Here is a 72,089-nt window from a genome sequence, read left to right on the forward strand (position 1 = left end):
ACGAAATCGATGATCGGATTTATAAGGTTACACACATCACTTCTTTTTATAATATAGATTGTTACATGTAACTCTATTATCCTGATGAATGGAAACTACTCCACCTCTCTATTTTTCCCTATATTTCCACTGTAATACGTTATCAAACGCGAGCTGTGGCTGATTTGTTTTATCGATATTTCTGTTTTGCTTCTCAACCAAGGTTAAGGGCAGTACGTTCGAGGTATACCTAAATTGATTTCTTTATTTTCCTGCCTTTTATACTTGATTGGAATATGTGATCAGAAATCTGAATAGTGGTACACTATATGAACCAATCTATCTATTTTAATAATAATAAAATCTATGACATGTTTCTAATTTGTATAAGTCTGCAATGTCTTGGATCAATGGAATTTGTCTGCCATGTTTTGAATCATTTTTTTTATTAATCATATCTTTGGAAAATCATGATGCGTATGACATTTTGTGATATAATGATACGCCTTGCCATAATAATAATTATTATATGACTGTATTAATTAGGGGTGCACATACCCTGCCCATATCCGCCAATCCTACCCTATTCGCCAGTTTTTTAACCGTATCATACCCTATCCACTATTTGGTGGGTAGGGTGGCGGGTAAATATTTTCTTAACCGCCAGTAAATGGGTAGGGTGACGGGTATAGGCCATATCCTATCCACCCTACCTAGGAGTGCACATATCCTACTCATACCCGCCAACCCTACCCTACACGCCAGTTTTTTAATCGTATCCTACCCTATCCATTATTTGACGGGTAGGGTGGCGGGTAAAGATTTTCTTAACCGCCAGTAAACGGGTAGGGTGACGGGTATAGGCCATATCCTACCCACCCTACCCGTTGTGCAGCCCTAGTACTAACTGGTGTTTTGTCTCATTCATTCATGCATAATATTATATGATGTATGTTATGATTATCATCTATCATATATTAGTATGTTCTGGTGTACTTAGAGCGTCCACAGTGGTGCGAGTATAACTAAAGACCAAAGACTAAAAAAAAAAGATCAAATTTGGGTTTAGTCCGTCCTGTGGCGTAGCGGGTGACGAGTAAATTTGGTCGCGTGTTGATATAAAGTCCGCTTCATCGTCCAGCGTAGATAAAGATTACGCCTGGCATGGGGCGTTGATAAAGATAACGCCTGGTATGGAGCGTTGATAAAGATAACGCCTGGTATGGGGCGTGAACTATAGCAACGCCTGGTGTGTGGGACGGAGATTATACGTTCGCCCGGATTCAAAAAAAAAAAAATGGGGCGTTGATAAAGACAACGCCCCAAGCAAAGTTTTCAAAACTAGTTAATGGTGGGATCATGACTATATCAACGCCCCAAGAGAGGCGTTAACTTTATGTACGCCTGGGTGTCCGGCGTTAACTTTACGTACGTCCCATCCAGGCGGACATTATACCAACGCCCCATCCAGGCGGACATTATACTAACGCCCCATCCAGGCGGACATTATACCAACGCCCCTGCATCAGGCGTTAACTTTACGAACGCGCGGCTACATGCGGACATTATACCAACTCCCGTCGGGTAGGCGGACATTATATAAACGCCCGACTATATTTGAGTTTGGTCTTGATCGCTGACCAAATTTGGTCTGGGTTTTACTCTTTGATCAAATTTTGATCGATGGTCCGTCCCACTATGCCAGCCCACTCGACACCAAATTTGGGTTTAGTCGTCCACTGCCGTTGCTCTGAGTAGAACCATGATCATAAATTTGCAGCGTCTCTAGTACTCTGTTTTGGGTATAATCAAAAATCCATGTGACAACTATTCATTTTTTTTCCTATTTTTATTCTCCCGTATTGTAACGTCTTTTCAAAAAAAGAAAAAAAGGTGAAAAAGAAAATCATTTTGTAACGTATGGTTTTGGACCTTACACATTGTGATTTTGCAACGTATGCTCTTTCTTTTTCTTTCTCTTACCATCTCGGATGATGTGATATGCCATATAGTGTTTTATTACTCTTTATCTGCCATGTCCCTTTGCATGTAATCATGATACTGCCAAGAGCATTACCTTGTTATAATATTATATGTTGTTGTCAAAATATTTTTTAATTATTATTAAATCATGAAGGCTGTATGAATTTGTGTGTCAAAGAATGATTATTGGTTTTGTTATTTGTATGTGCTCATATATGAATTTTACAAAGATTAATTTATTTGTTTATGTCCTCGATGATTGTTCGATGTACACGAAGTTTAATCGGTGAGAAATGCCGTCCTACGGATGAAAACTTTGAGGAGAGAAAGTAAATCTCCCCTGGGAAATTTCTATCCGGTCCAGCCCACCTCAGTTCGGTCCAGGTATGCGCTGTTCTAACATCCTATTTTTGTTCTGGGCCGTGCGCGACTAAGCTGCTCAAGGTTGTTCCGGGTTCGTGTATATATAGTGGGAACCAATTGTTCAGGTATGTTACTAATGTAATGTGAATCTTTTCATTGAATGTTTGTTGGGCTTATTTATCTGGTTTTTAGAACATGCCTAGTTATGTTCTTCCCTTAAGATAATTCCATATTATATAAATAGTCAATTTCAATTATGACTATTGATTCGATCATTAAGAATTTTGGTTTTATTGTTATTTTGTTCTCTTGAATATAATATTGGCTATAACTGAATGATGTTTATTTTTGTTCAATTGGTTGTACCAACTCAATTCCATTGTATTCATTAGGGGCTTAGAAGTACTTGAGCCCCGTTATTGGATACCTGATATTTTCCCCCAAATTTGAATGTTCCCTGGTAATCCACTTGCCGGCATAGTGAAATATGTGCGGAGAGACATATGAATCATGAGACAAAAATATACTTTTTCCTTCGGTAGTAATAACACTAACACACAAGTATCAATTGAACTTGGGATGAAGCTAAGATGTAATTCTGGCTCTCACCAAAGAGTTGGGAATTGATCTTCTTACTGGTATTGGTACACGCAATGTAATGCGGGTACCATAATAGCAACCAATTTTCGTAGGAATATCATACTTTGGACATCAACTTTAATGACAAGAAGAATTTTGTTTGGCCAATTGACTATTTCATTGAACTAGATCAAATGTCCGTGCTTATGAAATGAAAAGTACATCATTCCCACGAGACATAGATTCTCTAAAGCACTTGAGATATTGCTGGATGAAACGTAACATATAGTCACTCTAAAGTAATTGAGTTTAATCCTAGTTTTGTTACGTAATAAGGACACACCTCTTATTAAATCTCTCAAGACTCAATGTCTAAGCTCTGTATGTACTAAGAGCTAATCTCACCTTGTTAAGTGCAGAGAATGTTCATGCATGAACTATTACCTACCTTTTTGCAAACTTACAGTGACAATGAAGTTGATTGCATCTATAAACTATTTCTAATGAATGTGGAAGGAAACATATTCTTAGAAAATTAATGTGTCAATCTTGTGAATTGTAAATCACTGGAACTTGAATTACTGAATCCATATTATCCCAAAAATGAACTGATTGGGATTGATTCATAAGACTTTGACATAACCATAAAGCACTTTGGTTGTGACATGATGTTCCGTTTTGAAAGGAATCATACGTACATCACTGTGTTTGAGTGGACGAGACAATGGGAAAAAGATTGACAGAATGCGAAGTGACAGTTTATCTCTCAATAAGTGTTTTCTAAAGTACTAGATGCACAACCCCCCTTCCCATTATGCTTTTAGGTAAGAAATCATATCATTCATTTTTACAAAGTCTTAAGTAAAACAGAATCGAGACCATCCTAAGATGCAAATGGTAAACAATCCATATTACAAACAAAACTAGGTGATATTTAGAAAAATATTCATGCAGAATGTGACCATTAAAGTGACTGATGGATCTGGTAAATGTTTTGACATTTTGGACTAGTTATAGTTCCCAAGAAATTTGCGTTTGAAAACTCCTAGCACTTGTTAATGCTAGAGAATTTACATCAAAAGGACTTGATGAATATTGCATGTTTAATAGGATCAATATAGAGCATCTTATACCCAATGTTCTCGCAGAGGCTACCATCAAAGGTTACAGATGGTGTCCAAGGAATAGGTTATGCGTACCAACCTACCTTTTATTGCTTTGGGAATATGCAATATTATGCGCATCTTTACATAATTCGTTTTAGAACCCAATATTAGTCAATCTTTTCTGCGTACCAGTTGGTAACTGAATTTAAGCCTGACATTTGTGTTCTTACGTATTTTTGGTTGCACTATATATGTGCAATTACGAGTCCACATCGTACTATGATGGGTCACAAAATGATTAAGTAATTTTGTTGGGTATTCACTCTCAACAATTATGCGCATTTTAAAACCTTTGGAAGGAGATCTCTTACTGCTAGATTTGCAGGTTATCACTTTAATGAGACATTCTTCCCGTCGTTAAGGGGAGATAAGAAAAAGTATTTTCTAAGGGAACGACATGAATTGTCGAGTTGTTTTCCCACTGTGTCTCATATTGATTCTTTTACTCCAAAAATGTAAATGTGAAGTGACAAAGAATAATCAATTTTCAGAATGTACACTGATGTCGCTAAAGTGACAAGATCATACATACCAGCTGCATATATTCCTGCAAGGTTAGAAATCCTCAGTGGGGTACTCCATAGACTAAGGTGTCGCAACTACACTTGGTGGAAGTGTAGTTGAGGTCGTGGCTCCATAAAGGAAGATGGAGAGACCACCAGGTTCGATCAGTGCTCACCTAGAAAGGAAGTAGATGAGTAAGGCACAACCTAATTTGTATCATTAATGAAGTAATCTCATTTGATTGCCTCTGACCATGTCCATGAATCAATACTGGATGACGCTCCGAAGTATTAAATGATTCTAGAGAACAATGAAATCCTGACGGATTATGAGAATACACATGAGTCAATGGAAGGATCATGCGTGCACAGTGATGATATAATCCATAAATAGTTGTTCCAGAAGTAGAGCACAATGAGATCGAAACATGCTTTATTTTGATTAGTTTCAAATAAATAGCATATTTGGCCTACCAATCCAGGTAGAACTTAGTTCTTTGGCAAATATACGGGTATTTAGTGTGGTAGTGCTAACCAACCAAGTGTAAAGCCTATTGGACATACATAATTAATTTGTCATAAAGCATAATGAGAAGAAAGTAGTCTTAAAGTACAAAGACTCGCCTTGTGGCGCGAGGTTTCTCACAAATCCCTGGAATTGTTCTCTTGTAATGAACGTTATAAAGTTCCGCCACTTAGTTAGCTTGGTAATTTCAAAAGGACTTGAAATGCAGCACATGTATGTGGTTCTTACGTATCTCTGAAAGATTCAAGAGATAGAAGATATTTACAAAATTACTTGATAGATTTTTGTTGCCCAAATCAAATGACTCTAAACCATAGAGTGCGTTTACAGTTAGATAGAACGCTCACTTATAGATTCAAGCAATCAGGCGAATGTGGTATACCCATCTAAGTGGCTATTTGATTTGGAGGGGATAGACAAGTAAGTAATTTTTCCTTGCGTATTCATAAGAAAGTTCCTGATTTGGAATTGTAGATATTTATGTTGATGGTACAGACATGATGTGTACTCTTGATGTAATAAGAGAACTTAAAAGCTATTTAAAATCCGAATTTGAGATGAAAAATCTAGGGAAATCTCGATCGAATACTGAGCTTGTGTTATATTATTCCACCAGTTTGCATATGTCCAAAGTTGTCAGGCAATTTAACAAAGACATGCATCCTGATAGCACTCCCATGATTAGTCGAGGTTCAAATATAAGTAAGTAACCATTTCGTCCAAAGGAATATGACGAAGATGTGTTGGGAGATGAAATTCCCATATCTAAGTAAAATAGACGCATTGTTGTACTTAATATAATAATGTACTCAATTAAATTTTACATCCTCATGGAACTTGTTAGCTAGATATAGCACCGTGCCAGCGCAACGTCATTGGAATGGTATAGTGAATGTAATCATGTACTTAAAAGTAACCATTGACATAAATTTTTTTTATCCTTACAAAGACATTAAAAGGAATGCTAATGAAAGTGCAATCCAAAAGTTGTTGATTATGAAGGAACAATAATCTCTTCTCCAACGAAAGTAATCAGAGGGAGATATGGTAGATTATTTTCTAAGTCATTACCAATATTCAGTTTCGAAAAATACATGACTAAAGGGACTGTCTGGAAAAACTCTGAAAGTAATCAGGGGGAGATGCCGACATCAGGGGGAGGATCCAAGGATATGATGTCGACATATTTTACTTCGAAATGGAAGTTGTGTTGTACTTTTTTTCCCTTCGATCGAGAATAATTTTTCCCAAAGGGTTTTGTTACTCGACAAGGTTTTTAGTGAGACAACACTAAAAACATTAAGTATGTTGAACGTTGAAGACATAAATATCGTGTTGATATTACTGAAAATATCTGAATCAAAGAAATGAAATGCGATAGTATGTTAAGCAACGTAACTTATAGAATCAACAACAAGGTTTTATAAACGTTCAAGTCACCAAAGTAAAGTGTGATAAACTCCTTTTGACTGCGTTAGACTAACGAAAATTGTCTGACATCAAGGGGAGCATCTAATGGTGTGTTGAACTATTTTCCTTCACCGAAGTTACTTTTTCCCAGAGGGTTTTGTTACTCGGTAAAGTTTTTAATGAGACAACAACAAACACCGGGAATGTAATTTTCCAGCTAAGGCTATTGTCTTTCCCACGAGGATTTTCTGCCTTAGTTGTTGTGAAGCAACTAGTCAACTTCAACTGAGCAAAGTGATCATCTGCAATTGATCAACTTTACTTGCATCTGTCACGTTGTACTCTTTTCCCTTCATCAAGGTTTTTGTCCCACTGGGTTTCCTTGTCAAGGTTTTAATAAGGCAACATATTCGAGTCCATCTATGTTCTAAGTTTGCTCAATATTGCACTCTTTTTCTTTAGTTCAGGTTTTGTCCCTATGGCTTTTTCCTGACGAATTTTTAACGAGGCAATTAACTTAGACCAGTCGGTCCTTGAAGATAGTATTGCATGTGATGAACTACATGTAAAGTACTAGATAACATGTGAAGTACTATATGTGAAGAGTCGTACCAAGGTTTTGTCCCACTGGGTTTTCCCTTGTCAAAGATTTAATGATAGAATTGATTTCAGCACAAGTCATCAAGGAGAGGACAACATTTGAAGAACTACACTCGAAGCACTAAATGTGAAGCACTGCATATGATGTTCAATTGGACCGCACAAGGGGAGTGTTATAGGGCCTATGGCCCATAGGTGTGCGGCGCAACTAGATATCTAGGGTCTCCCTTCTACATGTGTATATAAAGAATATTGTTCCATGTAACCCTATTATCCTGATGAGTGGAAACTACTCCCCCTCTCTACTTTCCTCTATATTTCCACTTCCACTGTATTAAATTCGAATATGTTTGGCTGTCGAATCAGGTCATTTACAAATGAAAATACCAAACCTAACTTTTTATCTTTGTCGCATACTGTTGTTTTGTGATATTGGTAGCTGTAAAAGACTAAAACGAAGAGTTAAAGTCAGTGATGAGTTTGAGTAATTTATATTTGCACCCTAATAGAGTCAAGGCCAAACACATTTGATTAAAAGTCAACTTTTTCCCTAAATGTTTTGGCTTTTCCTATAACAAAATCTTTTAAAAACTCAAAGGAGAAAATTAATTAATTTTAGTTTAAGGATTTTTAGTAATTAGTTTTAGGTTTGATTGTCAAGGGATAAGATATTTTGAATAGGCTTACGATCACAAAATTTATGTTTAGAGAATTAGGTACTAATGATGAGGGTACTTTAGTACTTTTATCATATTTAGCGAGCCCTTATGAAAATAATCTCCTTAGGCCACAAACCTAGCCAGGATAACTTTCTAGCTATTTTAGTCTCTATGCCCGTGGATAGGGGTGTACAGAATGCCCGGAAGCCTCCGGCCTGCCATGTACCGCCCGGGTTCGAAGTAGACCATGGGCGCCCGACAGCCTGTCATGGGCTTTCCTGGCAATCAAGAAAATTTTGAATTACATTTCACAATCACGAACATGAATTGCATGAATTATCAATTAAACGAGTTACATATATGTTAGAGCATTGCTCGGTCGAACTCGCATGCATTGCTATCTCAAGCATGTTTGTCAATATCAGTGATCAAAACTATAAGTTTTGATTTCTAGCCTATATAGCTAAAGGTATCGGACTAGGAGAGAAAGTGTAGTTGAGCTCAAGACTCCATGGAAATCATCATACAAGACGAAGGACTACTCAAGGAACCGGTGGATCTTCATCGACTAAAAGGTATGTGGAGACTTGAACTTATCTGTCACTCAAAAGTCTAACTACTCTATCTCCTACTCTTGAGACAAAAGTCGTGTTGATGTATAGACTTTCATTATGCACATTTGCTATTTCGAGTCGAGTTTAACTCGCCTATCTATTTCTCGAAATATGTGTTGGTAAGCTTTCGCTTCAGCCAAATTCATCTTTACCTAGTGATGAAAGTCATGTTATGTTTCAATCACTTTGAAAATTGCTCTGACGAAAAATGGTATGTGAATAACGACTGTATAATGTCCCCTGAGAATGTTTCAATGATTGAAATGAGAGTTTAGATTACATAACCATTGGTAGGATATAAGCATTGTTGTGGAAACACACATATGTATAAGTCCTTATTCCTTGAACCAAAGTTTGAGAACTTTGTTGATCAAGAGAAACGGAATGTGGCGTGAGCCAAGTCCGCGAACCGGAGGAAGTTCTCGACCCGAGAATTTCTTCTGGAGTTTGTGAACTCTTTCCGTGAGCTTAAGTCCGCAAACCCAGTCCGCGAACTTGAGTAGGTTATATCTAAAATCGGTTGTTCTTGAACTCATATTTATATAAACTAAGGAATGCTTTTGCAAACCGTGGTTATAAAGTTCATGAACCGATTCAAGTGAATCAAACCGTTTTTGCTTCGATTGTGTCTTGTGTAGTTACATAAGATCTAAGCAATTGAACAACTCTCTAACTAGTTAATTTGAGTCATTTGAACTAGTTATGGTGAAGAAGAATATAGTGGATATGAAAGTGATCATATGGCTAACCATTTGGTTAACTATGTTGAACCAACAAATGTTAATGTTTGGGAACGGTTACATAAACCCAAAATTGAACATTTTATTTGTGTGTAACAAGCTAAGTTTTCGATCCAACGGTTGAGAAATACTAGCTTGAATCTAATCAAGTTTTCATCTAATGGTGAATATTGAATGCTTTGTTACCAAGCTAATATTGATTGCAAACCCTGATTTGAGAGACTATATAAGGGAGAACTCTAACAACTGGGAAGCCTAATACCCATACCTTATGTGTGATACTAGTTGTGCTAAGCTAGAGTCAATTCTCCTTTAACCTTTGGTTTCTTCTTCTAAACCAGGTTAACGACTTAAAGACTTCATTGGGATTGTGAAGCCAGACCGATACTACTTTTCTTGTAGTTGTATGATCTGATCTTGTTGTTTCTATCTTTACGAGTACGATTATAATAATTGGCTCGAGATTTTATATCTCCGATAGGCAAGATAGAAAAGTAATCACAAACACTTCGTCTCATCTTTTGTGATTCCACAATATCTTTTTTCGCTGCGTCGATTAAGATTATTGTGAGGTGATTGATAATACTAGGATGTTCTTCGGGAATATAAGACCGGTTTATCAATTGGTTCCTGTTCACCTTGATTTATCAAAAGACGGAACAAAACTCATAGGTATATTCGTGGGAGACGGATTTATCTATCACCGTAGACTTTTCTGTGTGATACAGATTTGTTGGTTAAAGTCTTCAACTTTGGGTCGTAGCAACATTTAGTTGTGGGTAAGATCATCTAAGGGAATTAAGTACGTAGCATCCTGTTGGGATCAAAGGCGTATGAGAATAACTGTACCTTGGATCAGTGTGAGATTGATTGGGGTTCAACTACAGTCCATACCAAAGTTAGTTTGGAGTAGGCTAGTGTCTGCAGCGGCTTAATACAGTGTATGTTCAATCTGGACTAGGTCCCAGGGTTTTTCTGCATTTGCGGTTTCCTCGTTAACAAAATTCTGGTGTCTGTGTTATTTCTTTTCCGCATTATATTTTGTTATATAATTGAAATATCACAGGTTGTGCGTTGTTCAATCAATTAGAATATCCGACCTTTTGGTTGTCGATTTAAATTGATTGACACATGGATATTGGTCTTTGGTACCATCCAAGTTATCTCTCTAGTATTTGATAAAGACTCGCAAATTTCTATTTGCTTGCGTATATATCAAATCGAGAGATTGAGATATAAACTCTTTGATATACTTTTATCTAGATTGAGTCTGACTGTCTAGTTGATTCTCTAGAAAGTATATTAGAGTTTGTCCATACAGATTGCTAAGCGAAATATTGGGTATGGTTGTTGTACCCCCACTTTTTCAAGATATATCATCATTCTTCAAGCCACAAAAACATACATATATATACTTTTAAATTTTTTGAATTATTTCTTAAGCCCGAGGCCTGCCCGGCCCGACCTGTCCTGGCTTGTATTGTTTCACGGGTATGGACGGGCCATGGGCATTAAATTTTTGCTATTGACCGGCCCGGCCTGGCCTGCTAAACTTAATGGGTAGTAAGGACTACAAGCCCGTCCGGTCCGGCCTGTGCTATAATCGGGCTTGGGATGGCCTGCCCGGCCCGATGTACACTCCTACCCGTGGACGCTCTGTAATGTGCTAAAAATTATCCTACTTGTTGATTAGATGATCTACTTGGTTTAAAATTTTATATGTGCTATCCGCTGACCTCCAGAGAATTTGAAAGGTGTCTGTATCCAGAAATAAAATTCCATTTTATGAAACCAAATCAAGGAAAAGTTAAGAGAAAAAGAAAAACTAAAACAAAGTTGTGTTGAAAAATAACTAACTGTGTCAGTAAAGTAGTCACTATGTAGCCTGAAGTACTGATTCTTTTCGTACCTGTATTCCAGATGTAAGGCACTTAAAATGCAACTGATAAGTCTAAGAAATTAGAGTAATTAAGCATTTCTTTACAAAGCAGTACCTTAAAACTTGAATGGGCTCTCCATTTTCTACTGGTACTTGACAGTATGCTGAAATTCGTTTTTCAATTGCCTGTTTCCCAAATGCATAATTAAGAAAAATATAATTGTTAAACTAATAAGCGGGGTAACAGGTAAATTTTCATGGGACTTTGGAGGCATCTGTGATTAGCGTTTCCGTTTCATAGACGACTCTACAATATTTTTTTTGAAGGATTTTGCAAGGAAATGCAATAAATGTGAGCACACTAAGGAACCGAGCTGTACAATAGGATTCTTACTCTCTGCCTTGCTTAAAAACATACCGAAACTTTTCCTAGCATCACTCACAATTCCATGAAAAGGCATTCAATAAATATATCAAGATATTAAGACATGAAGCATTCGAGCACAAAACAAAGCTGACTATTATTAAGCCTAATAAATTAATTGAATGCAGTATTCATTAGAAAAAGTAAATAAATATAGTACATTTTTTTGTTTTTGTTTTACAGAAAGAAGCGAGATCCATTGTAATGCATAGTATTACGTACCATGCCTGTTTTTGTGTTCCGTACTCTAGAATGCTCGAGGCGAGGCCTGCCAATTGCTATAAGATGATCACATTCCTGCAATATTATATCACAATCTCATTCTTTTCTAGATCATTGCAAAATCTTGCACACAATAGTTTAAGTCTTTGACATGATCATGTAATTGAGACATTCATACCTCCGAACTTAAGAAATTATGCAGTACAGGGATTCGTGGTGCCGAGCTGATAATCTCAAGTTTGATCTACAAGACGGTAAATGAAAATATAAAGTAAATGCATAAAGAGTTCTGCCACAAGGTTGTGCAGAAATGAAAATGAAGCTGCAAACTGAACGTACTAATCCGGTTCGGAGCATCTTTTCCTCATCCTCATTTTCACAATGAGGAAATCCTGAAACTACACAAAAACACGTATGTCAGACATGTTCTTCTGAGGAAAATGGACGAGATATTATCAGAGTGGGAAAAAAAAGGAAGGGAAAGTGCAACTATTGCGGAAGCTGGCAATAAAAGACACAGTTGTAGAACACAGGAATTACGTGGTTCAGCTCATAGCTTACATCCACAGGAGAAGAGAGGGAATTGTATTATCACAGTACATCATACAATGGAAGCTCCGGGACTAAATAGGAGCTTGAGGATATATTCTTGCCATAAACAAAAGACGTATTCAGAGCTAGAATATCTCCTACAGTAAATGACAGTGTGCACACTCTTAACACACAATGGAAGGTATATAACCACATCATGTCCTCATTATTCTCTTCTCCGCCAACACTCCCCCTCAAGTTGGTGCGAAAATGTCAATTGAACCCAACTTGCCCAATATTTCACGAAACTTTGCAGTTGGTAATCCTTTCGTGAAAATGTCAGCTAACTGTTGCTCACTGCGAACAAAGGGAGTGCAAATGATTTTGGCACTCAACTTCTCACGTATAAAATGACAGTCTACTTCAATGTGCTTGGTCCTTTCATGGAATACCGGATTTGATGCTATATGAATTGCCGCTTGATTATCGCAAAACAATTTCGCTGGTTGAGAAGAACCAAATCCTAAATCTCTTAAAAGGGAGCGGAGCCAAATAATCTCACACGTAGTTGATGCCATTGCTCGATATTCTGCCTCGGCACTTGATCTGGAGACAACATTCTGTTTCTTGCTCTTCCATGTAACTAGGTTTCCTCCAACAAAGGTACAAAAACCTGTTGTAGATTTCCTTTCTACTGGACAACCAGCATAATCAGCATCAGTGTACGCAGTTATGCAACTAGCCGTTACAGAACTGTGGCCATTTTTTCGCATCCAAATACCTCTTCCTGGAGAACCTTTCAGATATTGGATAATTCGATCGACTGCATGCATATGACTGATTTTAGGAGCATGCATGTATCGGCTGACCAAACTTACTGCATACGAGATATCTGGACGGGTGATGGTCAGATAGATTAGCTTGCCTACCAGTCTCTGAAACAAACCAATATCTGACACTAGCTTCCCATCATCACCAAGTTTGCTTCCACTATCAATAGGTGTGTCAGATGGTTTTATTCCCATCTTTCCACTCTCTTGTAACATGTCTAAAACATATTTCCTTTGGTTAAGAAATATTCCTTGATTTGAATAAGCCACCTCTATGCCAAGAAAATACTTCAATATACCCAAGTCTTTAATGGCAAACTTTTTATGTAAGAATGCCTTTAACTTCAGGACTCCTTCTTGATCATCTCCAGTGATAACAATGTCATCAACATAAACCAACACAATAGTGGTACCTGCCATTCCTTTTCTAGTAAAGAGAGATGGGTCTGCAATGCTTGTTTTAAAACCACTAGTCTTGAGAACTCCACTCAACTTTGCATACCAAGCTCGTGGCGATTGTTTAAGACCGTAGATGGCCTTTTTAAGTTTACAGGCATATCCATACCGAGTCTCTTGAGGGTGACCAGGGGGTATACTCATATACACCTCTTCCTCTAAATCTCCATGTAAAAATGCATCTTTTACATCCATTTGAAACAATTTCCATCCTTGATGGACTGCCAAGGATAGAAGTACTCGAAATGTATTCATTTTTGCTACAGGTGCAAATGTTTCCATGTAGTCAACTCCATAGGTCTGAGTAAATCCCTTAGCCACCAATCTAGATTTGTACCGTTCAATGGTTCCGTCGCTCTTATACTTGATCTTGTATATCCAACGACATCCAACTGTTCTCTTCCCCACCGGCAGTTTGACAATATCATATGTGTCATTGTCATCAAGAGCTTGTAATTGTTCTTTCATGGATTTCCTCCAAATTGGTTTTGAGTTGGCCTCTCTGAAATTTGTGGGTTCACGTTCATTTGATAATGAACTCAGGAATGAAAAATGAGGTTGAGTGACATTATCATATGTCATATAGTCTTCTATAGGGTAGGAAACTGTGTGATATGTGAGATAATCTTTTAACTTTTCTGGTGGGTGACTGCCTCTTCCCGAACGTCGTAAAACAGGAGGAATTGGTAACGCTTGTTCTGTAGATGATATCTCAGAAGAAATTGTGTCACCATTATTCACCTCTTCGGGTTCAGATAATAAGGGAGAAATCATGTTACTACCAACTGGAGATGTATCCTCTTCGGTTGCTTCACTTGTTTGTGGAGCATGACCAGTTGAAAGTGGTAGAGAACTAATAGGTGTTAAATCACCTAAATACTCCCCCTGAGAACGATTCTCGGAATCAAGCATTGGACGAAAGAATGATTCTGTTTCAACAAACCTAACATCACGGGAGACAACTAACTTTCGAGAGGTAACATTGTAGCATATATATCCTTTCTTGGTCGACGAATAACCAAAAAATACACAACGTGTTGCTCGGGGGTCTAGCTTATCACGGTGGATTGCTTGGAGATGCACATAGCAAACACAACCAAAGACCCGCAGGTGAGATGTAACAGGTTTGTAACCCTTTAAGACTTCTAGAGGTGACTTGAATTCAATAATACGACTAGGTAGTCGATTAATTAGATAGGTAGCCGTTAAAACCCCATGAGACCAGTATTTTTTTGGTACATGCATATGAAGCATAATGGCCCTTGCTGTTTCAAGAATGTATCTAAGTTTCCTTTCGGCTACCCCATTTTGTTGAGGCGTTCCCACACAACTGGACTGATGGATGATCCCTTGATTTTTAAGAAAAATAGGAAGTGAACCTTTGACAAATTCTGTACCATTATCTGATCTAAACACCTTAATTTTAGCACAAAATTGAGTAACCACCATTGCATGAAACTCCATAAAAGCAGAATACACTTCAGTTTTTGATTTCAATAAGTATAACCAAGTTGCTCGAGAAAAATCATCAATTAATACTAAGAAATACTTGTATCCATCATATGAATCAATGGGTGCAGCACCCCATAAATCTGAGTGAACTAAAGCAAACGGTTCACTAGAAACAGATGTTGACTTAGGAAAAGGTAAGCGAGCTTGTTTAGCATATTGACAAGCATCACAGACAGTTGATACACATGACAAAGATGGAAGAAGACTCGACAAAATCCAAGAAGACGGATGCCCCAAACGATAATGTAGAATCTGGTTGTCCAAAGAGCTGGTGGTATGTAAAGCTTTGTTAACAGAATTGCAGGGATTAAATAGATAGAGTCCATGCGAATATATTCCTTCACCAATCAATTTCTTCGTCGTTCGATCCTGAAATATGACGGACGTAGGAGTGAATAAAACATTACAATTCAATGAATTTGTAATTCTCCCAACCGATAACAGTTGAACAGGAAATGATGGAACAACTAAAGCATCATCACTTGAAGAATTTGGAAAAATATTAAGTTTACCACTTCCTAAAATCGGTACAGATTTTCCATCAGCAACAGAAACGGTTTTCTTTTCACAATTAGAATTAAATGATTGGACTGAATCTGGATTGTTTACCATATGATCAGTGGCTCCAGAATCAACAATCCAGCTATTCATCTTATGATTCGAAATAAGATAGGCTTGGAGAATACCTGAGGCATTAGTAGAAGGATCTTCAGATGACTTCTTTGTTGAATTACTATACTGTTGCAGAATGTGGTTTAACTGACTCAAAGTGATAGAAGTATCAGCTACAGCGGCTTGCTCCTTTTGTTCTTTCTTTTTATTGCTGTCGAACATGGGTTTTAAGTGTGGGTGAAGTTGCCAACAACGATCCTTTGTATGCCCGGTTTTATTGCAATGATCACATCGGTAGATTTCTCGTTTCCCTTGGCCCTTATTGCGATTACCATATGGCTTCCCTCTTTCAACAGCAAGAGCACTGGATTCTTCTCTGACAGGAGCAACTTTGGAGTCCATGACTTCTTTTCGAGTTTCTTCACGCTGAATAGTTGCACAAATGCTAGACAGAGAAGGAACAGTTGAGTTCATCAAGACATGACTCTTAAGAGCTTCATATTCAGGCTTTAAGCTGTGAAGTAACGAGAAAATTTTATCTTCTTCAGCGCGCTTAAGAAGTACTTTTGGATCTATAGTATGTGGTCGATAAATAGCTAGTTCATCCCACATTCGTTTCAAGTTTCCATAATGCTCAATAAAGGGTTTATCGCCTTGAGTTGCAGCTGCAATTTCATGTTGTAGCTGGAATATCCTTGCAGCATTATTTTGATTACCATATAACTCGGCTATAGAATCCCACATGTCCTTTGAAGACTCAGAGAAATTAAAAACATTAGAAATAGTTGGTTCCATGGAATTGAGAAGCCAAGTCATAACAAGATGATCTTGAGAAATCCATTCTTCTAATTTCTTATCATCACTTGGCCGACTATTTTTGCCGTTAATGTAACCAAGTTTTGATTTTCCACCAAGAGATAAAGTCACAGCTCTTGCCCATGCTACATAGTTGGTACCATTAAGAGAGACATGAGATAGCTTTATGTTTGTATTAGAATCAGACTCCGACATTATCAAATAAGATATATTGTTTCAGATCAAAAAACAAAGAAGGAAGAACAATAACCTCTTCAAGAAGAAATACGACAGAAAAAAAACAATCCCGGCAATAACAAGTTTCAGAAATCACTGACCAGATATCGCAATAACCTGCTCAGATGCCATATTGCGGAAGCTGGCAATAAAAGACACAGTTGTAGAACACAAGAATTACGTGGTTCAGCTCATAGCTTACATCCACAGGAGAAGAGAGGGAATTGTATTATCACAGTACATCATACAATGGAAGCTCCGGGACTAAATAGGAGCTTGAGGATATATTCTTGCCATAAACAAAAGACGTATTCAGAGCTAGAATATCTCCTACAGTAAATGACAGTGTGCACACTCTTAACACACAATGGAAGGTATATAACCACATCATGTCCTCATTATTCTCTTCTCCGCCAACAGCAACATAAAGAAAAAACGAAGGCTACGGAGCCTGACACAAAACTAGAACCAGCAGAGGAAGGATCCTCCCTACAGGTGTGTCAGATATGTTAGGCTAATATTAGTCCCGACTCCCTACTGCATGCAACATGTTAAAATTAAATCTCCATGTTTCTTCAACTTCAAGTTAACGTCATCGAGTGATGATACTACACCTGGGTTCGAAACTCATCCGTACCAAATCCTTTATATCGGGAAAAAAATAAATATATTTCTAGTTTGCAAAATAAGATTCAGTCAAAGCGAACGACATAGACACTTAATAGACAAAGACGAGCTTACTGCCACCAAAACAACACTAAATTGAAAAAATAAATATATTTCTATAAATCCTTTATAGACAAAGACACTTAATCTCCTTATAATTGAAACAACACTAACAACATGAAAAACCAAAACGGCTCGAACTTACTGCCACCACCGATACCATTGTTGTAGCATGAAGAACCAGCCAAAGAGGAGCTGGGATTTTGGAGAGCTGGGATAGAAACAGTAGTTTTGGAGTTGCGTGATAGGGTCGCGGTCGAAGCTGCAAGACGAGCTGGCTGGAAGAGTTGGTGAGCCAAAAAAATAAATAAATATAGATGCAGAAAAACATACGTTTGAGAAAAGAAATACAGACCTTTTATGCGAGATGTGTTTTTCTTGTTGGTCGATATTTTTCGCTTCGCTTGGCGTTTTTTCTTAATCAACCAATATTGGTCCTGGATTGCAGAAGTACTTCTTTCTTTGATAATATTGTGCTGCTGAATTCTGATAGATCGTCGTAATGCTACATAGAAAGCCTTTTTGAGTAACAGATGGAGTCTCAAGCTCCTAGCAATCCTACTTGTTTCTTTCTGAAACTCTTTGATTTGATCTTGATTAAAGCTTACCATGATTTTCTTTTTTCTTTTTAAAAACTGAATTATGAAGTTGATGTACTGTTCGTGGATTAGGTTTATTTATTATAGACTTCTATACATATTAATACGGCTTCTTTGTTAAACTGAGATTAATAATCTTTATAATCCCATAAATAAAGTGGTATAAATTTGTATTACACGGTTTTCTGCATACAAATTAAGATTAGTCTTTCATCTATGGGTTGCGCAGGACCGTAGAGTATTTGTACCAGTTAGACTTTGCCAAATGTCCTCACGATATATATAGCTTCTACTTCAGAGAAGGCTTATTTCGGCCAACAGAAAGCGAGCGTTCCATCACCGTTAGCGAGCGTTCCATCGCCGTTTCAACGTAGGAGATTTATTTATCAAGGCCTTTAAGGGGAAGATAATCTATTTTTGCTCGACCAAAATTAACTAAAAGTCTTTGGGCACAGGTAAATATTAACATAGTGAAACATCTATACTAGCTCGCTTGTGCAGAATTACACATATTATTACATCTTGCTAATACAAACCAAGGTAGTTTTTTTGAGGAAAAATCTGAAATAACTGATTGGGAGTATGAATAAATTAGCTACTGCTCATTTTGGTTAGTCATGATCTCTGCAAAATAATTTGCAGCCACAACCAAACCTCCTGCCATGACTATAAGATACTCCCTCCGTTCCATTTTACTTGATGTTTTAGGGTTTTTTTATGTTTCAAAATAGATGAGTGTTTAGATATTTTTCTCAAATTCTCACTAATTTGCCCTTGCATTGGATTCATATCATACCATTAATTTTCATTGAAATTAGTAAATGGATAATTAATCTAACTTTTTAATCCACTCCATAGAGGATAAATACTCTATCCCAAGTAAATTACAACGGGATTCGTAATTTACACTAAATATAAAAACTAAAAACTAGGTGCTTTAAATTTTTAGAAAGCTATTAATATGGGTAAATTTGGAAAAAAATTATTCTCTATGTTATTTCTTAATCTGCGTGAAAAATTCTACAACATCAAATAAAATGGAACAGAGGGAGTATTCACCAATGCTTCTTCTTTCAATAGATTCCCTCTAGAAGAACCATCGAAGCATGCACAATAGAATTTTAGGAGAATTAGGCAGCTCCAGTTTACACTCAATAATCCTCATTGAATGCGCTAGCTCTTCTGCATTTTATACCAAAATAACCAGAAGGGCAGCCTCATATTCTCGGGCACCTAACTAACAGCAGCCTTATGTAAATCTACGTACGGAAGTCAAATATATCAAGTACACACGAATGAGGTCAATGGCTTGACAAAGAAAAGACATCAAAATGAACTTTGAATAATACTTGATTTGAAGTGTGAAAATTTCCTGAAAAAGTGACGAGAGAAGATTTCATGTCAGCATTAACATCAAATCTGCATCTTATTTCAGAAATCACTCGCTTTCTTTCACGCCAGATATGCCAAAGCTCCAAGCTGCGCATCCCAAATAGGCGCTGTCAACAGGTTTGGGCAGCACAACAGCATGCCTATCTTTTGAGTGGTTTAGTAAGATCTATCTGAATTCATCCGTTTTTGCCATCACCAAGATATTCGGCCTAAAACTTCATCCCTAATATTTTCTATTTAATTTCTTCTTAATAACAATTTTTGTATACCAAACGATAGCTAGTCAAATTTACTACAAAAATGTGTATATATTAGATGTGCTCAAGATGTTTTAAATCCGCTAGCTGGCAGTTGAAGAGGAATTAGTGTATATTTGTTTTGCCTCATCAATTTCGTAGCACACCATTTCTCTCCTGATAAGACTTCGCATCCTGTATGTATACTCTTTGGATCTACCTTTCCATCAAGTCCCTACAAAGAAGAAACCGACATTAGATTTTTCCACACAGTTTAAACTGGTTAGAAATTTGGTTGTTATATAAGTCCTGCAATGCGTCCTATGCATCCCAACGCTTTAAGTTCAGTTCATGAACATACCAAAATCACAACCTAATAGACTGGTCAACTCTGTTGCTAAGGTCTGTAGAACGGAAACTAAACAACTTCATGCTAAATTTTTGTGCATAGGAAATATAAAAAATAATATTGTTCCGGACTAGTAGAAACAAACCACGCTCCAGAAAAGAACTGCATCTCCTTTAATCGGTTTTACAGACGACCCCTTTAACATTTTTCCAGCACAGCTACATTTTCCTGTTCCAGCCTGAAATTATTTGCAATTAACTCCCTGACAGAACCAATTGCGTGCTATACTATGAGTGCAGTAAATCTTTGCAGTGAACTTACCACGGGGAAGTAAGTTTCTCCTCCTTCCACATTATCGCTCAAATACATGAGCATTGTTGCTATTCGCTGACCTCCACTTTCCTTGAAGTTTATCTGGTTCTGCACCCAAAAAAGAATTCCATTTTATAAAACTAAATCTGGAAAAGGAAAAACTGAAACAAAGCATTGTTGAAAAACAACTCACGGTGTCCAAAAAGTAGTCGCTATGTAGCCTGAAGTACTGATTCTTTTCATACCTGTACAGCAGATGTTAGGCACTTAATAGTGGAACATGTCAGTCTAAGAGATTACAGTAATTAAGCCTTTCTTTAGAAAGCAATACCTTAAAACATGAATAGGCTCTCCGTTTTCTACTGGAACTTGAGAAAATACTGAAATTCGTTTTTCAATTGCCTGTTTCAGATATGCATAAGAAAAATATAAGTGCTAAATTAAAAGTGGGAAAACAAACAACTTCCCTTGGTTTATTGACTTTGGTGGCATTCGTGATTGACGTTTCATAATCAACTCTAGAAAGAAATTTTTTAAAGATTTTGCAAGAAAATGGAATAATGTGAGCTTGCTAAGCAACCAACCTGTACAATAGGATTCTTACTCTCTTCCTTGCTTAAAGACACACCGAAACTTGTCCTAGTATCATTTATAATTCCCTGAAAAAGCATTCAAGAAGTATTTCGGATATTAAAAAATGAAGCATTCGAGCACAAATAGCTGACTTTTAAATGACGTACGACACATACAGATTAGAAAAAAGGTAAAAAAAAAACAAAAAACAAAAATGAACACATTTTTGTTTGTATTAATACATGCCTTGCCTGTTTTCCGATCATGTGCCCTAGAACGCTGGAGCCGAGGCTTGCCAATTGCTATAAGATAATCACATTCCTGAAATAATCAAAATCTCATTATTTTATTAGCTCATCGCAATATTTGTTGCACACAATATATTTGAGTCTATGACATGATCATGTCATTGAGACATTCATACCTCCGAACTTAAGAAATTATGCAGGACAGTGATTCGTGGTGACCAGCTGATTACCTCAGGTTTGACCTACAACACGGAAAATAAAATATATATATAGTAAATGTATAGAGAGTTCTATCATAAGGTGGTGCAGAGATGAAAATGAAGCTTCAAACTGAACATACAAGTCTGATTCGGAGCATCTTTGCCTCATCGTCAGTTTCACAAGCAGAAAATCCTGAAACTACACAAGAACGTGTAGAACGGTTAAGATATTATCAGAGTGGGAAAACAAAGGCTACAGAGCCTAGAACCAGCACAGAGGAAAGATCCTCTCTACAGGTATGTCAGATATGTTAGGCTAATATTAGTCCCTACTGCATGCAACATGCTAAAATTAAATCTCTATGTTTCTTCAACTTTCTGATACTGCAGTACAATAGTAAAGTCACTGGGCGATGATACTAGACCTTGGTTCGAAACTCAGTACCAAAACCTATATATCCATCAAAAAAAAGGAAAAATAAAAGAGCATGAAAAAACAAAATGGGTTGAACTTACTACCACCACCGATACCATTGATGTAGTTTGAAGAACTAGCCAAAGAATAGTTAGGATTTTGGAGAGCTGGCATAGAAACGGTACTTTTGGAGGATGACGAGTTGGGGTTGGGTGCTAGGGTAGTGGTCGAAGCTGCACGAAGAGCTGAAGAACCACTAGCTGGAAGTTGGTGAGCCAAAAAAAAAGAAATACAGTGAGGGTGATGAAACCAGTGAGAAACTCGCTAGCACCAAATTCTTTATCGATCGAAAAAAAAATATATACGTTTGAGAAAAGAAATACAAACCTTTAATGTTATATGTGTTTTTCTTGTTAGTCGATGAAATTTTTCCTTTTACTTGTCGTTTTTTCTTAATCCCCCATCCTTTATCCTGGATTATAGTAAAAGTACTTCTTTCTTTGGAAATATTGTTGTGTTGAAATCTGATAGATCGCCATCGTAGTGCTACATAGAAACGCTTGTTGAGTAACAGATGGAGTCTCAAGCTCCTAGCAATCCTGCTTGCTTCTTTTTGAAACTCTTTGATTTGATTCTGATTGAAGCTTACCATGATTTTGATCTAAATTGGAGTAATTTTTTTTTCGTGGATTATTAGATGATTAACACGTTTCCTTATCATAGCCTAACATATATTAATACGGTTCTCTTGTTAAACTGAGTTTAGGAATCTTTAAAATACTATAAATAAAGTGGTACAGAATTCGTACTACACGGTTTTCTGTATAAGAGAGGATTCCATATGACCGTTCTGTTTTGTCAAGGCCGTCGTGATACCAAAAATAAAAATAAAGCCCAGTTTAATTGGGGGCCATAACTTCTAATCAGGGATCATGGAAATTTATTTGCCCCCCAAATTTTTTAGGGATGTAAAAATCGGAATATTTTTTTTTCAAGTAACGACCCTCATTAACGACCCTTCACCGACATTAACGACAGTTTAGGGTCGTCATATACATCATGATCAAAACAATAACGACTCTAAACTGTCATACACTAACGACTCTTTTTAGAGATTAACGACAGTCTATAACGACATTTCTAAAACATTAACGACTGTTTAAGTCGTCAAATGCGTAACCAAAACAGTAACGACTCTTCCAAAGGGTCGTCAGGGAATTGATCATTTTTATGATGACCCAAAATTGTCGTACATTTCGTCCATTAATGAATCTTCAACAGTTTAGAGTCGTCACTTAAACAGTCTAAACATTAACGACTGTTGAGGGTCGTCAATGAAATTTTTTAATACCCTGACGATTTTTCATAACCTGGAAAAGTTGCAGGTTTGAGTCGTCATTTTTGGTGTCAATACATTGACGACTTTCTAGAGTCGTTGGGTATACATCCCTCGACATTGACGACTCTTTCTCTGTGTTGTGACATACATCCAATCCATGGGAGAATTTAAGATAATCTTACCATCAACACAATCATCTTTGTTGCTTGAACCTTCCCCAACATCATTTCCCCTACTTGAATTACTCACTTCTAAAAACCTAGTTTAATTGGGGGCCATGGAATTTTGTTTGCCCCCCAAAATTTTCAGGGGTGTAAATATCGCAATATGAATATACTATTTTACCCTTCACTAATTGAAAATCAGTTTCACTAATTAACTATCCTAATTAAGGCCCCTAATCTATATGCCCTAATTAAATGAAAGAGAAAATCAGTTTCTCTTTTATCTTCATCTTCCTCTCCTCCCTTTCTCTTCTCCACCTCCACCATTAACGACTCCACCTCCACCGAGGAAAATTGTTCGATACCGATTCATCGCGTAATCGTCGATGATAAAACTTTAATCGACGATTAACTTCTTCTACAAATATGGCTAAACAAAGCAAACCGCTCGCAAAGCACTTCAAATTCCTAATCTTGTAGATACGGTGAAGGCAAAGGTGTACGTGTGAAGAGCTCCTGAAGCAAGCAAATCGAAACCCAAAAAGGGAATGGCTCCAATTAGAGGATACATGAACTTAAACCCACCTCTTATTCGATGTTTTGGTTGTTTTTTGATTGTGTAATCGAGATTGGTAACTGAAAAATAGAAGTTACAGAGTGAGAGTCGTTAGCATCGAAGAAATAATACCCTAACGACTCTTACATTGCATGCTTTTTCTATGAAAAATCGTTAACCTGTTAGTGTAAATATGACGACCTTGTTCTTCTACTTCGACCTTTTGTGCCCTATAATAGAGTCGTCGCCATATTAGGTTGAAGATGACGACTGTAGTTTGATGACCCCAAATTAGTGCGTAACGACTCTGGGTTGAACTTGAACTGCCTTCTGTTGGAGAAAATGATATAGTCGTCAGTAGTATATAATCCCTAGACTAGAGTCGTTAGTAATCTATAATCCCTAGAGTCGTCATCTCTTTTAAAGGGTCGACAGTTACTAGTTTGATGACCTAAGTTTAATCTTTAACGACCCTTTAAGGACCAAAATCATCCTCACTGTCCAATTTTTGCAAAGAGTCGTTACCTTATAAATTGCAGTCGTTACTTTGTAATGAAGAGTCGTTAGTTTGTTAGAGCATATCATTGATGACTCTTTAACCGATAGAGATAAAGTTGATGTCTTATAAAAAAAATTTCGTGTTTGGAATGTAGTGACAAGAAAACGAAAGACAAGGTTGAAATCGCGATAAATCCTCCTTCGAAACCTCCCCGCAACGATAAACACTTACTTGCCGGTCCATTGCGCGGAAGAAGGCCGAGTGAGGTATCATTTTCTATCACTGAACCAAGAGACTAAGGTAATGAGTTGTCTGATTCGTCAGAATCAGACACTCCTGTTGTTTCAGCTAACACTAGTGCTGAAGAAGAAGATGAACAAGAAGAAGAGCAAGTAGAGGAGGAACAGGGTGTAGAATATGAGATACAAGAAGAAGAGATTCAAGAAGAAGAATAGGAACAAGAAGAAGAGTAAGAAGAGTAGGAAGAGGGTGAAGGTAATGGTAGTGGTAATGATGAGGATGATGGTAATGAGGAGGAAAAACATAAAGGTAATAACGGCGGTGATGATAATGATGATGAGAAGGAAGAGAGATGGTAAAACCACTGTTGAGGATGAGGAAGAGAATGCAAAGACGAAAAAGTCGGTAAAGCGGGTTAAGAAGGATGGAACATATATTGCACCCAGTGCGAGACACGTTCCCGCTACTCATTTGATGTTTCCTCCTCTTCGAGGTGGTAAACTTAGAGGAGAACCTAGAGATTGGGGAAAGTTCTATTTGGATATCCTGGATCGTATGCTCATTGCATTAGTGAGACAATCGTAAGAATCCCAAATTTGCTTGCTATTTGATTAGTTGGTGTTAACTTGTTTATGTTTTGTTTTTTTAATACGTGTTTGTTTATATTTTGTAGGATCATAAGGATGTCGCATGTATTTTCCGGCACCAATCTTCTTTCAAGAAAATGGAGTTGTGGCCGCTAGAAGGTGAATGTGCAAGAGTTAGAGATTTGGTTGAAAACTCAGGTTTGTACAATGTCGTTCTGAACTCTGTGATTGTGTATGACAAGGTCGCAGTATCTAGTTTCTGTAAAAGGTATCACGCTGAAGTCGACACATTCCAACTTCCTTTTGGTGAGATGGCGATAACTCCTGATGACACAGAACAGATATTAGGGTTGCAGGTCGAAGGCAAATCAACCGGTGAGAAGTTCAAGAGAAGGCCTAGTTGGGAAGACATCTATACATGGACCAAGAACTTGTTTGGCTGGGATTCCGAGAAGACTAATGGGATTTTTGAGAAGGGACCTAAGTACCCGAAGAAAGAGTTCAAACTTGTAGATATTAGGAACATCTTTTCTGGGACATAAAAGAAGGAAAAAGAAGGAGGTCTTTCTGATATGGAATGTCGCTATGCGGCGGCTGGGTATTTGTTGTATGTCCTTGTGTCGGTTATATCCTGAAAGCAAAGGTAACCTGGTGAGCGCCAACCTTCTTCAGCTTTTGGATCCCTTGGAAGATGTGAGCAAGTACTCTTGGGGGACTGCCATAATTGCACACCTGAATGGTCAGCTTTCTCAGTGATCTCGCAAACTAACTTCTCAAATTAATGGGAATTTGACTCTAATCCAGGTATTTGGATTGATGAAAGTTTTCTTATTTTTGTACATTTTAAAAATTGAATTATTTATGTTTCTTTCATTGGTTGCTATAGGTGTGGATTTATGATCATTTCCCATCATTGGTTGAATTATTTATGTTTATTTTAACCCATTCGGTCTCTTCCTCGACTTTCTTGAATACTTCCCGGAGATGCGCTTGTTCTTTTCCCCGTTTTCCAGCCTCGTGCATCTCTAATTCTTCCTTTGTAGGATATGGCGTAAGGACTCTTGGTTTTTTGCATCTTCTAAGTATGCTTTCAATTGATGAAGGAGTTGCCATTAAAAAAAAGCTTTCATGAGATTGTTTTCAATTGATTTTTCACCTTGATATGTTCCTCTACTTATAGAATAATTTGTAACGGCAATTTTTTTGGGAAAACGTGTATAGAAAAAGAGCCGTTGGGAGTTTTTCCAAACAGTCGTCATTGTATACACTATCAATATGACGACTGTTGTATAATCCACTACAGTCGTTTTAGGTATCTGAATATATAACTGACGACCCTATGTTGAAAAACCTTCCAGGAGACAACCTAATTTGGGCCATTAGAGTCGTTAGGGTATCTGAAAATACCAATGACGACCCTATGTTGGGAAAACATCCATAAGTTTAACTGATTCTTATGCTTCAAGATAAAACACGTCGTATTCATTAAGCATTCCAAAGGTTCATTCCATACTCGTACTGATTTGTCCACTCCTTGGTGTAGTCTCCCCAATCACCATAGGCCACCCGTGGTAAAGGACATTCTTCGGAAATCTTCAAACCTATGTAATTGTTATAGTTGACATGTGCCATTACAATTCTTCTTTTCTTTATCGCCGCGTCGCATCGAGTTCTTGAGGGTACGTACATACAAGACGCTCCGGGTAAGCCTTTGCTGAATACTACCACACAAGTGAATATGTCCGCTAAGAGTTGACCACCAAAAGGCATTTGCATCCAAAACTTATAACCGGTCTTTTTCGATTCCGTCCTCCATTTCACGTTACAAACCAACTCCCTAAACTTCATTTCCCTCTCTTTTGGATCTCTTTCCATGAGCATTGTCAAATACAGTTGTTTGTCCTAAACAAGCTTTTTTGCATTTTTTTCCTTGCATATTGGGTTTAGGTGAGCTTAAGTTCGTCGGCCTCGTTGAAATTCCCTAATTGTTCCGTTGCAACATGGTAACCACAATTTCCATCGCCGTCAACGTCGTCGGTGGATATAAGGTGATCCAAGATGACGTGAGTAAGTTGATCGGTGTACTTTTTATACAAAGTATAAGTAACACGATGTGGTCTACCTTGAGAATCTCTAGGGGTGCGCGGATTTCCCTTAATTCCGCTTATGGTCACCATTCCGCTAGTTTGGCTTTTCTGTGTACCGACCACATGCTCTGCAACATCCATGTCATCCATTCGTTTCACTTATGTTTCACTTTGGGTCAAATCATCCTTTTTTGGTCGACCCTTTGCCTTGGGGAGGAGAGACTTCTCATACTCTGTATATTCCGCCTGGACATAATCATGACGTGACAGGTCACTTTTGCAACTCTTGGTCGCCTTCACGGTTTCTCTAAATGATTTTTTTGTTGTTGGTCTTCCCGGTGGTTTTTGTTTGATTGGCTCTTCTTCTACTCCCAAGATCTTACGGGCATCCGGCCACAAATTAGAAACCAATATTTGTCGTCCTGCACAATGCGCTTTTTGATATTTCTCACTGATATACTTTCTAATCTCAAGGTCTCCAAATTGTTCATCAGTGGCTCCTGTGGGATTAGGGGTGAATGATAGTTGCTTCCAAAAAGCATCAATATCTTCAATAGGAATGAGAGACTTGTAACCACCAAGCTTATGTCTACACGGGAGTCCAAGCCACGTCTCAGTTGTACAATTACAGTTCATCACTTTTTCACTTGAAGCTTTCGCTCGAAATCTGTGAAGTTCAGCCATCATATGCTTTATTTCCCACCATGACACTTGGTGCGAAACCCCGCGTAGCAATTGTTTGTCTTCCAGGTATTGCTTCTAAAAACGGTCCTTACTATACTCCATCTGAGTCACTATCTTTCTAAGATCATCCTGGGAGTGCTCATGAATAGCTTCCTGTACAGTAACTACCCCACCAGTGTTTTCTCGAAGAATTTTCTTCAAACGTCCATGGGACTGCTCTACGATACTGGTGGACTCATTTTGGTAGTGTTTGTATTCATTGGTCCATGCATAAACAAACTTCTCCTTCCAAGGATTCAACCAGGTATCGTGGCAATAGTCGACCACCTTCTTATAATCCGTACTCCAAACATCGATGAACTTTTGCAAATTTGCATAGTACTTTACTTCGGTCTTCGAATGGGCCAAAAGGTCCCAATCTTTGCAGAAATCTTCCCATACATCCCCCTCTTCATCAAATTTTTCCTTGGATTTCTTTTTCTCTTCTGCTATCTCTTTTTTTGAAAGTTTACTAAGACGCTCGTCTTCCTCCTTGGAACGTTGATTACCCTTTGCAGGTTTGATCTTTTGGATTTGATTCTTGCAATTATTAAAAAGATTCTTTTGGATGTGCCACGTACAAAGAAAATGTTGAGCAATGGGAAAAACTTGACGAACGACACTCATGACTTCAAAATCCCTATCCGTAAATATAACCTGCGGTGTCTCTTCGCCACGGTAAATCAACCTAACTTGTTCCAAAGCCCAAACATAGTCTTCTATTTCTTCCTTTTACATAAAGCACCATGCCACGGTGAATGATTTCTTATCCGAAGTATGACTAGCCACGTTCAACAACGACATGTTATACTTGTTGGTTTTATAGGTGCAATCTATGAACAAGACCTGGTAAAAGCACTGTGCCAAATCCATCATCCTAGGATGGGCAAGAAAAATATGAGTCACTTTGTCGCCCGGACCGACCCTTGTTTACATGGCATAATTATGTTTTTCTGACAACCACTCTGATTGTTGCATAATTAATCTACCATCCCATTCAGTTCTCTTGATCGTTGCTTTGGCAGCGTAGAGTGTGGAAATAATAGACAAGTTTGACTTATCTTCCACCTTTATTGCATTTAGAATCTTAAGGGGCCTACATCGCTTCATCTACCGAACCTTTTCCATTTGATGTGGTTTCAATCGGGCATATCCTGGGTGCCCTAAAAGAGTACTAAGTGGAGGATGGTTGTGACGACCATCCGGAATACTATACATCCACCATAGTAGAGTTTCGGGATGCCTTTTGAAAACAATCCTGAAGGGGCATTTTATCTTCTTCGACGAAGTTTTGTAGACCCTCGTCGTCTTCTTTACATACTTGTAGTTCTTCCCTTTGTGACTTTCTTCCTTATCCCCCGCTCTCTCGCATACCATATCCATTTTCTTACAATCAACGTGTTTGCTTTGAACAATTACGCACATATTCTCTTTTTCCTTGGAAATAATCCATTCCTTGACCTCAGCCTTTGTTTTCCACGTCTACATTAGACAAATAACACGTTCATTATAAAACACTAATTAAACAATTTTCGCATGTATATACATTGACTCAAACAATAAAAACGTACCAAATCGGTCATATATGCTTGGGAGGTATCCGGACCGACAGTGTCGAGGGGTTCAGGTTGAGAGCTCACCCGTACAACCAACTACAAAAAAAGAACAACAAAATCAGTATAGGGTCGTCACTCTGTAAGATGTTAATATGACGACCCAGACAGTCGTCAGCATAATTTACAAGGTGAACGACTCTTTAAGTCGTCACCCAGATTTTCTGTAGACCAACGACCCTTTTCTCGATGTATGACGACTCTTTTTTATAAAGTGACGACTCTACATTGATAGATCAACCTCCTCTTCTCCTTCTCATTTAATTACCATTTAAGAGCAAAAAAAAGAGAAACATCATGACTCCATTCACCAATGAAGAGAATTGTGCCATTACAAGAGCTTGGAAAACAGTCACTTACCACTTTGAAAGTCTAGACAAAGACATTGATGAAACATCGGATGCTTGGTGGAACCGCGTATTCATCGTTTTTGTGGCGTTGGACGCAAATTGCAACTCAAGGTCTTTGAAACAAGTCAAGGAACGCTTCCAGAAGATACAATTCGAGTGTGATAGTTTGAAAAGATAACTTAAGGCTGTTAGGGAAGCCTTTCCGGATATGCCGAGTGTTGTAAGAGTAAGTATTTGAACAAGAGGTAAAACTTATAAAAAGCTTTGATCGATACTAACTAAGTATATTTTCATTTTCAGTTGGGGAAGGCGTATCACTATTATGAGGAGCTTCGTGGGGAAATGTTTGAGCTCCACGATTTCTACTTTATCTTGGAAGGCACTAGATATAACTATGCCATATATGATTAAGTGTATAAGTGCACCTTTATTATCTATTGTATTTCATTTCCTTCAATGCAACGCTATGCGAGATGTATGCCTTTTACGATTCAATGAAATGATTCTATGAAATCAAAAATTATGAGAATCTAGTGCAAGGGTCGTTACTTTATATAACTAATCAAACTAACGACTCTAAAAGAAATTAGTAATTGATAGCTAGGATCGTCATTTCATATGACTACATGTATGATGACCCTAAGTGTTACTTTTTACAGATAGTTTTGGTTTTAGAGTTGTCTATGTGTAAACAAAACAAAAAAACGACTCTAAGTGACCTAGTTAAAAAGGGTCGTCAACGTTTAGCGCACTACCCTAACGAGTTTTCATAACCTGGAAAAGTTGCAGGTTTGAATCGTTATTGGTAGTGTCAATATACTGACGACCTCGGAGAGTCGTTTGGGTATACCCCCCGACTTTGACGACCCTTTCTCTGAGTTGTTCCATAGTGTGGATGATTCGACCACTTGGAGAAACAAACAGACAAATCGAAGGGTATAAGATGTTTACCTGATTGTTTTGAGCTTGGGGTTCCTCATTTTGAGTGTTGGTTCCTTCATCTTGAGCAATGGGATCTTCATTTCAACCATTGTTCATGCCTTCCTCTATCAACATCTCCTCATCAAACATCCAACCCATATCATTAGTTGAGACAATCTTACCATCAACACAGTCATTATTGTTATTTGAAGCTTCACCAATCTCATTCCCTCCACTTTCTTTTCCCATTTGTAAAAATCCTAGGTTTTCCTCTCAAAACTCCTCCTCTTCTTCTCAACACATAAACACATTTTCCATAATTTTTTTTTTCTAAAATCAGATTTTAATCTAAATACACTTACCACACTAATCAAACTAATTAATTCCTAATATTAATCATATAAGGGCAGTTTTGCCATTTAGAAAATATTTTTTTAAGGGGTGACCCAAATTAGGATTGGATGAACTTTTTTGTCCCGTAGTGCATGGCCTCCAATTGGAAGTTATGGCCCCCAACTAATCTAGGTTCTAAAAACCCTAAATTTTCCTCTAAAACCTCCTCTTCTTTTTCTCAACTCAAAAAAAAAAAAAGTTGATTCTAAAATCTGAGTTTAATCTAACCACACTAATTAATTTAACTTAATTAAATTTTAATACTAATCATTCATGGACAGCTTAGCCATTTAAAAATATTTTGGTTAAGGGGTGACTCAGTTTGAATTTTAATGACCTTTTTTGTCCTCTAATGGGAGGCCCCTAATTATTTTTTGAGGCCCCCAATTAAACTAGGAAATAAAAATGTACATTCAACATTTCAACTCAACCAACCAAAAGGGCAGCCCCATATATTTTTCAGGCAACCTAATAACAACCGTAATAAATTTACATTACAAAAACATAATCTATAATAATATTTAACCAAAATATTGTACTCCATAATCTCGAATGCTTCTGTACTTTATATATACCAAAATATTTTAAATTAAACAAAATATATTTTAAGATTTTAGGAGAATTAGGCAGCTCAATAATCTCGAATGCGCTCTTCTGCACTTTATATATACCAAAATATTTTAAAACTTGCAGATCATAAGGAGCACTTTCACATTGTCCTTTGCAGCGTACAGGTACAAGAATATGTGCATTGCATTGAATCTCAAACTTCCTCCTAATAATTTCTATTTAAACTTTTTCTTAATTTCGGATATAGCAATTTTTTAGACCATTCTAATCAAGATTACACGTGTATATAAAAGATGTTCCCAAGAGGTTTTAAATGGGCTAGCGGCAGTTGGAGAGATATTAGTTGTATTTATTTTGCCTCGTCCATTTCGTAGCAGACCATTTCTCTCCTGATAAGGACATCACATCCTGCATGTAAACTATTTGGATCCACCATTCCATCAGGTCTCTAGAATAAGAAACCTATTAAAGTCTAGCCTCGGCGGGTCTTACAAACACGTGGATAATTAAATCGGGTGATGCTGAGTAAAGGTGCGGTCAACTGAATCGACACAAATAGCCTGCTCTGATACCATATTAAAGTCTGCGGGCATCCAACTCAAAACCAATTGGCAATGAGTGGAGAGGCCCTAATAGATTATAAAGCGCAGGATCTTAAATAACCCAACCATGTGGGACTAATAATCCCAACAAAACCAACGGATATTATTGCCTTGTGCAACGGTAAAATGATAACACTACTGGATTGGTAAATTCCAGAACAGTAGAAACAAACCATGTTCCAGAAAAGAACTGCATCTCCTTTAATGGGTTTTACAGCCGACCCCTTTAACATTTTTCCTGCACAGCTACATTTTCCTTTTCCATCCTGAAATTATTTGCAATTAACATGCTGATCAAAGAATCCACTGCACGTTATATATACTAGAAGTGTAGGAGATGCCGTGAACTCACCATGGGGACGTAAGTTTCTCCTCCTTTTACATTGTCATTCAAATACATGACCATTGTTGCTGTTCGCTGACCTCCTGTTTTCTTCAGGTTCGTCTGCGGCTGCACACAAAAAAGAACTCCAATTTATGAAACCAAATCAGGAAAAAGGAAAAATTAAAACAAAGTTGTGTTGAAAAACAACTCACAGTGTCAGCAAAGTAGTCGTGATGTAGCCTGTAGTACTGATTTTTTTCATACCTGTAATGCAGATGTTAGGCACTTAATAATGGAATGATCAGTCTAAGAACAGTAATTAAGCATTTCTTTAGAAAACAATACCTCAAAACTTGCAAAGCCTCTCCATTTTCTACTGGTACTTGAGAGAAAACCGAAATTCGTTTTTCAATTGCCTGTTCCCGAATGCATAAGAAAATCATAATTTCTACATTAGAAAGTGGGAAAACAAACAACTTCCCTTGGTTTATTGACTTCGGGGTATTTGTTATTAACGTTTCATAATCGCATTCCTAGAAAATACTACACTAGAAAATACTTTTGGAGGATTTTGCAAGTAAATGAAATAAATGTGAGCTTGCTAGGGAACCAACCTGTACAATAGGATTCTTACTGTCTTCCTTCCTTAAAGACATACCAAAACTTGTCCTTTGCGCACTTGGAATGACCTGAAAAACCATACAGATTAGAAAAATTGTTAAAATAAAATGCCTGATAAATATCCGAATACTTAGAAAAAAATTAAATAAAAACATTTGTATTTGTTATGAGAAAGAAGTGAGATCCATTATTACTACATGCCTTGCCTGTTGTCACGTCCTGTACCTTAGAAGGCTGGAGGCGAGGCCTGGCAATTGCTATTAAATAATCGCATTCCTGCAATATCATGTCACAATCTCATTCTTTTAGCTCATTGCAATTTCTTGCACATAATAGCTTTGATGTGACCATGTAATTGAGACATTCATACCTCCGAAGTTAAGAAATTATGCAGGACAGTGATTCGTGGCGCCCAGCTGATAATCTCAGGTTTGACCTACAATGGCAAAACAATAAAAAAAAAGTATATAAAGATTTCTGCCACAAGGTCTGACCATTTACCAGAGCATTCAAAAACCAAAAGCTGGATAAAAGTACTTATTTGCAACTTAGATCGCGAATAAGCGCTTAAATACACCAAGCTACTATAAAATAATTTTCAGATGGAAACTTAAGTGGTTGAGAACTAGAGTGAATCATATATAAATTAAGGGTGGTGCAGAGATGAAAATGAAGCTTCAAACTAGACATACAAATCCGATTCGGAGCATCTTAGCCTCATTGTCATTCTCACAACAAGCAACTCCTGAAACTGTACAACAAAAACATGTATATGCCAGATATTATTAGAAGAGGAAAGCGAAAGAAAGTACAAGAGTGTGTGCACACCAAAAAAATAGAAGCCTGACAAGAACCACCACAGAGGAAGGATCCTCTCTACAGAGTACAAATATGTTAATAGGCTAATCTTAGTAAGTTTTAACTTTGAAACATAAATAATTAAATTAAACCCCTACTGCATGCAACATGCTAAAATCTAATCACTATATTTCTTCAAGTTAAGCCAATGTCACTGTAGTACAATGGTGGAGTCATTGGATTCCAGACCTGAGTTTGAAACTCATCGGTACCAAATTCTTTATATTCATCCAAAAAAGAAAAAGAAAAGAAACCAAAGCAGGTTAAACTTACCACCACCACCAATACCGTTGTTGCAGTCTGAAGAACCAGCCAAAGAGGAGCTAGGAATTTGGATATTAGTCGTTACTTTTGAGAAGTAATGCATGGAGTTCAGAAAAAGATGGAAAAGTAGAACAATGTCGGATTGCAGAATATAAATTGATCCAGCCATCACCTAAACCACGAAGAGTAGTGGAGACAAGTTCACGATCAGAAACAGGTTCATGGACAGACGCAAGAGCGTCAGCAATTCCCTTGATTTTGGAAACATATTCAGAGATTGATGATTTTCCTTTCAGGACAGTTGAGAGGCTGGCTTTGAGTTGAAGACGAGTACTAGAACGAGTTGAACGACAAGGAGCTGAGATAGAGACAGTCCGGGAACGAATCCGAAAACGAGTCGAACGACAAGGAGCTGAGATGGAAACAGTACTTTTGGAAGAAGACGAGTTGGAGTTGGGTGATAGGGTAACGGTCGTACCTTGAGGAGCTGAGGAACCAGAAGTGGAATCAGACGTCAACATTGTTGATAAACACCTCCGAAATCGAGAGATTCAGGCCAATATCTGTGCTAAAGATAGCGCAGCCATGGGTTCAGTTTCTCATTAATTTTTCAGGTAAAAGAGAACAAGACTCTTCTTACATATAATGCCCTAATACAGACCAAGGGATTGCCAACACGTTTCTCAGATCGGACGGACACCCCTAACAGAATAACTCCCAACAGAAAATAGATAAAGCACCCTAGACTAATTACTACTGGCAGCCCTGGTAGATCTCAACTTATAACATTGTCTTCCCCTGAAACAATATCCTTGTCCTCAAGGATAAATCGCGGAGAATGAGTTCTGATGTTAGACATATCTTCCCAGGTTGCTTCTTCAGGTGAACAATGAGTCTATTGGATTAAAACTTGACGTACACCATATTACTGGGGAGCATAGTCCTTGTATTCAACACCTTATCTGGGAGCATGATGACCTCACCTTGAAGATCAAGAACGGGAAATATAAGAGATGGAATATGCTTAATTCCAATATGTTTTTTTCAGCTGAAACACATGGAAACTGGGTGGATGCGAGAGTGAGAAGGCAGTTGTACCACCATTCTGCAAGATCTAACCAGCTATTCTAATTACTGGGTTTGTGGTCAGTAAGAAATTTGAGATAACTTTCTAAACAAGCATCAACTCTTTCAGTTTGGCCATCTGTTTGAGGATGATATGTTTTACTTAGGTTCAAGCTAGCACCTTGAGCTTTCAAAAAATCTTGCCAAAAGTTGTTTGTAAAGATTTTGTCTCAGTCAGAAACAATAAAAGAAGATAAGACATGAAGTTTCAATACCTAATTGATAAGGAAGGATTGAGCCACATATGTTGCACTATATGGATTTTGTAAAGCTATGAAATGAGCATATTTGGTCAGTATATCAACAAATACCAAGATGTGCTTCTTCATTCACTACCAATAGAAATGACTCTTAGCTCTGACATAAGTTGATTGGATATATACCAAAATGCCCTCCAACAACAGAAGCATGTAGATACTCTGGAATTTTGTTTCTGACATTACTTCCAGCACTAATATAAAGTTTGTTTTTGTACCCGAGAACCCCTTCCTTATAAGTAAATTGTTGAACATTAGCGGGGTTTATAAATAGTCCAGAATAAGTTGTTGTGCTTTGTCATCATTGATATAACTGTTAATATTTGTTTTTACTCAAGTTGGTGTGAATGCAATTTAGGAGTGGCAACTGGCTGAGCGTGGAGGTATTCTAGATAGTATATCATAATCAAATCCTAAAAGTTTCATCAACCATTTTTGTTGTAATGCAGTAGTGATTTTCTGTTCCAGAAGGTATTTGATGCTTTGGTAATCAGTTTGTACAGTGAATTTATGTCCTTATAAGTAATGTCTCCATCTATGAAATGCCATGCTAATGTATAGAAACTCCTTTTCATAAGTAGATAGTGCTTTAGCCCTTGGTCCATGTGGTTTGCTGAAATAAACAATTGGTTTGCCTTTCTGAAGTAAAAACTCCAATGCACAAGTCACTAGTATTACTTTCAACTACAAATGGTTTATTCAAATCTAGTAACGCTAAAATGGGGAGTGTTTGACATTGCTTCCTTAAGATACTGAAAAGCTTGAGTTGCAGCTGGGGTCCACTGAAAGGTATTCTTCTTTAGTAAGTCACTGAGAGGTTTGTTGATGGACCCATATTTGTGAAAAACTTCCTGTAATACCAGTAAGTCCGAGGAAACCTTTCATCTCTTTGATTGTGGTAGGTTGTGGCCAATTTTGCATACAAGCAATGTTATTTGAATCAGCACAGACACCTTCAAATACTCCTGGGATGATTGTCCAAAAAAGCATTTAGAAATCTTAGCATAAAGTTGATGTTGTCTGAGTAAGGAAAAAATAAACCTGACATGCTCCAAATGCTTAGTCATATTTTTGTTGTATATTAAAATATCATCAAAAAAAATACCAGAATAAACTTCCTTAAAGATGGTTGAAATATGTCATCCATTAAAGCTTGTAATGTTGCTGGAGCATTAGTAAGTCCAAATGGCATAACCTTTAACTCATCAATGAGTCTAAAAGTTGTTTTAAAAATGTCAGGAAGATGTACTCTAATTTGATGGTAGCCATCTCTGAGATCAATCCTTGTGAAGATAGTATCCCCATGTAATTTATCCAACAACTCATCAATGATGGGTGTACGAAACTTATCTTTGATGGTAATACTATTAAGCTTCCTATAATCTACACGGAATCTTCAACTGTTGTATTTTTCTTAACAATGGCATAGGAGAAGCAAAGGACTATGGTTAGGTTGAATGATTCCAGTGTTAAGCGTGTCTTTGACAAGTTTATGAACTACTTCTTTCCGAATATAAGGATATTTTATAGTTAAGCTCTCTGATTAACAGGTGTGGAGTTAGGTTGCAATGGGATCGTGTGGTCCAAGATTATTTATCGTGGAAGTTGAGTTGGTTCCTGAAAGATGTCTTTGAATTCTTGTAGTATAGGAAGGATGGAAGAAGGAGTAGTGGAAGGTGCATGACTGGTGGATATGGTGAAAAAACGACCCATAATACCATGGGAAGTAATAGAAAAAAAAACTTTCCTACTACATTACTCATCATAAGTAAAGTACAATTCGTAGTAATTCATTGTAAAGTAATATCCTCTTATTTTTGTATCCACAGGAAAAGATCAATTTGGAGAAGTTAAAGAGTACGTCACCTAGGGTCTTAAGCCAATTTGCACCAAGTACAATATAACAACCACCCAAAGGCAAGGTCCTCAAACCTTCCATAAATTTATAGCCGTACATGCTCCATTGCAGTTTTGAACAGATGCCAATACTAACTGTTCTTTCCCCATTAACAACTGTGACCAACATGGGAGAAGTTGGTTCAATATAGCAATGAAGTGAAGTACCAAGGAATTCCTAATGAAGCTTATTGTCCTACCAGTATCAATAAGAATGAAGACTTTTTATTTGTAAAGATGAAGACCCAGAATTTTAATGGTATCTCTAGTGGCATTACCAGGGAAGTCATGTAAGTAAATCTCGACATCGGATTGCACTGGAGATTCTACAGTTTCCTCTAAAAGTTCTTTCTCCTCTTCAGTGTCTTGTGACTCAGCATTTTCCATTTGAAGCATAAAGGTATTTTGTTTACCCTTAAAAAAATGTCTTGGTTTATAGATATCATCACAATTATAGCACAACCCTGAGGTCTTGTTTTATTCATCTCCTCCTGTGTAAGACTTTTAATTGTAGGAGTTGTTGGAGTAGATTTGGATATGGGAGTGAAGGAAGATTTTGGAGTGAGAGGGTTAGATTTAGGTGAGGTCAGAATGGGCTTGGGTGGGAAATTGTTGTATTATTGTCTATTTGAGCTGAATGAGTTATTGAAGGATTTGGTAAATGGTTTAGTGGTTGTTGTTAGATTGATTTTCTTTTATTGTAGTCTAGCAAGAGAAAAACCTTTGCTAGAGTTTTTGGGTGAAACATAGAGATATCTCACCTCCAATTAAACCACTGAGAAAACTCATAACAAATTAGGCTTCATCAAGAGATGGGTTCATATTCAGCAATAAATCTTTAAGAATCATCAACAGTTGAGCTATGTATTGTCTATTGAAGCTACCAACAAATTTTTCCTCTATGGGGTCTTCAAATCGACTACAAATATGACTAGCTAAATCATGCCACGTAATATATAAGATGACTACTGACTTGAAATTTCAGAAACCACTTTTCATCCTTACCTTCAAGATTTACTTTCATGTGCTCTTTAATATCATTAAGCTGAAATTCCACTTTTCTGGATCCAACCTTTAGGATTATCGCCAAAAAACCTTGAGAAATTGAGTTTGGGCGAATGACGAGAGTGATTTGGAAAACCTCCCTGAGATTGATGGAGAAAATTTTGATCACTCATCTCATGCGTATGAGAACCACCACCAGCTTTAGGACTCGGTTGTTGTTGATTATTGTGTGATCTAGTGAACAACTTAAAAAGATTGCGATTTCTCTCATGTAGTGTGTTGTTCAAGGTCTTAGTAATTTACTGTAACAAATTTTTGAAATTGATATCAGAGGACTTTAATTTAGAAGCGAGATCTGATGAAAAAGAATTGAAATTAGCTTGTAATGTAGTGTTTGTAGTTTCTAACTTATTAAGATCTTCTTGTACCTCCTTCAGCGTCGTGATAAAAAAAAACAAAAAAAACAAATTAATGAACAATTTGAATGGATAGAATGGCCAGTTGTTGTGATCACACAACAGCTAGACAAACAAGGATAGGTTTTGGTGATAAACACCACCCAAAGATATTCAGGCAAATATCTTCAGTTTCTCATTAATTTTCAGATAAAAGAGAAGAAGGGATTGCCAACACGTGTCTCAGTTCGGACGGACACCCCTAACAGAATAACTACCAACAGAAAATAGATAGAGCACCCTAGACTAATTACTACTGGCAGCCCTGGTACCTCTCAACTCATAACAGCTTACAATGGCTCAAGAAAATAATAGAATAACTCAAAATCAAGCTGATAATCTTATTTTTGGTAGATCAAGATTGCATTATATCGAACAAAACTAGAACCCAAACAACCAAAATGCAGCCCCATATATTTTTCAGGCACCCAAACTAAAAATAGCTCTTATAAATTGAGCACAAACCAAAATTAACAGAATTAACTAATATCAGCAGCTACGCACAAACTCAATCTTTGCCAGACTAGTACAGATTTTATCCCATTGTCCTCTGCAGGGGAGAGGTCCATGTTGTCAAAAAATATATGGCCCATAGATAGAAGACAGTGGGCGGGAAATGTTCAATTCAGGTGAGTGCTGCTAATTAGTTTGACAGCTCGGAGGAGAGTCTTGCGAATTACTTCTCCTAGATTGATTACTACTCAAGCAAGGAACCACCTGGTCTGGCATTAATTCACCTGCATAATTGAAAATAAAATACTTAGTACGTCGATGATGAAGCTGGTTAAGCCAGAACAAGTGAGAAAAGAATAGAAGGCCTTAAACTCGGACACTGCGAACTAGGAAAGCGGGTAAACAGATGATGGTATCACCGGAAGAATGTGGATCTGGACCATATATACAAGAAAAGGAAAAAAAATAAAAAATGCAACTCAGATAAAGCTTATTACGAAAGTAAGAAGACAGATGGTGGTGTCCGATAGTGAAGAGCAGAGTTTGATATTGCAGTTGGTGAGTTAGTATGAGATGCTAATGTTAGTACGAAACAAAGAGTTTCAAATGTTAGCATTTTGCGTTTTATGCAACAAATCTCCGTTAGTGTAAGCTAATTGTCAGACTAGATCAAGTTGAATCAGATTAATTATAATCTGAATTAAGCTAATTATGGCTTAATCATGCTCTAAAGACTAGCTTAAAGTTAATGCTAGATCAGGTTAAACTCAGCTAAAACTTTTTATGTTTTATATCCATCATTTAAGCGCGAGGGAATAGAAGTAGATGACATGTCACAACCTAATCTGTTAGCTATCTTCTTTTCTTCATACATGGTGTTAATAAGCTTGTATATATGGTGGTAATATCTGTTTTCTCATGTATGCTAAGTTTGATGCTTTTTTGTGTGCTGTGGAGTATGTCAATACGGTTAAGATTGATTTCAGCGTAAGGTAAAGTTCATATGAAGTTTAACACTGAAGCATGATGATTATGGAGCTGAAATTTCCAACATAAAAACCTATCTGCATGCATTTGCTATAAATAAACTAACAATGTTATTGTGACGACAAATGAACTTGTTTCAACAAATTTTAGAGCACTTAAATCCTCCTGAAATGGCTGTTAAAAAAGACACATGTCAAATCACCTTTACTAACCGTTTTATTCTTATTACACTTTCTTGAAACGGGCATTTGTGTATGCCGCAAACTGTAGACCGCCAAACCAAAACCCTAATGAGCATCCCTCAGTTTGTGACATACATTTTGATGTCTCGATTATTTTTCATGGAAAACATGTAGCATGTCGCTGGTGTTCGATAAGTTGAGCTTGAGAGACTTGCCGGCTCAGTGGCGACCTTCGACGGTTGAGATTTTGCATAAGAGAAATCGTGGCCTTTGATGTAGGCGCGGCATGCCAAAGTGCAAGGGTTGCACGGCATGTGTGGCATGCCTCGGCCTTGGGTTTCACATCGGGTGCAAGTGAAAGTGCCAAAGTGCAAGTGTTGCATGGCATGTGTGGTATGCCTTGGCCCTAGGTTGCACATCGGGTGCAAGTGGAAATGCCAAAGTGCAAGTGTTGCACGGCATGTGTGGTATTCCTTGTCCCTAGGTTGCACGGCTTGGCATGCCAGGTTGCAAGGGTTGCACGACATGTGCCAATGGCACGTGTGGCGGCTTTGGACCTAGGTTTCACGGCTTGGCATGCCAGGTTGCAAGGGTTGCACAGCATGTGCCAATGGCGCCTGTGGCGGTTTTGGCCCTAGGTTGCACGGCTTGGCATGCCAGGTTGCAAGGGTTGCATGACATGTGCCAATGGCGCGTGTGGCGGATTTGGCCCTAGGTTGCACGGCTTGGCATGCCAGTTGCAATGGTTGCACGGCATGTGCCAATGGCGCGTGTGGCGGATTTGGCCCCAGGTTGCACGGCTTGGCATGCCAGGTTGCAAAGGTTGCACGTCATGTGCCAATGGCGCGTGCGGCGGCTTTGGCCCTAGGTTGCACGGCTTGGTATGCCAGGTTTCAAGGGTTGCACGACATGTGCCAATGGCGCGTGTGGCGGCTTTGGCCCTAGGTTGCACGACTTGGCATGTCCGGTTGCAAGGGTTCCACGACATGTGCCAATGGCGCGTGTGGCGTCTTTGGCCCTAGGTTGCACGGCTTGGCATGCCAGGTTGCAAGGGTTGCATGGCATGTGCCAAGGGCGCGCGCTTTTAGCATGGTTTCCATTTTGTACAATGGTGGTGCGTTTTGGATTTTTAGCATGGTTAACGTGATGATTGCGCGTTGCTTTGCGGTTTGGCTTGGTTGCCATATTTAGCGTAACGGTTGCGCGTTAAATGTTCTAATAAATGTGCTAGTGTCACTGGTGACGTCATGCTATATGTATGACCTTTTTCGGGATGTAAGTAAGAATCCACAATCCTCGTATCTGGCAGCTATGCACAAATCCCAGTATGACTAGGTATTTTTGGGGACAGGATTTGGAACGCGAGGAGGAGATGCTAGCATAGACCTGACATGGAAGGGACTTGTCATCACCAATAAGCCTGGAATGGTTGTAGGCCACTTGACAGAGCATGGCGTTGGCAAAGGGAAAGCACGGATTGGCAAGGCCGGGCGTTGATTTGCAAGGGAGGCATGGCTGACACAGTGTCGCCGTGTCTAGCGTTGAGTGTTGGTAATGCTGGCGCTGGAAGGGAAGCGTTGGTATGGAAGGGAATGGCCAGTTTTGAATGTTGGTAAGGCCGGTACCGATAAGGAAGGTGTGGCTGGCACAGACTGCATGGCTGGCACGGACTGGCATGATTAGCGCTGAGCGTTGGTAAGGCCGACACTGGCAAGGAAAGTGCGTGCGTTTTGGAAGTGGCGAGGCTGGCTATTGCGGGCCCGGCTTCTTTTCTTCATGCGTGGCTTTAGCAGAGAATTCTTCCCCTTTTCTAAAAAAAATCTGGAAACGTTACGTCCATGAAAGCGCGTTACTCTCCCTTTCCCCTTTTTAGGGTTTGTGTATATATACTGCTGATGAAATTGCGTCATCTCCCTTTTTCTAGTTGTTTGTTGGTGCAGGTAAGGTAAGATTCGTTCTTCTCCTGATATCGTGATGGCGTCTCCTAGTAACGGTGGCACCGCCAGATCTTTGGAGAGATGTTCCGGGATTGGTGAAGATCGATCTTCTTCCCATGAGGAGTCATTGGATAGGATCGGGTCTCTATTTTGCGAAATCAGAGCAATCATCCAGGATATTCCTTTGATCTACCCATGTGAGGCACAGGCGAATGCCCAGACTTCTATGGATTCTGACATGGATGAGTCAGGGAACCCTCCTGAAAAGGATGCTGAGAAAACCTCTGGGACGTACGGCGAAAACTTTGCTGGTGATGCTTGGGGAATCATGATGGCGTACATCGGGTCAACTGCTGGAGGAAAAGTTAGGAAGAGGTTGAATATCGTCGCTGCTGAGACGGTGTCCAGGTGGTACATGGAGGCTGTTGTTGGTGACACGTCTTCCTTATGGAATCTTTGCTGCCCGAGGGATTGCTGGGGAAATTGTTTGAAGAATCTCTGATAGGGGCGTCAGGGATTCGAGCTTCTGCCTGCGAATAATTTTCTTCTTTTTACTGCTTCTTCTTGTTGCCTAGTCGTTTTGATGTCTTGCAAATCCCCTTTTTATTGTACTCATGCTGAACTTGGTATTTTGCTGATCAGTGTACCTATTGTGGCTTTGTATTGAATAAAACTTATAAACCGGAGACTTCTACCGGAAAGGATTGTTTTGCTTCTTGTGTCATTTTTTCTGGAGCTTCCAGTTGATTGAAAATGGTCTTCTTGGTATGGTTCTGATTTCTGATTAGGTTTGGACGGGTAAATTTTTATTTTTTTTGAGATTTGGAAATTTTACTGGAGGGGAAAGATAAGATTTCTTAATAATAGAAAAACTGGAACCCTGCTGGAAAAATGCAAGTGGTGCATTTATCTCGGGGGAATACAATTATAATGGTGGAAAGCGAAATTGTTGGAGGAAATTTCAAAGAGTGTATGTCGGAGGGCGAGGAAGTATGACATTTCAGGTGCTGAAGGGTTCGATCCATCGTAAGTGAACCACCACACCTTCCAATTTGTCCGTGTTGATGAGCTTGCAATAATCGCCTAAAAGGATGTCAGCCACCAGATATGGTTCATTTTCCTTTCCTTCAGGAGGGTGATTTCGAACCGTCATATCCACTGTCATCTTCCCGACTTGAAATGAGGTAGCCCTGACCACCATATCTCCGATATGGAACGGGTTTGGTTGTTGTACGATTGCTCGGTTTCTGCTTTCGTCATCTTCGAGGGCAATTTTCAAGTCCTTGGAGAAACTCTTGAAGGGCCCAGCGTTCCATTCATACCTCTTGACAGCATCGTGCTCGGTAATCGCGTCGAGTCCCCATGACGGGTTACGACGAGGAGTGACTGATTGTATAGAGGGTTGTTCAGTCATACTTACTTGGGTTCGGAGTTCGTGAGCCAGCGTCGGCAGGCTTTCCCCAGGTAATTGAGTTCCGTCAGTAAGTTGTTGACATAGCTGTAGCTGCATATTTTCTGACTACTACACCCAAGTAAGATTAAAGACTAAAAACTACTTAAACATACAAGATTCATCATGAACAAGATGTAAATAGCATGAAATTTAAATATTGACACAAGCACATAACGTGGTTCGGCCATGAAGACCTACATCCACGGAGAAGAAGATGTTTTCTTATTGATTATAAGGTCTTACCCTTGAAAGTGCTACAGATCTAATCTAGATTTCTCACTTTCTCTCTATCTAAATCTCTATCAGGAATTCTCTTTAGAAAAACCATCTAAGATTCCATAAGTTTTCCATCTCCTGGTACATGGACTGGTATTTATAGATAGAATAAACTCGTGGTCGCTTGATCGTCCGAGTTGGGTGAGATGTCATCCTTCGTCCTAGCTCCCTTGGACTCGCTCTATATCGTCCCTCGTGATGGCATACTTGGTTCTCCCTCCGAGTTGTCTTGCTCTCCCTTGGATCGTGTTTCCCTTCTGTCGAGAACCTCGTGCTCCATCGCCTTTGGGTCATAGTATAGATCGTCCAAGTCTTCTGTCACGATTCCCAACTACCCAAGTCATGTTCTTATCCTTCATTAAATGCGGTCTTGCTTTTTATACTTGACCGTCTGAGCAGGTTAGACCTTTACACATACGCGTCATTCATGTGGCGTTTATGCAGTTGCCTCGACTGAGACAAATCCTTCTCTCAACGGATGACTCGGTGTTCCAACCTCATCATCTCATCATATATTCACCCTTGGGATGTTGACACGTGGTCGTCGGGTATTTTACCCACACATTTTGCTCCTTTTCTTTGCAACTTTACGAGGACATGATGGGAAGAAAACCGTCGCAACTTTTCCTCCACGTCCCTGGTTTACGCGACGTCTGCATTTTTAATGCGCTTTTACCCGTTGGACTTGAGGCGCCGGTTGGTGGTCCTTTGGTTTCTTATAAAATCTATTGGGAAGAGAGAATGTCGCATTTAATATCTTTTTTCAGAGTTCAGAGATTTTTCATTTTTTCTCTCCTTTGTCTCTTGTTGTTTCTTCTTAACTGCTTGTCTCCTATAAAGAGATTTATAATGTCTGGGAGGAACTCCCCATCTCGTTCTTCAAGACGGTATGGTCCCTTTTCTTTTTCTTTACTTTTTTTTTCTCCGATGATTATCGTCGATCTGTTTTTGTCTGTAATCATCCGGTTTTGTTAGTATCAATGATTTTTGTCATTGGTTCCTTCCTTTTTTTGGGTTATGTGGTTATTACAGTCATTTTGACTGGTAACCTCCCTCTTTTGCTCCGGTTGTGAAGCTTTTGCCGCCATTGTTTCCGGAAGTTCTTGCCGGAGTATGTTTGTTTTAGTCTGATTTTTCTTTGCCATGTTAGCCATTGTTCTCACTTCTTTGCTTCCGTTTGCTTTCTTATCAGTCCTGGAAAATCTCCGATGAGATCCCCCAGTTTTGAGCGTTTCTATGGCCCGTCTGATGAGGCGTTTTTGGAATCGGTGAGGGTTAGGCCCCGTCTCCAGCGGTTCAATATTTCTTTTGCCACCCTTGAGAGGAAGTTTGGTGTTCTTTCCAAGGATCTCTTCGAGAAGAACCCCTGTGGTCCTAACGAGATCATAGTTTCGGTGGGTCAACTTGACGTAGGCCTTCGTCTTCCTCTGTATTGTCCGTTGAATCCCTTCCAGTACGAGGTAGTATGTAAGCTTGAACCCCAACGAGCCATTTATCATCTCAATGGTAATTTCTATCGGATCGCCCGAGTGTGTAATCATCGAAGTCAAGGCAAGGTTACTCAGCACGAGTTGAATCGATTTACTCCCGATCAGAAGGATCTATATAACTCTAATACTTTTGTGGAGAACTACTGGTGTCACCAATCCGATACTAATGATGTCTTTGGAGTTGGGATTTCTAGGTCTCGGAAGAGCGCCCGAGATTCTCAGTATCTGTCCGATTTGGATCCTCCTGTTGCTACTCAGCGCACTATTCGCAAGACTCACGATCCCAAGTGGCCTGTTGCTCCTATCCGAATTGTGGGCCCTTACATTTATGGTTGGGATGAGCTTGGTAATGTTTTTCCTTGTATTCCTGAGATGCACACCCATCTGCCTTCCTATAGGCCATGGGAGCTTAAGTAGGTTATCCTTCGTAGGCTTTTATCTCAGTCAGCCCAAGCTAGTGACGATGCTAAGGTAAAAAATACTTGTCCTGATTTTTTAACGTATATATATATATATATCTTGCCCCTGTTTTTTTCTTTAGCAGCCAATGTATTTGTGTGGTTTGGCAGAGGAGAAGATTAGCTGATGGTGCTGGGCCATCGAATGCTCCTGCTGCTGCTATTAAACATGCCATGGAAGTGGATGTGGATGCTTTGTTTGGTGAGAATGAAATTTTAGATGTCTCTCATTCATTCTTCGAGGACCTTGATCAAACTCTGTTGGCTGATCCTTCCGATCCTGGTGATGACTTTGGATCGGAGATAACTCTGCCCCAGGCGAGGGATATCGCTGGCAGGGGTGCAGGTGTTGGTGACGAGGTAGGCGATGATCTTATTGTGACTCCGAGTGTTGGTGGTGGTACCCAGAGTGTACCAAGCAACTTTGCTAGTGGTTTTCCTTCTGCTCCAGCGGGTCCGTCTGGTGCTTTCTCTTCTACGCCCTGGTTTAGTGGCGGATCCGAGTCGATGAAGATCATATACTCGGATAGGTATGCTCAGCTGAGCGATGACGAGCAAGCTCGTATCCTGGCGTCTTTGGACAGGTCTGCACAACAACAGCTGGTGCTATCGGTATGCGGTGTTTAACTTGTTTCAGTTTTTCATCATTGTATGATTTGTCGTTTTTTTTCCTCAGTCTTGACTGGTATTGTTGTATTTTTAGAGCAACAATTTGAGGATTGGTATGATAGAAGAGGCTCGTGTTAATTGGCAATGCGATCATATGCCCATCATAGCACAAGCTGAAGGTGATAAGGAAGCACTGAGAAGGCTTAAGCGGGATTATGTCGCCCTGGAGAAGGAACGTGATAGGCATATGCGATTGTGTCCTCATGGTGACATGGCCGTAACTCATGTAGAAGCCCGACTTAGTGCTCTAGATGACGATTAGAACATAATTTAGCCGTCGTTTTGCTTGAAAACGAAGGTCACTTATACATCAGTTTGTGTATTGTTTCGCCATGATATTTGGCATGAGTTAATCTTTTTGCTTTGTTCTTGCAGAGGTTTGTAAGCAAAAGGCTGAGTTGGAGCGTCAATTGGAGGAAGAAAGTGTGGCTAGGCGGGGCCTTGATCAGGAGCTTAATGAGTTGGTGACAGTCATGAGGAAGAATTAGCTGCTGATCAAGCGGAGAAGAATGAGAAGTTGAATAACCTTCATGCTGAGTATAAGGTACTGATGACAAAAGCTTGTAAGGTTGTTGTCCTTCGAGAGCGTCAACGAGCCGCCGCCACTGCTGCTACGAACATCGTGGTCCCTCCCCTGATTGTCGAGTCTGAGACTGTGCAGATTGTCATTGACGTCGAGGAGGAAGGGGACGACGATCAAGGAGCTCCTGATAGTGAACAGACTTAAGCTTGCTCATTTTAGCCTCTTTCTCCTAGTTTCTCATGTTGAACATAAGTCTGTAGGTTCATATGCACCTTTGTGGAAACATTTTCGTCTTTATTGGAAAGTCCTCAGTTGTGGGAGGCACCTTTAATATTGTTACTAATTGGTTTTTGACAGTGCCGTTTGGCGATTACCTTCATTTTAATCGTATGATATTTTTATCATGATTTGGCTGTGAAAGAGTTTCGATTGTACATTGTTGGTCCAACCTCGGGTAACATATCCAAGGAGTGATCAATTCCTTTATTAGACATGATATCTCTTATGGTGTTAGACTAGGATTGTAGCAACTTTCTTTTAGCCTTGTATGTTTAGTTTAGTGCCAATTGTAGGAGAACTTGTTCCTTGAGCTTGTTGTTGCAGCATATTGTCAAGGGTGATACCTTGGTTGATCAATCCTTACTATGGCGTAAGATAGAGTTGTCAAATCTAGGTATCTCCTGTCATATTAGGACATCGTCCGATATCATGATCGAGATGACGTTACCTTAGGTCTATTGTCCGTGTAAGGTAACTTGGGGTGATTTTACCCGCACTGTTTTGTTGTAGAATATGAGGTGTGGGAAGCATCGTGCCATGGTTGTTGAGTGTACTTGTATATTTTTTGGAAATGCAAGTATGATGCAACTATCCTATATGCATATATAAATCAGAAAGGAAAAGTAAACACATGCGATGATAAGAATTTAAATCTACATAATGTAAACAAGCAATACACAAAAGAAGTAGTTTTATTAATTTCAAAAGAGGGTGTAAGCCCTTAGTACATTTCAAGGGAGGTCGCGTGACCTGCTTACAAGGAGGAGCTCGAAGCCCTGACTTCTAGATATCAAACTTCATGGGTTGTATAATGTACTTAATGAGAGATAAGCTATAATTGTGTTAATGCTTCTCATTAATTTGAAGCAATAGTTTGGTCTTTGATTCCAGCCTATTTTGTGAGGTAAGCTTGCTTAATAGCCTAATTGGGCTTGGCAACATTTGTGCTGTCTTGACGGATGGCCAAGGACTTAATGTATCGCCGAGGACTTTGGAGAGGGTGTGCTCTTGCCTTGTGTATATTGTTCCTGACTGAGGTGGACATCTTTGTTTGAGGAAAGGGTTGTAAACCGAGTAACTATCCAATAAGGATAGTAAGGCGCCCGTGGACGCAGCGTCTATAATCCAATCAATATCCAATTTTTGGGAATAGTTTCCCATGGGTCCTGTTAATGGCTTGTTGTTTCCAGATGATGGTGGATGTAGCATGATGTGCCGTGATCTTGGCTGAGTTAGCTCCTTAAAAGTTGCTTGTTGGTTGTGTAACAACATTCTCCGTTCCAGGTTGATTCCTGTGTGATACTCTCCATGACTTTTCTTAGGTATGCCTCCGACCTTGTTATGAGGACGAGGTTCGAGTTCTCCCTCATCGGGGAGGTTCTGTGATTGCTATAAGGGTCGTATGGTCGGTCCCGAGGTTATGGTGTTGCATGAGGTTGAGGCGTCAGACAAGCGTGTTGTTGCATCGTTTATTGTAATGTAGTCATGGGCTTCAATCGAGTTATCAATACTTCTAGCCCTCATCTCCTGTGTTTTTGAAGAATTTACTTTGTTCTCGCCGTTTTGGACGTCCATCTTGTTGCAATACTTTGCTTCGTCACAGTCTCCAATAATTTCTGCCACTCCATTAGGCGTAGGAAATCTTAGCCTTTTATGGTAAGTCGAGGCCACTCCTTTGATTTTGTGGACCCAGGATCGTCCGACAATGGTTGTGTAGGGTGAAATACATCTACCACACAGAAAGTGGTTAAGGTAAGGATTCTTCCAACCCGGATTTCTAATGTTATTTCTCCTCTTGGACGGGTTGATGACCCGTTGAAGCCAAATATGTTGTAAGTAGAGGGTATGAGGCACTCGTCTTTGAGGCCCATCTGTTTGAATGTTTCATAGAATAAGATTTCAACAGAACTACCACCATCGATCAAAATTTTGGGCATTGCCCAGGGTAGTATTTTAGTCTTTGCTTTCTCGCCCTCGTGATCGGGGAGTGCGATGGCCATCGTGACCACTAGTGGGTCGTTATGGTTTTGTCCTCCTTCTGGTGCCTCCGAGGCTGAAAATTTGATGGGTAGCTTCATCCAATCTTCGATTGGGGGTTCTCTGGTTACACTGAAAACTTCATCACCTTTGAAGTTTCGTTTGTGAATTCTTCCATTAATATTTCCTTCTCGTACGGGGGTGGTTATCGCCGAGTGTGAAATGGTATTGCATCTTAAGTATTGTGCCTCGCGAGGGATATCCACACGATGTACGGGTGCCCAGTGGTGGGTGGGACTGTTGGTTGTGCAACGTATTCTTGGAGTTTTCCCTCATTAATCATGTCTTTCACTACCTTCTTTAAGTCCCTACACGAGTATGTCGTGTAGCTGTGAAATGGTGGAATTCACAGAAGTCTGTCCTATTTTTAGTTAGTTCTGGTTGCTGACCTCTATTCCATGGATAAGTGATTTTATGTTGTCCATCGATCTTCTTGAGGATCTCGGATATGGGGGTATTCAATTTTGTATAGACTGGGTCAATGAACTTGCCCTTCTTCTGTTGGGCCTGGTCTCTTCCTTTCCATCCTTCAGTCTGATGTTTGTCGAACTGGGTTGACCCATTGTTGGATCGCCCTGCTCCTTGGGCTGGCACTGGAGGGTTCTGTGGTTCTACCACGTTTGCTCCTCTACTAGTTCCTCTTGCCACCTTATCATAAGTTCCATCCTGGAGTTCCTTCAAGGCTATGTAGTCCTCTTGGATTTCTCTTAATTTGCCCAAGCTTTTTGGCATGGCTTCATACATGCGGACAAAAAGAGGGTATGTCTTTCTAAGACTATTCTTGAAACCTAAGATCGCATGGTCTTCAGGGACCTTTCCGATCTCAGCACAGAGTTTTCTCCATCGTGTCACCAGGCAACGAAGTGACTCGTTCGGTCCTCTAGATATTTGAAACAAAGCATCAAGTTCTGGTCGGATTCGACTGTTATGAATATATGTTTCTAAAAACAGCTCGGATAGATGAGCAAATGACTTGACTGAGCCTTTGGGTAGATTATTATACCATAATAGGGCTTCATCTCTTAGACTAGCCGGGAAAAATTTACAAAACACCACATCGTAGTGGTCTCATTGGGTCAGTGTCATATGATAAGTCCTAAGGTGCTCAATTTCATCTCCTTTTCCTGTGAACGGGGGTGTGAACACCGGTAGGGATCACTTCCTTGGGAATGGCAATCTTAATAAATTTTCATATAAGGGAGATTGTCCTGCTTCTTGCATGACCACTGCCAACTTCTTGTTCTCCTGCTTCCCTGTAGCTTCTCTATACATCGCTTCGAGTCGGTTGACTCAGGCTTGGATTTCGTCCTCATCTCGCTTGGTTTCGGCCTTCTTTCTTCTTCCCGGAGCTCTCTCGGGCGAGAAAGATGGTTCATGGGGGCGATGCCTTGATCGCCCTGAGTCATCGTCCGATTGTTCAACGTATGACACAATCTTAAAGCGAGTTGACCTCGAGTTCTCCCCTCGCTTTGGGTTTGTGGCTGCGAGATTCTCGGTCTCGCAGTAAATATTTACTTCGTCAATTCGGTTCTTGTTTCGTTTTTGTTTGGGATCAACATCTGATGACCCTTCGGATAGGCTACCCTCATGGTTAGGCACACCTCTACTTCCCTTAGGAAATCGATCCGTTGTTTCCTCGTTCGAGGTGTCAGGTAATATAATTTTTAATTTGTTGTAGTAGTAATTAAGATTCGAACTCTAAGACTTGTGAAGATTAAATTTAAAGTTTTAAAAAAAAGGAGAGTTACTGGGTCTAGGATTCCACCAAATTCATATCATAAGGCTCAATAATTATTTTCAACAATTATCGCTCAATAAATAAAATAACATCGACTCTTATTTTGCCAAAGTAGATTCTCAAAATATTAGTTATAAATCGTAAGCATGGGACATCAAACATCTAAGCAAGCATGACCCATCAAATAAAATAATAACTAATTAATTCAAATCATAATTTTATTTTAATTAGTGCAAAAGTAAAATAGAAAATAAAATAAATTCACCCATGTATGAAGTTCGGCTTCCTCCGTCGACCCACTGTTGGGGTTTAACTTTTCATGATGAAAACACACTCAAAAATATAATTCATAACTCAAATGGTGTTTTTATTGAAGAAAACTAATAATACAATGAATCTGTAACGTTGTATTGGCGTTACAGAAGTCACCGTTACAAGAGCTGTTGCAAATACAAAACAAGCGTGCCAAACTGACTGTTACGAGTACTATTTATAAACGACAATTCTCTGCGACAGTCAGTAGGCGTCAAATGTTCTTCTTCTTCTTCTCTGCAGCAGCAGATAAATCTGCTCTGCAACCCTCTGTTCTTCTCCCCAACTCTCGATAGCCTTCTCTGATATCCACTAACTCTATTTATATCCAACAGCACCATCAGATCCCCGCAATCAATCAACAATATTCTCCTTATTTCCATGCAGGATACAAGATTTATTTCAATATTATTATCTTTTCGTACGCCTTGTAGCTGTTATTTTCTTCCTCATTTATCTTCTACCCTCTGCCACCTTCTGTCGAACTTCAGCAAACTCGTGAAACACTCACTTGCCACACTCAGTCTCAACCAAATCCCGAGTTATCTTCACGTACATAAAAAATTTGCCCTGATTATCTTCCAAACGATAAAATATCCTTCCTATTTTGATTTCAATTCAATTACCACCCTTGTTTAGTGGTAACATGTCAATCCTAATCAAATCCAGTGAACAAATCTCAAAGAATATCTTCCAAATCTTTCCCATAAATCCAGCCGTTTGTGAAGTACATCTTCCCTGTTTAACAAATTCGGGGATATTTGGTCTTTATTTTTGTTGCTCAAACACGTCGCCTTCCCTGTTTAGGCATGACATGTCACTCTCAATCCAAAACTAATGAAATCTACGGCCAAATAAAGTTCAAACTCAATGCAGAAAATATTGAGAAATCCCGGGAAATGTTCAATCATTAAATCCACCATTATAGCCAATTATGATCTCAACGACGACCATTACCAACCCTGTCTAGCCCGGAGGAACAGACCCAAATAATCTCATCCCTTTAGTCTCCTTAAAGCACGCCCAAATCACAAACCCTAAATCTGCCGGTAGAGAATTATTTTTCCCGCCAAAACTTGATATGAAATGAAGAAGATGAAGCTGCCCCTTGTCCTGTTCTGAGGTGCGAGTAGCCATGGGTGTAAATAACAAATAGGTTGCTCCTTAGCAACTGGGTCCCCCTTAGTAATTGAGTACCCCTTAGCCAACATGAGAGTCCGAATAACAAATGTCCTCCGGAGGTGCCTTTAACAGTTTTTCGAGTCGATTCTTCTAAAAACGTTTATTTTCCCAAAAACACCTACAAATAAGTTTATTTGTGATAAAATGAGTCCCAGCTAATGTGTTTATGGGTGAAAATGTGTTGCACTTTCGTGCTTATCATCAGGGATGTTAATTCGTTCGTCGTCTTGCAGATGCTCGAAAGGGTTTTCCTCCTCCGGGACTTCTTCAATGGTGGTGAGTGGTACCTTCTTTGTTACTTTGCGTTTTAGCCTGCGGTTTCTCCGTTCTAGTTTTCTATTGCTCCTTTCTAATTTCATCATTCTCTTATCCTGTGCCTCTTGGGTTTTCAGGATGGATGCAATACCAGCATTAGCGTCGGCGAGGTATGAAGGGTTTTCCTTCTTGACCTCACCATTAACTTCTTTTCTCGGCAAGCAGCTCAACCAACCTGGCTGAGTAAGACGAATATAGTCACGCTTCTCGAAGGGGTTTCCCTCACCTTCGGAGCTAGAATTATCAGTTAGTCCTTCCCGATATTGGTCATCGGGTTGTCCCTCGCCTGGGATCAGAGGCTCGTCTGGCTCCATATCGTCGATTCCTTCTGTTTGGGCTCCACCATTTTCTCCTTGGCTCGCACGAGTAGATCGTCGCGTTACATTACCTTCCCTGCAACATATGCAATAATACTTAATTTTTCTTTTCTTTTAGAAAAGTGGGACCCTATATTTGCAGGTCACATGCAATTACTAAGTCATAGTTCAGACTGGACAGTTTAGTACAGGAAGACTTTGCAGTATATTTTGGAGGCATGTGAAAATGTCAAAACATCCCTGTTTGCATGAGGTGTTGATGATGAAGAAAAGATATTTTTCCAGTCCCCTCTTTTCGAGGAAATATCTCCTTCAACATGCCATACCCCTATAAGGAAAGAATCTAATTATGACGATTGAGCACGTTTTCCCATTCTAAGAAATATATCTCATCATCTTTTAACTTATGATCAAAAAAAATTTTGAGTTTGATGACTGATTATATACTCATTAATTCCTCCCCTTGACTTAAATTTAAATTTTTAAGGAGATTCCGAGATTATGGTGAGTTTGATAAAGAACATCATGAAAAGTTCGTCTTTTTCAACTCTCATAAGGTGATTTCTTCCTTATGTAGCTTACAGACTAGCATCTCTTCCCATCTCTTTCATGGTGGAGATCGTTTGAGTACCGAAGTGTTTAAAACTTCATATTTACTCCGATCTACAACTCTCCTGAGCTACTTGAGGAAGACTCTAAAAATCTTGAAAATAACAAGAAATCTTAAAGAAAAATAGTGAAAAACATAGATCTGTTGATCTTAAGGTTCTTCTAGACTTCTAAGATCGTGAAGATCATTTTTGAGTCCGAGCTCTACTCATTCATCTCAACAGAAATCTACTTTGTAGTGTGAAAACACTTCTCTTACAGAGATTATGAAAATAATATAGAGCTATTGTTAGGGAGGTAGATTAGATCTTCATACCTCCCTATTTCTAGCGCCAAAATTTAGCTGCGTATTTTCTGACTACTACACCCAATTAAGATTAAAGACTAAAAACTACTTAAGCATACAAGATTCATCATGAACAAGATGTAAATAGCATGAAATGTAAAGATCGACACAAGCATATAACGTGGTTCGACCATGAAGAAGATGTTTTCTTATTGATTATAAGGTTTTACCCTTGAAAGTGTTACAGATCTCTTCTAGATTTCTCACTTTCTCTCTATCTAAATCTCTCTCAGGAATTCTCTGTAGAAAAACCATCTAATATTCCATAAGTTGTCCATCTCCTGGTACATGGACTGATATTTATAGATAGAATAAACTCGTGGTCGCTTGATCGTCCGAGTTGGGTGAGCTGTCATCCTTCGTCCTGGATCCCTCGGACTCGCTCTATACCGTCCCTCGTGATGGCATACTTGGTTCTCCCTCCGAGTTGTCTTGCTCTCCCTTGGATCGTGCTGCCCTTCTGTGGAGAACCTCGTGATCCATCGCATCTGGGTCGTATTATAGATCGTCAGAGTCTTCTGTCACGATGCCCAACTACCCAAGTCATGTTCTTATCCTTCATTAAATGCGGTCTTCCTTTTTAGACTTGACTGTCTGAGCAGATTAGACCTTTACACACACGCGTCATTCATGTGGCGTTTGTGCAGTTTCCTCGACTGAGACAAATCCTTCTCTCAACGGATGATTCGGTGTTCCAACCTCATCATCTCATCATATATTCACCCCTTGGGATGTTGACACGTGGTCGTCGGGTATTTTACCCACACAACAGCAGCAGGTTGGCTGGTTTGTTGGATACCCTTTCGGGCGTTGTCATGGGTAGAGGGGATGTTCCTAGTTTTGTTTTGTTGTCGAGTATCCACGGGCGTCCCACGACCATGTCGTAACTCAATTCTTTGACAATGTGGAACCTTCCATGTGTCGTAGTATTTCCTACGCTGGTTTCGAGATTGACGTAGCTGGGTGCGTTTAGGGTTTCTTCCCTCAAGGTCCCTGATAATTGATGGAGGACGGACAACCTCTTGCTTTGTTAATCCTGCTGCTTTCAGGGTCTTGAAAGTAACAACATTTAATTTTGAGGCCGCATCGATTAGTGTGTTGCTAAATTCGGTGCTCTTCAAATGGACCGTGGTTAGCAGTCCCCAGTTGCGTTCTCAGTAGCATCCTCGGGGAAGACTTGTGCTTTTGGTGCGGCTTCTGTAGCAGGAAAAAGCCGTTTTCCAGACACTATGCAGTTGAGGGACGCGAAAATATCTTGGCGTTGTACCCTGGAAAAGTAGAGGATTTCGCATATGTGCTGCATCATGGAATGTACGGTTTCATGTAAGGAGTCCCCAGAGATTCCGCAATTCCTTACGGGAAGCGGGTCTCCATGTACTCTTCGTTCCCTAGCCGAAGCTCTGTGCTTCTACCTTTTCCTTGAAAATGTGCTTCAGCTTGTTGCAGTTGTTAGTCGGGTGATGGACGAACCTGTGGTAGTGGCAGTATTTGGGGTTTTCCATATCGGCCTCAGTTGGTGGGCGTCTGAGAGGCGGCAGTCTGATGACATCATCTTGAACCCATGCTTCTAAAAGTTCGATTACTTCCTCTATTGGAAACGGGAAGTCCAGATCATCCTCTCTTGTTTCATGATGAGATTCGGGTGCCTTAATCGCAGCTTTCCGCGATGGAGCTTCCCGTCATGCCTGGGCTGTGCGTTTATGGTGTTGATCCATCATCGGGGCTTTCCTCTTCCCTCTTTCGTCCACCACGCTTACAGAGGAAGGGCCAGTGTTGTACGGCTGGTTAAGGAGGCGTGCGCTTCTCCGTACTTCGCGCACATCTTCATCTCTGGATGGTCTGGTTCTTTCTAATAAAGTCAGAGCTGTCGTGGCTGATCGTTTGGAAGCTTCATGGAGTTCGGAGAACGTCTGGAATCATAGGTTCTCCAGTAAGGCGCGGTAGATGGGAGTCATGCCATTGGTGCATGAATTCACTAATTGATGTTCCGTCACATCCGGATCGTGGCATTCCAGTGCTTGGATCCTGAATCTCTTGACGAACTCATTTGGATGCTCATTACTTTGTGGGAACATCCTCCCTAGATCTGAGAGAGTGACTTGTTCAGTCACGAAGAAATACTACTTGTAGAATGACGTAATCATTTCACCCCAATTGCGGATGCTTCCTGGTGTGATACTGTTTTACCACATGTATGCTCTTCCGGTAAGCGATTTCGAAAACTCCCTTAAGCGAAGAACGTGGTTGTACTCGTGTTCGCCCAAGGAATCCAGGAATCGTGAGATATGTTCTCGTGCATTACCGGTTTCATCATACAAATCGAACTGAGGAGACAAGTACCCTCTTGGGAGGGGAGTTCTTTGGATCTCCATTGGGTAAGGAGGTTGGTGCTGATGTGTATCCGTCTCGTCGTTTTTTATTCGGGTTTGGAGAAGCCGCTCCAAATCTTCTTGTGTGACAAAATTGGACGGATGATTTCTTGCTATCGAGGCTCCCGCACGAATTTCTTCGCCTGTGTCAGTGCGCTCTGCTGAGGTGCCGTCCCCAAGGCTATTGGGAGTGTATGTCCTTGACTCTGGTCGGAGCAGTTCCCGCAGTGTTGAGGTGCTGGCCTCAGGGTTGTTGGGAGTGTCAGTCCTTGATCCCGGATGGCGTGACTCCCGTGGCATCCTTTCTGTTAGGGCCTTGAGAAAAACAAGCACCTCTTTCTTGGTTGAAACCATGTCTGTCTGAGCTCTAGCAAGAACTTCTTGTCTCTCCATCAGATCCGCGATGGTGACATAAGGTCTTCCTCCTCTGGTTTCTCGCCCTGGTGGTGGAGTAGACGTTGTTCGGGCGGCAGTTGGAGGTGACGTGCTTGCTGAAGCGTTAGGGACAGTAGCGGCGGCTCGAGCTCTGGTGACTGGTGGTGTAATGCTTGAAGGAGCACCTTCCGTACCGCTTGGGTTAGCGGATTGCGTGGAAGCATTCATAGTGGAGGCGGCCCTGGCTCTGGTGACTGGTGGTGTAACGCTTGAAGGGGCGCCTTCCGTGTTGCCAAGGTCAGCAAGTGATGTAGCAGTGTCGTTGGAAGAACCATCAGCGCCAGGAGCAGTTTCCATATTGGTGCTTTCAGAGTTTGTCGCGGATCCAGAACTTAGCTCTACCATGCTGAAAGGATAGAATTAGAAAGGCAATGCTAGAAACTGCAAGTCAACTTTGCAACTGAGAGATTGATCTCCCACTGTGGTCGCCAATTGTTTATGGGAAAAAACCGTTTCTGCTGATTTTGGTAATTTCGGTGAGTGGGTGAGAAACAAATCTAAACCCTAAAAAAATGTACTACACGGGAGTACTTTAGATTCGAGAGATCAATCTATACAAATTTTTCCTAAACCAATAAATGGTCGTTCCGGATTTGCTTCGGTCACAAAGAGGAGGAGAAGGGTTGGTTTAGGGAGGGAAGCGAAGAGAGTGTTGAGACCAGAGCAGTTCTGGAAGAGTAGTACTTGACTTGTATCAGAAGATGAAAGCTTTGAGAAAGCTAGCAAGAGTTGATTTTCTGAGTATTGTATTTCTCCCTGACCAAAAACTTGTCTTTTGGTGGAAATAGGTAAAACCTATTTATACAAGTCCAAGTGAAACGTACTCTTGCCCCGTAAGAAAAGAAACGGATGAGTTAAATGGGAAGAGGTGGTAACGCCTGGTATTGATGGAATTTGATGGAATTTGATGTTCCATAATGAAAGAGTATTTCACCATTACTTCCTGCATTTACTAACCGTTTTATTCTTTTTACACTTTCTTGAAACGGGCATTTGTGTATGCCGCACGCTGTAGACTGCCAAACCAAAACCCTAATGATCATCCCCCAGTTTGTGACATACGTTTTGATGTCTCAAGTGTTTTTCGTGGAAAACATGTAGCATGTCGATGGTGTTCGATAAGTTGAGCTTGAGAGACTTGCCAGCTCAGTGGCGACCTTCGACGGTTGAGATTTTGCATAAGAGGAATCGTGGCCTTTGATGTAGGCGCGGCATGCCAAAGTGCAAGGGTTGCACGGCATGTGCAAATGGAATGTGTGGCATGCCTCGTCCCTGGGTAAAGTGTTGCATGGCATGTGCCAATGGCATGTGCGGTATGCCTTGGCCCTAGGTTGCACGTCGGGTGCAAGTGGAAATGCCAAAGTGCAAGTGTTGCACGGCATGTGTGGTATGCCTTGGCCCTAGGTTGCACGGCTTGGCATTCCAGGTTGCATGGCATGTGCCAATGGCGCGTGTGGCGGCTTTGGCCCAAGGTTGCACGGCGTGGCATGCCAGGGTTGCACGACATGCGCCAATGGAGCGTGTGGCGGCTTTGGCCCTAGGTTGCACGGCTTGGCATGCCAGGTTGCAAGGGTTGCACGGCATGTGCCAATGGTGCGTGTCACGGCTTTCTCCCTAGGTTGCACGGCTTGGCATGCCAGGTTGCAAGGGTTGCATGACATGTGCCAATGGCGTGTGTGGCGGCTTTGGCCCTAGGTTGCACGGCTTGGCATGGCAGGTGGCAAGGATTGCACGACATGTGCCAATGGCGCGTGTGGCGGCTTTGGCCCTAGGTTGCACGACTTCGCATGCCAGGTTTCAAAGGTTGGACGGCATGTGCCAATGGCACGTGTGGCGGCTTTGGCCTTAGGTTGCACGGCTTGGCATGCCAGGTTGCAAGGGTTGCATGGCATGTGCCAATGGCGCGCGTTTTTGGCATGGTTGCTATTTTTTGCAATGGTGGTGCGTTTTGGATTTTTGGCATGGTTAACGTTATGATTGCGCATTTCTTTGCGGTTTGGCGTGGTTGCCACATTTAGCGCAACGGTTGCGCGTTATTTGTAGTTTTGGCATGGTTACCATATTTTTCACAATGATTGCATGGTACATGCAATTGCTATGTTTTGTGTGATGAGTGCATGTTGCGTGCATTTGGCATGTTTTCCATGCTTTTGCGCAATGATTGCACGGTACGTGTAATTGCTATGTTTTGCGCGATGTTTGCACGGTACGTACATTTGGCATGTTGCGTGACATGTGTGAGTGGCATGATTGACATGCTTTTGCGCAGTGATTGCACGGTACGTGCAATTACTATGTTCCGCGCGATGATTGCACGGTGCATGCATTTGGCATGTTTGCCATGCTTTTTGCGTAATGGTTTCGCGGTATGTGTGAATTTAGGGTTTCGCGCATCAAAACCCTAATTTAGTATTTGAAAAGGGTACCCTGGTGATGTTTACATAAGCGCGTTAAATGTTCTAATAAATGTGCTAGTGTCACTGGTGACGTCATGATATATGTGAGGTTTTACGGTTTTACCCTTTGTTCAAAAACCACCATCAACAACTTGGTATGTGTACCATGAAGTCCAAACATCCCGAACTAATGTTTTCGAACCTAAACATTTAAGAACCTTAAACACATATCAAGTTAGGTAGAAATGAACAATAAGCAAGGTACATGGATCATTATAAGTACTCAGACAAGTAATAAAAACACAAAACTTGCTCAAGTTTATAGACATACCTTTTTAAAAGAATCCAGTTGAATTCTACAGCCTTACCGAACATAATATGTGTGCCCCAATTCTCGTGCTTTCCTCGCCGCATACATAGCAGGGCTTTCCTTGGTGAGGATGCACTTACAACACAATCAAGTTGTGTTGGGGTGAACAATGTCTTGCTCACCACAAGTAACCTTTGGATTATCATGAAAGAGATCGCTTTTAGAACCTTTCACATCCAATTCCATTTTTCCAAAAGAACTTGTTAAGTTCCAACATCATGGATACTGCCTTCTCCATAGGCATGGAATTTTCTGGAAGATCACTCAAAGCATCATCGGCTTTCTTTGGTACCCACTTCTGAGTGCATTTAGGAACAAACAGAACCTTCTTCCCATTACTCTCTTCTAGAATTCTCGGAAGAGAATTGGATTGACTATTCTTTTGCAAGTTATTTTTGTTGTGCCAAAAGGTTCATATTGTTCCTCAAGGCATTCTAGGATCCGACATCAGAAACGAAAACTAAACATTGAACGGAAGCTAATGCACATAGAACACACAAGACACAAAGATTTACGTGATTCGGCAATGGCCTACGTCCACGGGCAGCAGAAATTCACTTATTCATATATCAGATAATACAAAATGCACACGACACTCATCACCCGTTCTTCTTCTTCACGTTCTCAACTCACCTTCAAATCTCTCCCAACTCCCCATCCCAAAGCTATGAGAGGATCTACATCTTTCTAACGGAGAGATTACTTCTCTTCTATGTAAGGAGATGTCTACAACCTAAGGGTTTAGACAATATTGATGTAGATGATGTAGATGCCTATAACCTAAAGGTTATGCCTTTATTTATAGACTTACAATACTTCAAATAGGAAACCAAGCTTTACTTTAATTTAGGAAATCCAAACTAGCTAAGATAGGAAACCCTTGTTTAGATAGAAGTCTAAACACATTCCAAAAATTAGTAAAAACTGATTTAGGAAATCACACAATGTTTTCTAAAAATCGAGCCAATATCCAACAAATTTTTCTCCAATTGGGAGCATCGGATCTTGTCTTCGTATTCACGAAGTTATCCTTTTGATAACCATTACGATTGTGAAAAGGATTCGTATGACGTTTATAGGCAAAACTAGGATTATCACATCACTGATTTCTTTTCCTAAAGGTTGGACAGTTACAACCTGTAACGTTAAAGGGGATTAGTCTTAACATATGATCTTGGTTTCACAACTTCTTGTGATGCCCAAACAAGAACATCATGAAGTTTCTTATTCCTTATACGGAAACGACATCTCCTTTCCAGGTGACTGAAAAAGCGGGGGTCTAACAACACCACCCAATATTTCACTTAGTAATCTGTATGGACTAACTCCCCCAAACAATTTCTAGAGAATCAAATAGACAGTCAGACTCAATCTAGGTAAAAGTATCTTAAGGAGTTAATATCTCTCTCTTTTTTTGATTTACTCAAGCTAATAGAAACCAGCGAGTCCTAATCAAACACAAGGAATAACTTGGACGGTACCAAAGACCAATGTCCAAGGATCAATCAATGATAATCAACAACTAAAGGTTGGATTAATCTAATTGATGATCTAAACGCACAACCTATATTATTTCAATTATAAAGATAAACAATATAATGCGGAAACTGAAATAACACAGACACCAGAAATTTGTTAACGAGGAAACCGCAGATGCAGAAAAACCCCGAGACCTAGTCCAGATTGAATACACACTATATTAAGACGCTACAGACACTAGCCTACTCCAAGCTAATTTCGGACTGGACTATAGTTGAACCCCAATCAGTCTCCCACTGATCCAAGGTACAGTTGTACTCCTACGCCTCTGAACCCAGCAGGATACTGCGCACTTGATTCCCTTAGCTGATCTCACCCACAACTAAGAGTTGCTACGACCCAAAATCGCAGGCTTTAACAGTAAACAAAACTTTCTCACACAGACAAGTCTATCAAAGGATCAATCTATCTCCCACTGGAAAACCCTAAAGTGTTTGTTCCGTCTTTTGATAATAATCAAGGCGAACATGAACCAATTGATAATCCGGTCTTATATTCCCGAAGAACAGCCTAGATTAATCAATCACCTCACAACAATCTTAATCGTATGATAGCGAAACAAGATGTTGTGGAATCACAAACAATGAGACGAAGATGTTTGTGATTACTTTTTATATCTTGCCTATCAGAGAAATCAAACAAGATCAAGCCAATAAATATGATTGTACTATTACGATAGAAGATGCAAGATCAGATCACACAACTACGATAAAATTAGTATCGGTCTGTCTTCACAATCCCAATGAAGTCTTTAAGTCGTTAACCTGGTTTTAGAAGAAGAAAACCAAAGGTTAAAGGAGAACCGACTCTAGCACGCAAAATAGTATCACACGTAAGGTGTGGGGATTAGTTTTGCAGAGTTGCTAGATGTCCCCTTATAAAGTCTTTCAAATCAGGGTTTTGCCTTGGTAACAAAGCAATCAATATTCACCGTTAGATGAAAATCTTATTTAGACTCAAGCTAATATTTCTCAACTGTTAGATCGAAAACTTAGCTTGTTATATAATAATGAACTGCACGCTTCTAGGTTTGTTAACCGTACCCAAACGTGTGCATTGTTAGTTCAAAAATAGTTTAACCGAAGGGTTAACCATATGAGAATTTCATAACAACCATGTTCTTCTTCACCATAGATAGTTCACATGACTCAAATGAACTAGTTAGAGAGTTGTTCAATTGCAAGGAAATCTTATGTAACTACACAAGACACAATTGAAGCAAAGATGATTTGATTCACTCGAGTCGGTTCATGAACTTTAATATCCACGGTTTGCAAATGCATTCCTTAGTCTTTTAAGATTAAGTTCAGAAATCATCTTAAGATATATAACCTTCTCAAGTTCGCAGACTAGGTTCGCGGACTTATGACGCCGGATAGAGTTTACAAACTCCAACAAAAATTCTCGAGATGAGAATTTCACCGGTTCGCGGATTGGGTTCGCGTACTTAGCTCACGCAAGTAGTTTGTCAACTCCAGCTGCAATTCTCGGGTTTGAGAACTTCGGAAGTTCGCGTACTTGGCACTTGCCATCCTTCCGGTTCTCTTGATCAACAAAGTTCGAAAACTTCGGTTCAAGGAATCCATTGGTTATGTAATCTAAACTCTCATTTCAATCATTGAAACATTCTTAGAGGACGTTATATAGTTGTTACACCATTTCTCGTCAAAGCAATTTTCAAAGTGATTGAAACATATCATGACTTTCGTCACTAGGTAAAGATAAACTTGGTCGAAGCGAAAAGCTTACCAACACATATTTCGAGATATAGATAGGAGAGGTATACTCGGCTAGAAATACCAAATGTGTATAATCATAGTCTATATATATAGCATACGACTTTTGTCTCAAAGAGTAGGATATAGAATAAATAGACTTTTGAGTGACAGATAAGTTCAAGTCTCCACAAACCTTTTTGTCGAGAAGTTCCACCGGTTCCTTGAGTAGATCTTCATCTTGTATGATGATCGCCATGGAGTCCTTGAGCTCAATTACACTTACTATCCTAGTCCAAAACTTAGTTATAGTAGACTAGAAATGAAGACTTATAGTTTTGATCACTAACATTGACAAACATGCTTGAGATAGCAACGCATGCGAGTTTGACCGAGTAGTGCTCTAACAATCTCCCCTTTGTCAATTTTAATGACAAAACTATCAATACATATGGAATACAAAAAGATAATGAAACTTTAGTAGTTCTTATCCCACATGTATAATCTTCAACATTCCTCGAAATCTTCGTGACTTCCAAGTACTCTAATGATCCCAAAGGTTGTAAGTTTAGCATCACCGTTGTTGAAGATTTGTAGCTATAACAATGAGAAAGCATCGGTCTCGATCATTGTTATACAGTGTCATAGTATTATTACACAGTGTCAAAGTTCAATTGTATCACAACTTCGACAATAATACTGTGGTGATATGTATCACTCCCCTTTACACAATGATCCGAAAAGCCTATGTATTTGTAGTGTGAACTACATATTAATTCTCCCCCTTTTTGTCAATAAAATTGGCAAAGGTACAAGAACGAGATCATAATGAAATTTACGTAAGAGACATTTCATGGCTGAGAGAAAGAAACACGCATCATCTTGTTTAGATGCAATCATATAGCCGAAGCTAACATCACTCATCATGGAGTTTAAAGATACAAGATAACCCCTCTAAAATTCCACATCCGCACACCCCTCAAGATATGACCATTAAGCACAAGTTCAAAAGAACTCTCCCCCATTTGATATAATTCCTGAAAGAACAACAACGAGCGACCTTAATTTCAAGAGAAAAGAAGGATTTTTATTGGACACCAAAACCATGAGAATGATTTTTATATCCAAAACTCAATCAAATTAATCACAAGTAAACCCATGATTAATTTAATCGGAATACATAATCAAATTAAACACAAAAAGTGATCAATTTAATTGATTGTGATCAACATAAGTAAACTTACGGAGCAACGACTAAGTTAACCATATAAGAGAGTGATTGGCTTAATCGTTCATAAACTCAACATAAGAGAACTTGTGGATTAATAACTAAATAATCAAGAAGACGATTAATTTAGTTTTAAATGCTCAACATAACGTATTTTACGGAACAACCAACCAAGCTAATCAAAAATAATCAACTTAGTTCACTACGGGAAAAAACATCATTGACGACACAAGATAAGAGTTGCAGTACCCCTACGACAACTCCATTTCATGCATTGTGGAACGGGGGTATTGTAGAAAGTCCAAGTTTTTCTACAATGGATGACAAGTGTTGTAAAGGGTGATGTGATTCATGGTTCGACAATAGTTTGTCAATGTTGTGATTCTGTTTCGATTTTTTTTGATAACCTAACACAACTCTTGCTTGTATTGTAGAACAATCGTGGACAACATAAGTAGTATATCGTAGAAACATATACAACAAAAATTACCAGTATTATGAATAATATTTGCACAACACTTGTATGAATTGTCGAACTATCTTGGACAACACCTGGTTATGTCGTAAAGATATTTTTCACAACCTTTGGTATGTGTAGTTGAAATATGGAATACAACTCTTATTAGAAGTTGTGTGCATAAAACTATTTTGAAAAAAAAAATTATAGCTGAAACCGAATTGCATGAATTGTCGAAAGTATTTCACATTCACATTAACATGCCAGTGTAGCACATTTACATTCATTCAAGTTAACCTACCACTCCAATTGCATTACCTAGCTAACTTCAAATCACCTTGTATGAAAGCGTGTTGCGCAACGAAAGAAAATAAAATGATAGATTCTTTGAAGATGACTAAAAATATCATATAAATCGTAAAACACAGATATTGGCCTTCCCTACAAATATGACAGTAGCATACACGTTCCAGTAAGGTAGTCTGGGTTACATTGCTAAATGGAAATGATCCGTTTTTGCTGCACACTCTCTTCTTGGTAAACTTAACACCGATTATGAGAAACATAGTGGTAGATGATACCGTAGAGGCACTGGCTTAAACATGAAGTGTCGTAGTTCTCAACGAAAGCCTACAGGAGAAGAGTGTCATTTAGCAATACAAAGTAACAGTCAAAATTTTATAATAAAAAGCAACAGTCAACCTAAGAGTGTCATTTAACAATACCTTACACTGAAACTAACCTTTCCAAGTCCTAGAGAGGGTTCACCGTTAGGTTGTGGACGGGGGATGACAATATTCATCAATGTACCTGCAATCGCAAAATGTACGAGTTAGAAACAAATTATTCTGAAGGTCCAAAAGTGTAAACTAGTGGTTTAATTGGGGCGTGAAATCAAATATTTCCAAAGGCTGCGAAACACAAAAAAAAAACAAAAGCTCGAATATAAGAAACAAAGACATTAACTTACCAAATTTTCCACCTTCTACCCTCATATCTTCCAAAATATCTTCATACTCTTCATCATCTTTAAGCTCATCTGCAGTAACCACCTCTGTCAGGCATACGACCTTGGTAGCAATGCCACCTCCATTACCACCACCTAGACCACCTCCGGTTTGGAACAATTGCCTCTGCCAAAGAAAACAAGAAAACTCATTAGTAAAGAAACAAGAAAAGATATCAGTAGGAAATATTTATATATTTATTGTATATACTGGAAACTAAGAAAAATATAAAGTGTGTTCCACTAACCTGCCACGCGACCTGTAGTTGTGCCTGTATTAAGACGTTTCCTGCTCAGGTTTTAGCTGAGCGGTGCCCAGGTTCGCTCGTCTAACAGTACGAGTTTTATCACCCATTTAGAGCAGCACAAGCAATATCTGTAACTGAGAGATCCTAGTAAACGCAGAAGGCGTATCCTTTAGAGTTCCTTGTTTCCCTATCCTTCACCAGATCGAAACCACGAAGGGGACCAAAAGATTCAAGCAACTATCTAATCTGTGCTTCTGTGAAGTAATATGGGAGCCCAGTAAGTTGCTCGCATATACAGAAACAACATGTTAAAAATTCAGCTTAATCCGATATATGGATAACCATTGAGAATAGGCTGTTCAGGATATAAATTCTGCAGAACGTAGTCATAGATTATGCAATCTTGGCAGTAGTAAATAGGACCTGATCATCATGCAATTTTTACTGTATATAAAGAGATGGATAACTAATTAATAGCTAAAGGATTCGCATATAACTGCATATACGAGGTTTTAGCAGATAATGAAGATATATATTTGTAAACTTCTCTAGTTCGATCCATGTTTTCCGAATCAAGCTCTTCGTACAGAGCATAATTGATCCTACACAAGAACAAATTTTGCCCATCAAGTCATCCCCTGCTGTCCACTGCACTACACAACCACCATTCCAGACATCCTCCTCAAAGCATTAATTGCATCAACATCTGCAGCTTGACAACCTAGCCATGGCAGCAGCATCACAGTCACAACACCAATATCCTAAGCCATTCTCCTCAAATATATCAGCTGAATCCATCTGAGCTTTAACTGCAGTCCATTCATGTGCTACTGCAACAGCTCAACACCACCAGTTTCATGAGACATACATTCCCTTCTTCACAGCCATCATACCAACATTCCCCACCACCATTTCACGTCACTCCATTCATCTTGCTTCCAAATGTCCTAACATACAACTAGGTTCGCAGGCCATTCATTGTATTGCGGCATCTCCATCACCAACTGCAATCCCATTTTTATCTCAAGACTCAGTTTCAGCCATATTCATTTCAACTAAGAAAAAATACAAGAAAGATAAGCTGTAACTAATTCCATGCTCAAGTAGCCAAAATTGAGATGAACAGCCAACGAGAATAGCAATATCAAGATTATAAAATTTTTTACTTGAATAGAGTAACAAGTCACCTAGATATCATTCAGAAATGTGTAAGAGATTTCCTACATTGTAATAAGCGAAATAGATAGAGGTATGAAAGATGTCAACAGCTTGAAATTTAGAAAAGAAAGAGGAAGAACAAAACACAATAATGAGACAAAGGTTACTCACAGTTCTAACCCTGACCATAATTCCTATCAGACAACAAAAAACACAGTTGCAAAAGTTATCAATAGATGAAGAAAACCTTTCTCTTTTGGCAATTCTCATAGCTTTAAGATGACTCGCCAAGCTTCTCCATAATAATTTGATTTTGCTTATCCTTCTCTTCAATTTTGTACACAACAAAACGGGAAGTCCTTTTTTCCTTCAATTCCAAAAACCTTTGTTTGCAATCATCGTGCACAGCAATCCCCAACGCTGCATTACCCTAATACAAAAAATTCAATCCACAATTCAAAATCAATACCAATCCACTATACCCACATACCAAAATCAATACGAATCCAAATACAGGACCAACAAGAATCAATACCGAATACAAATTCCAACCTCTTCTCCCGTTCTTCTCCATATCTTCCTCTTTCTCTTCCTCCTATTTGATTTCAAATTCACTTTCCTGCTCATATTCATAAGAACCAGGTTGTTGTGCTTGTTGTTTCATCCTCTCCCATTCTTCTCCATCACCCCTGATTACTTTAATTGTCTTAAAATCCTCCTCTGAGATTCACAGCAAACCCTAATACAATTTCTGCCATTAACGACCATTACCATCTTCATCACTGCCAACATCAACTACCGATCACTTCTAGGGTTCGGTTATGGGAATTGGGATGAGGTTCTAGATTGAGAAGAAGATTTTGATGAATCGAGAACTTCTAGAGATGGAAGAATTCAGTTATGTGATGAAGATTTGAAGGAAACTTGAGTTAGGGCCGCCGTTGATTGTTACCGAGAAGAAATTTGGTTTTGTGTAACTTGAATCAGTGATGGGGTTGATTAGAATTTGGTTCAGATCTGTATTTGATGAGCTGCTACTATTGACTGTTGCGGATGAGAGAAAGAGGGAGTTAAAGAGAGAGATTGAGAGAAGATGATGAAGAAGAGGGGTCGAGAGAAGAGCAGCGGTGGTGATGGAGCGCCGCCGTCATCTGTGGAGTAGAGGTGTTCTTCAGCGGTGGTGATTGAGAGAAAAACAGATAGGAATTGGGTTCGAGTGGTTGAAGGAGGGTTATGCTTAGGGAAAAAAGAAAGAATAAAAGAGTGAATCCGAACGAAAATGATGAACGGTTGAGATTGTATTTGAGATTCTCATACGGGTTAAGAAAAGATCTTGACGGTTGAGATTGTATTTAAGATGCTCATGCGGATTGAGAAGTATGTGTTTCATTTTGTGCTAGTACGAGCTCATGTATTCGGTTTGATTATCAACCTTCGACACGAAAAAAATCCAAAAAAAATATGAATAAATGTAGCACATTCTTATCGACATTTTGATTTAAAAAAATCCAAAAAATGTATAAGAATAAAGTTGAAAAATAAGAAATCAATCCGATAATTGGTGTGTTTCTTTGTGCTTTTGTGCTTTCTCTTTGTGCTTCCGGTTTGAATTTCGACTAGTTACATAGGTCATGAAGTAATTTTGACTAGTCATACATGTCATGAAGTAGCTTTAGTTCACATTAATAGCATGATATATCATCGAAATCGATAAATATGAAGCTCAGTGTCGATTCAAACTTCAAATGTGGTATAACGACATACAAACTATGAACCAAGAAGCTCTGAGAGGGTTCTGACTTCAAACTTAGCATGATACATCATCAAAATCGATAAATATGAAGTTCAATGTCGATTCGAACTTCAAACTTGGTATAATGGCCTATAATCTATGAAACACGAAGCTATGAGAGGGTTCTGACTTCAAAATTAGCATGATACATCATCGAAATTGATGAATATGAAGCTCAGTGTCGATCCAAACTTCAAGTTCGGTATAACGACTTACAAACTATGAACAAGAAGTCTGAAAGTCCACAAAAACGATGAATCCAACCATTTACTGGTAAGATTCCATGGAAATATTCTACGAAACCTTAAACACACACAAAACTTGGTAAGAACGATGAATCCATCCATTTACAGGTAAGATTCCTTCGGAATATTCTACGAAACCTTAAACAAACCCTATTTCTGCACATTGGATGCAAACCAGACTCCGAGATCGAAACCTGGAAGCGAGTGGACTACTCTAAGTCAGAAACTTGGTAAGAACGACGAATCCATCGATTTACAGGTAAGATTCCTTCGGAATATTCTACGAAACCTTAAACAAACCCTATTTCTACATATTGTATGCATACAAGGCTCCGAGATCGAAACCTGGCCGTGAGTTGACTACTCTAAGTCAGAAACTTGGTAAGAACGACGAATCCATCCATTTACAGGTAAGATTCCTTCGGAATATTCTACGAAACCTTATACAAACCCTATTTCTGCATATTAGATGCAAACCAGGCTCCGAGATCGAAACCTGGCCGCGAGTGGGCTACTGTAAGTCAGAAACTTGGTAAGAACGACGAATCCATCCATTTACAGGTAAGATTCCTTGGGAGTATTCTAAGAAACCTTAAACAAACCCTATTTCTCCATATTGTATGCAAACCAGGCTCCGAGATCGAAATCTGACAGGGAGTGGACTACTATAAGTCACAAACTTGGTAAGAACGACGAATCCATCCATTTACAGGTAAGATTCCTTCGAAATATTCTACGAAACCTTAAACAAACCCTATTTATGCATATTGGATGCAAACCAGGCTCCAAGATCGAAACCTGGCCGCGAGTGGACTACTAAGTCAGAAACTTGGTAAGAACGAAGAATCCATCGATCTGCAGGTAAGATTCCATCGGAATATTCTATGAAACCTTAAACAAACCATATTTCTGCATATTGTATGCATACCAGGATCCGAGATCGAAACCTGGCCGTGAGTTGACTACTATAAGTCAGAAACTTGGTAAGAACGACGAATCCATCTATTTACAGGTAAGATTCATTCGGCATATTCTATGAAACCTTAAACAAACCGTATTTCTGCATATTATATGCAAACCAGACTCCGAGATAGAAACCTGGTCGGGAGTAGACTACTATAAGTCAAAAACTTGGTAAGAACGACGAATTCATCCATTTACAGATAATATTCCTTCGGAATATTCTACGAAACCTTAAACAAACCATATTTCTGCATATTGTATGCATACCAGGCTCCGAGATCGAAACCTGGCCAGGAGTGGACTATTCTAAGTCAGAAACTTGTTACGAACGACCAATTCATTTACAGGTAATATTCTTTCGGAATATTCTACGAAACCTTAAAAAAACCCTATTTATGAATATTGCATGCAAACCAGGCTCGGAGGCTGAGGATCAAATCCCCCCATCCTCATTTCTTCCAACGTTCTATATTTTTACTTCAACAACACTTATAAGTGTTGTTATGCATTTTTATTAAGAATAAAAAACAACCAACACTTGTGAACGGTAAGGATGGTTGATGATCTAGACTTCCATGCAGTAGATTCATGTTAGAATCTCCCTTCTAATCTCATTTTTTTCCAACATTCTATATTTTTACTTCAACAACACTTATAAGTGTTGTTATACGTTTTTATTAAAAAAAAAAGAAAAAAAAAACAAAACTTGTGAACTGTAAGGATGGTTGATGAGCCAGACTTCCATGCAGTAGGTTCATGTTTGAATCTCCCCTCTAACACTATTTTTCATCATCATATTTTGGTGTTCTTCAACAACTCTTGTGAAAATTGTGATAGGCTTAGTCACTACCTTTATGGAACAGAGTTGTTATAGCTAAATGTCGTCACAACGTTTTTGCTTAAGGAGTTGTCGTTTGTTTTCTTAGGCAACCCCTTGTTTCCTAAGGGTTGGCAGTGATGATATACGACAACTCTTCCTTTGAAACCATTCGTAAAACATATGACTTTCTACGATGTTTAGCGAAGAGTTGTAAATCTCCAGTTGCAGATGTATATTTTTCCCGTAGTGTTGTATCGTGCTCAACATAAGACACATTACGGAGCCTCAAAATATTACATAAAATATGGATCAATGAAGATCAATACTGTGGAAAACACAAAGATTCATTCTTTTGCACAAGCATAAAAAATAGCAATAATCCTTGGATATAAAAGATTTTAACATATCTTCCATCAAAGATTGACAATATAGGCTTAACTTTTGCATATGTCGAAAGTCCATTCATTCCTTAATCAATAAACGAATACCGATCATGAACGACTTTACTTTGACAAAATATGGGACAACAATAGTTCACGGATGTAAACACCAATCATCTCATAGCGAGTTGCAATATAACAAATCATAAAGATTAAATACTGCAATAATCATCATCCTCCAAACAGTTTTAGAATTTTAAACCAAAAAACCTAAAAACAAGAAGA

The 72,089-nt window shown here is 39.2% G+C and overlaps 1 protein-coding gene, 1 long non-coding RNA gene and 1 pseudogene across 2 annotated transcripts; all 3 read right to left on the minus strand.

Annotated features, from left to right (window-relative positions):
- Window positions 1-19,658: 19,658 nt before the first annotated feature.
- LOC113296555 (prolyl 4-hydroxylase 1-like) lies at window positions 19,659-22,322 on the minus strand. Its single transcript, XM_026544856.1, has 11 exons — window positions 22,058-22,322; window positions 21,772-21,930; window positions 21,396-21,454; window positions 21,232-21,297; window positions 21,054-21,128; window positions 20,819-20,893; window positions 20,566-20,636; window positions 20,428-20,479; window positions 20,244-20,336; window positions 20,068-20,160; window positions 19,659-19,808 (listed from the first exon to the last, which is right to left on the minus strand). The coding sequence occupies exons 1-11, from the start codon at window positions 22,320-22,322 to the stop codon at window positions 19,659-19,661; spliced, it is 1,158 nt and encodes a 385-aa protein (XP_026400641.1).
- A 9,729-nt stretch (window positions 22,323-32,051) lies between these two features.
- Window positions 32,052-34,551, minus strand: LOC113296557 (annotated as a pseudogene).
- Window positions 34,552-65,749: 31,198 nt separating this feature from the next.
- LOC113293783 lies at window positions 65,750-66,646 on the minus strand. Its single transcript, XR_003332561.1, has 4 exons — window positions 66,447-66,646; window positions 66,163-66,325; window positions 65,935-66,002; window positions 65,750-65,822 (listed from the first exon to the last, which is right to left on the minus strand). It is a non-coding gene; the product is annotated as an uncharacterized LOC113293783 (long non-coding RNA).
- Window positions 66,647-72,089: the final 5,443 nt, after the last annotated feature.

Source organism: Papaver somniferum, chromosome 7 (assembly GCF_003573695.1).
Source record: "Papaver somniferum cultivar HN1 chromosome 7, ASM357369v1, whole genome shotgun sequence".
In the NCBI taxonomy this organism is placed as follows: Eukaryota; Viridiplantae; Streptophyta; class Magnoliopsida; order Ranunculales; family Papaveraceae; genus Papaver; species Papaver somniferum.

Coding starts and splice junctions, on each gene's coding strand:
- LOC113296555 (XM_026544856.1), bottom strand. CDS start 22,322: ATGGTAAGCTTCAATCAGAATCAAATCAAAGAGTTTCAAAAAGAAGCA. Junction 21,931..22,057: donor AAACACATATAACATTAAAG/GTTTGTATTTCT, acceptor ACCAACTTCCAG/CTAGTGGTTCTTCAGCTCTT. Junction 20,637..20,818: donor GTAAGAATCCTATTGTACAG/GTTGGTTGCTTA, acceptor TATCTGAAACAG/GCAATTGAAAAACGAATTTC.